Source organism: Arachis stenosperma, chromosome 10, assembly GCF_014773155.1.
Source record: "Arachis stenosperma cultivar V10309 chromosome 10, arast.V10309.gnm1.PFL2, whole genome shotgun sequence".
Lineage (NCBI taxonomy): Eukaryota > Viridiplantae > Streptophyta > Magnoliopsida > Fabales > Fabaceae > Arachis > Arachis stenosperma.
This window is the reverse complement of record NC_080386.1, coordinates 129,020,452-129,092,540: the sequence shown is the minus strand read 5'-3', so window position 1 is coordinate 129,092,540 and position 72,089 is coordinate 129,020,452. Positions and strand designations below refer to the sequence as shown.

Below are 72,089 nucleotides of genomic sequence, written 5' to 3'. Positions count from 1 at the left end.
ATTTACCGGCGGTGAGCAATGACGACGACAGAGGACGTGACACCGGTGAACACAGAGAAGGCGAGCTCCGCAATGGCAACAACGCGGTGGGGCTGCGGTTGTCAAACCCGTCGCTGTGGTGGCTGCGGGATGCGGTGGTGGCGGACTGCGGTGGCGGCGCGATTGGTGGCTGCGCGATTCTCAGAGAAGAGAGAAGAGATGAGTTTGTGAAGAAGATGGTTATGGCCTTACGGGGATTGATTTAGGTCTTTAGGGTTCGGACTTCAGTTTTGCCGTTTTTTGCTTTTTTTTTTTAAGGATAAAGCAGCGCCGTTTGGAGGGTTTATTTTCGAACCGAAAATCCTCCGAAAAACTGGACAGTACTACCGATTCACCGGTAAACTACCGGTTCGACCGATTCTGTAACCGGTATTCTGCCAGACGGTTTATAGGCTCACCTAGACCGGCTTGCTGATAAATTTTCAGTTAACCGGGTTGAACCGACCGGTCCGGTTCGGTTTTCAGAACTATGGTCCAAAGCGTGCTCCATATGAAGACTCCGCCCCGCGCCGGATTTTCATAGCTCAGGATAAAACGAAACTCAAAGAGCTCCTATGCCGGACCCGTCAAGGGAGGGGGGAGAAAGAAAGAAAAGAAGGGTGAGAACCAAGAGTTCTTAGTAAGGTAAAAATGGGCTTGAGGTCTTTGTCTCTAAGTTGTCGTGAAATGGAAAAAGAACAAATACAGAAACATTGGGTACAAATATACATATAGCAAGTAAATAGTATAGACAGTTAGTAAACGGCAATAAATAATTCATAGAAAATTCATATGCGCAAACAAGATGATGCATGCCTGATCCTAGTGTAGGCCATGAGTTCATGCATCAGTTGTCTACCCGCAATCCGACGTTACTCGAAGTGAACCTCGAATATGGTTTCTTTACTGTGTCACTTAGACATCTTAGCATCACGGTTATCCGTGTCAGTTAGGCCTCATCATAATAACATTTTAATTTGCATCACAGTAAGAAACAGTACTATCAGTTAGGCGAACATTCCCGCATTAGCAATCTCAGGCTATCCATTAGGCGGACACTTTCGTATTAGCAGTTTGGCACAAGTCCCATTCAACATACACTTTTCATAATTTATTATTCGTTTCAATTATCTCTTTCATACATGGTTTATTATTTCTTTTCTCTTTATTATGCCTCCACATCACCGCCTAACTATATATACCTCTGCACCACTGCCTAATTATACATACCTCTGCATCACCCATTAATTTTAAACCTTCCTTGGTTGTCCTAATACTACTATTTTAGAACCTGAGGCTTGGTATTAAGGTAATTTGGTCATAGTTTAAACTTGTACTATCCCTTTTAAAAAAATCTGTTATTATTTTTGAGAAAATACAGCAAGAAACAAAAGGGGCAGTAGATTTGTTAAATTTACTAAAAATCTAATTTTCATCCATTGCCTTTCAAAATTCATGTCCTTAAACAAGACTCTTCCAGATTTTCAGAAAACTAAATTTTAGATTATTACCATGTCACATGAAAAAGTTACGAGTTTAGGAACACATCCCTGTCTTTTAGAATTCTGTTTTCAAAATCCAGCGAGTTACGCTCACTCTTTACAATATAACTAATTGGTTAAAAAAAGTTTTGACACAAAATTTAAACTAAAGATTTTAGACACGTAAAGATTAAGACTGTCGTTGGTTTCAGCCCAAATACTCATCATAATTGTAAATTAAGTAGATTGGAAGTTGGTGCTTCTGCAGTAAAAAAATAGAACTTTTTGCAGAAACCATCAACCTTTAAAACATCACTTCTCCCAAACCACTCATCAATAAATTCTGAAATTTTTATGAGATGCTCAAAACACATTGAAGTTTTATGGAAAATAGTTTCATTCAAAAATAGGGCTTGGTATGTTTCCATAAACAGATCTATTCTACTGTCAATTATGTAGAAATTCTATCTAGACATTTTCAGCAATCTTATATATCATATTCCATGCTTAAACCTATAACCCTTCCAAAACCATCACTCTAACCTTTCTCCGGCTATTCAGAGATGATTTCACAGCCAACATAGTCTAAGAACCCAAATTCAATTAATTTTCACAATTTCAATTACTTAACCATAATCGAACTTTCACTTTTCAGCACTATATTAAACATAACAAATCATATAACCTAACCATCATTCAAACACATACTAGAGCCATATTTATCATCAATCAAGCATATAATAGTTTATCTATTTTCATCACAGACAAAGCACAAGAATAATAGTCTAATTGTCCTAACCCTTACCTTGTTTGTTGATCAAACACACAAAACTTGCTTCTACTGCCTTTTTGTCACCGAACCCTAATTCGCAATAAGAACCAACATTCTTTATTACACCCACAAGGCCATTCGGCCAAAACAAATACAAGCAAGGGAAAATTATTTACCTTTTCTCACTTGTGATGGTTGTTGTTTCGTAAATTGGAAAAACTAAAGGAATGGAGCAAGGAGTTGATCAGATGTTCGAATTAGAAAAATAAGGGAAGAAGGTGAAATTGCTGGTTCTTACTTTATAGAGAGGCTCGAGGAATTAATTGGGTGAGTGGGATGAAACTCCTGCTTCAGCTTTGGCTGTCCTCCTCCTTGCTCTCTCTTCTTTTTTGCCACTGGCCCTTCCTTTCTTCTACTTGATGTGTGTTTTGGGAAGAGGATAAATTGAAGCTACTTACCTTCATTTATACAGAAGGAAGGATAGGCTGAGCTGTTGATGATGGCTTCGTGTCTTCCCCTACCTTCAACACAGTAGCAACGTACATATGAGGAGGTGAAATTATGGTTTATGGCTAAGTTCCAAGCGGTGCTGAGAGAAGAGTTAACTAAGGTTGGGTTTATTTGGGTGGGAGGTGATTTGGTTGGACCAAAAGAAAAAATCAATTTGGTTCAAAGTTTGGCTTATTAAAATAGTGTGGTCCAATAATTCATTCATGAGCTCTTTTCAAGAATAACCGAAGAGATGATTAAAATTTTTTGGGAGTAATTATTTCACAAAATAATTAAATCGGAAAGGTTCGTCACCCGGAAGTGCTATATATTTCACAAAATATTCCCCTCCCTTTTTTAGTGCTACGTGTTCTAATTCTAATTCGTTATCTATGCTATATATTTATATATCTAAACCTATGCGCGTCAGCAAATGTTGTATAGAATGAGAAATCACAGATCTCATAAAATAGGGTAGTTACATTTGACTCGAAAGTTAAATGAGCTTAATTTTATAGACAAAGTTTACCTATTTAAATGAGTAATCAGACTGGTCCAATAAATTTAGCCTATTTTAACAGTGATTAATATAAATGACATTTATAAAATTTAAAGACCAAATAAAAGTAACTGAAATTTTAAAAATTAAATTAAAATTTGTATACAAATTTAAAAATCAAATTAAATATTAATTATACTCAGATTATTAAATAAGTAGTATTAATTATTTTTTTATTCCTTAATTATAAAAATATTATATACACATTAAAACTAATTATTAAAATTATTTATTATATATATATATATATTAAAATTAACTTATTTTTTATATATATTTTATATTTTAATATTATTTTATTATAATAACTGATTTTAATTACTAATTTTAATATATACTCGACATGATTCAAGTAGGGGAGGGCCCGTAGCATCTTGGTCTTTGGCAATTGGCAAGTAGAACCCAAACATGGTTGAATTGTGAAGTAAATGGTATCATGATAACTCACAAAAATTTATTTATACTTTCTTAACTTCTTATTATTAGTATTTGATATGCTGCGATATGCACCCTCTTTGAGGGATTTGTCATCTTTATTTCTTTCTTATCAGTCCCCTTCTTCATTCCTCAATTCCTTGTCATCATTGTAATGTCCTTGCAATGCAATAAACCAACCAAGCAAACTGTTTCACAATCCATTAGTGCTTTCTTCAAAGATTCTGGAGTGGAGGGTTTCATCAAAGGATAAGCTTTATAACTTTTCGATTACTCAGAGTGAAGATTCATGTGGAATATATCTTGAAATTTTTGGAATACTTTTGATTTGTGTTTTTATTTTTAGCATTTTTTATTTTTTAAATTTTATAAAAAAAAACATTTAAAAGTAAAAAATACTAAAAATAAAATTAAAAAATAAAAACACAAATCAAACTCACAATTATATTAATGATGAGTCGAGTCTGTTTGTTGTAGCTAGGCTTCACAGATGGAACTGCTCTTAATAAAGTGTACGATCTACTTTGAAAAGATTCATGTGTGTATTGGATACAAATTAAATAGCGTACACCACAATCATATATACTTATAATCTATCAAAAGTTAACAAAAAATAAAAATATAAAAATTAATGTTTTTATATTTTATTTGATAAAAAATTAAAATAAATTATAAAAATTTAATTCATTTTTATTTTTTATTTAAAAATTTTTAAAAAATATAATTATAAAAAATTAATAAAAATAATAAAAAATAATAAATAAATTATATCTTTATTAGTATTTCTGTACCTTTCATATCATGATAAACACAAAATACACTAATTTAATATCTAAACATAATATTTATTCTGTTTATATCTCATCTGTCAAATACGATTTTATATCTCTATATTCTTATCTCAGTATCCCATATTTATAAATAAATATAACCTTATATACTATATTTAATTTATGAAATTTGTTATCTTTCTTCTTAATTATTAATCTAACCAATAGACTAAGATTTGCTAAATTAATTTTAGTTAATGAAATATCTAATAGTTTTTTAGCCACACACTAGAAGTATATGCGAATACTTTATAATTGTATAGGATACTACAATAATATCCTTAATTTATTTTATAATCTTCATATTATTAATTTAAAAGGGATTTAATTAATTATGCAAAAAGTCTTGAAAAATAAAAATTTTAAGCCAAACGACCTATACGAAAGACCTAATTTATTATCTGAGTTAAATTTTTTAAAATTGATTATATTGATGACAATATATTTATCAAATTTACTTAATATTCTCATTTCATCTTTTCATAAAGATTAATAACTACAAATATTAAAATATTAATATTTTAAAAATATTTAAAATATTTTTTATTATATATATTATAATATTTTTAATTCAATAAATTAAGAATTAATCCAAGATGTAAACTTCATTAAAAAATTTATTACTCACTAATAATAAGTTGGTGCATCCTAAAGATATGAAAAGTTTCACATAGAGAGAGAGAGCTTAGAGTTAGATTAGATCCTTCATCTCAATATTTAAGTACAAGATATGAAAAAGTGGAGTGGCACCCAAGATGAAGTGATGAGGCAATCAATAATGATTTTTTAAGAATAAATATGCTTGGTCAAAAAGTGAACATATAATAAAAAGCATTAGATATAGCCCCCTAATTTTAAGATAAGTTTTATTAGACATTTTGCCATTATCATGAACTATATTTAATTCATATTAGTGATTTTTTATTAAATAAATAAATAATAAATAAATGTATTGTAATTGCAAACTTGATTTGCGTGCTTCTTTAGCATACGACAAAAGGAGAGTGAGAAGAAGAGAGGGTTGAGAGAAAGCAAAGCAAGAAAGCAAACGAAAATAAAAGAGGGCACTGGCTTGATATATAGACTCCATAATATATAATTTTCAATCACAGTAGAGTGATTGAAGTAATAATGATTCCAACTCCTCCACTCACCCTTAAAAATAAATAAATAAATGAAAATAGTCCATTATGTCTTGTTAGACGCAAATTAATTTTTAAATGAAGTATCGGCTGTGTAATTCTTGTAAATAGGTTAATGGAGGTATAATATACATATATATGGGCTAATTTTGTTTTTCGTAGTTTGTAAAAAGTTGATATATAATTTTTGCAATCTGAGAAAAAAAAAAAAGGGGCTATATATTTGATATGTTGTTGTAAAAGACAATATGTTTTCGTAATTTACCAAAAAGTAAAATAAAAAATTTAAAAATATTTTTTTCTTTGTAAAAAAACAATAAATAAAAACATAAATAAAACAATTAAAATATAAAAACTCTTTTCAAAACTGGTAAAAAATTTGTATTTATAATTAGATAAAAATTATGTATGGTAGGTGTAGGCTAAAATAAATCAACTATTAAAATCAATTATGAACGTAGAATATATATTGAAATATAAAATATATTTTAAAAATAAATTAAATTTTATATATATTTATATACAAGTATATAATAACTAATTAATTTAATATTTTTTATTCTTAAAGTTTGTTTTTACTATTTTTAATTTAAGGATATGAAAAAAATATAAGAAGTTAACATTAATTTAAATAATTAATTTAAAAATTATCCAATAATTGAAAAAGAATTGAATACCAAATAAAATCCAACATAAACTAAAAATAATAAAAATATCTAAAACTCAAGTAAAAAAAATGTAAAATCTATTTAAAGTTTAGAATTTTGGGTTTAAATTTTATGATTTATAAAAAAATTAAAAGGGTTAAAAAAATTATTTTAAAAAGCTTAATGAGTGAATTTATTTAGCTAAATTCAATAATTAGTTATTTACTGAAGTTGTTGTTTGATTTTTTTTCAACTCTTTAATTAATAAATTATAAAAATAATATATATTATTTTTATTAAAAATTATTTTATTTATATTAAATTTTAAATTATAAAATTAACTAATATTAACTGACTAAAAATTAATTGCTTCTAATTTTTAGAATGGAAATTAGAAATTTTACCTTATCTCTTCTAGATCTCTTTCTTTCCTCCATGCTTATTTTGTGTTTTCGGTAGTGACTTAACTGTTAGTCAAGAAAACAAATAAATTTAAAAAGTGCATTGGTAAAGCAAGTAAATCTCGCAGATAGTAAATGATTTTTTTTCCCCACTTAGCTGTCTTAAAGGATATATAACCCTAATTAACTTCACCAATCATAGAATCTAGGAAGGAAATAAACATCTGAGAGACATTTTCGACCATGACATATTCTTTTTTTTTTTTCACGGTATTTTCTAATCTAACAGGTCAAAAATTAATCTGTCGCAGATCTGAACTCCATTTAAGAGTTTGTCGTTGGCCAACGGATTACTGCATGTACAAGACGAGATTCAAACTCCTGATATTTACTTAAGCGGACGAGTGAGCTGACCACTCGACCAACCCAAATTGATTAAATGGTATATTTCTTAATCGGTATCGTTATATACTAAGTCCAACTAAGTTGGTAAAAATTCGACAAAAAAAAAAGCACACACATCCATCACAAAAAAAATGTTGTTACAGAACATATAAATTATTACAAAATACAAAAATTATTATCGAACACATAATTTTTTTATATACAGGACAAATTTTACAAATAATACATAAACTTATGAATATAATACACAAATTTTTTACATAACACAAAATTATTGATACAGTTGAAAATTTTTTTATTTTCTGTACTAAAATTTGTATGGTGTGTATTATTCAAATTGTATATAACCTTTTAGGAGATGTGATTTACTATGGTATTAGAGCTTTTTAATCAAAATGTATAAGTTTCGATTTTTGTTTGTTTGTCCCTATTTCTCTAAAATAAACATGTGCATTATATTGACTATATTAAAAAAAAAATCTTTCTAAAGAAAACATAGATATAAAATTAATTACTTATCTATATATATCCACCAACTAATTTAAACCATAATCGTTATTTTATGCCAAAAAGTATGATTAAATCTCTTTTAATTATGTATGACAACTTGAATATATATTATTGAATTATCGATTGTTGAATGAGATCAAAAGGTTGGTCGTGCGTATAGCTTAGGTTCTTTTGACCATCAAAGAGTGAAATCTCCTTTTATGGCCCTGAGGTTTAGCTTAGTGAGTTCAAGCCCTTTTTGTCACCTCATTTTTATTTTATTTTATTTTATTTTATATATATATATATCACAGTATCCATGCTTTCTTGCTTTGTAATATATATCATCTTTCCCTTTTGCATGATCTCATCCCAGAAAATGATAAATTTGACCATCCAATCACACTAAGTCTATTTTCAAGAAGGGAAAAAAATAAAGAGAAGAAAGAAAAGAGGAAAAAGGGAAAAAGATAGACTCTTTTCCTCAAGCAATAATAATTTTGAGCTTTTTGTGGATGCATGCATTCGTGTATATTTAACATCATCAGTAACCTACTCCTTATAAACACTTGTAGTTGATATTGTTGCTATCAATTCAAGTTTCAATTCCAGTTTTGACGATTTCTTCCACAAAATAAAAAAGATTTATTAGTCTATAAATTCACTTTTTATATGCATGCATGGCCCCATTTAAATAAAAAACATTTTCCGATGCTTTACTGCGGATCAAAAGTTTAAATAATCATGATAACTTTATTTATCGGCTAGCAACAAACTCTTAAATAAAATTTTAATTTGTGACGAATTAGTCCTTAACTTATCGGACTGTGGAAAAATAAGAAAAAAATTTATTTTTATTTTAAACCAATTTGAAATGGTTTAGTAGTGGTCAACTCACTTGTCTGCTTAAGTAAGTGTCGACAGTTCAAATCCTGACTTATGTATACAGTAATCCATTAGCTAACGATAAATTCTTAAATGAAGTTCAGATATGCGACTGATTAGTTTTTGGCATTGTCGTTTAGGAGATATAATGAGAAAAAAATTATTTTATTTTTAAGGGTTTTTTTTCTCATAAAGTTGCATTAGAATTGTGTTTAAGGGGAGTAATTTAAATATCACCTTAACCCTCCTTAATTGGTGCAAACACAATTATTGCTAGTAGTGTGAACTGTGAAGCGTAGTACCCTAATTCGTTTAACGCCCATTTCTTTAGTTCTCTTTCGACTGCTATCTCAATAGCCCTATCAAAAGAAGTAATTTTTCTGGCCAAAGTTCAATAATAAGGAAAAGTAGCAAAAGTTATCCTCTTTTTCCACTCGCTTTATAAGTGTTGATTACTCTGAGGAGCAAACGACTATAGCATATGCTGCTGATCAAAATGATTTAATTTTGTATATACCAAAATCAGGTTTACTAACTATTATTATTTAGAGAAATGTTTAAATGACCATTTTTGTCACATTTACTTTATATTTGAGCCAACAATAACCAACTATTTTTTTTCATTAAAAATGTTACCCTCCTAACATTCATTACAACATTCCGCTTATAATTAATTGCCAAAATTAAAACAAAAGCATTCATAATCCCTCGTCTAACACTCGTAGCTAGCAAGACTAAGCCACTTAGATTAGATATTATGAAACACAGATACTTTTTTGATTTATCATGTCTACGGGTCCTCGTCCAATACGAATATTTTCTGTGTCTAATTGTGTTTTAATAAAAAATAAATTTTTTTTTTCTGAACTTGAACACACTTAAATACTATTACATATCAACGTATCTAGAATTATTTTTAACATGCATTCTTGAAATAAATTTAAAAATAGTATATATTATTAATTATTAAAACAAAATATTTTAAATACTTTATATAATTAAATAAATTATTAAAAATAATTAAAAAATAATTTATATTTTAATATTAATAAAATACTAAAATATCATTATAATCTATCTAAAATATTTTATATTTTATATTATATATCGTAGCCCTGTGTCTTATAAGAATTTTAAATATGTATACCCACATATTTTGTGTCGTGTCATATTCCATATTCGTACATTATAGATTAGATATCAGCCTGTAATAATCACTTGTTGGTACTCTATTTCCTTTCGGTAATTCTGTAATTTAGTTTTTGAATAATGTTTAAGAACCAATTTTTTCAACTAACATTAGCCAACTTTGTTAAAATATTTTATTTATTTTAAATTCTAAAACCTGAATCATAAACCCATAATGCTAAATCCTAACTTATAAATCTATACCCAATACTTTTTCTTAAAATAGAGGCTTCGTTTGGTAAAACTAAAACTTTTTGAAGAGATACTTGTACATTTTAAAAGTTCGAGTTCCTTATTTTTGTGTTTGGTAAATAAAAAAAGACCATATACTTGTACTTGCAGCTCTTAAAAGATCGGAGTACTTTTGAAAGCATCTAAGATAGAGCTTTTTAAAGTTAGCTTGTATTTTTCAAAATTTAAAAGTCTAATATAACCTCATATGTTAATTAATTTTTAAATTTAATATTTATATTTATGTCTATTATAGTATTTTTTAATTTTAAAAGCTATTTTACCAAACGCAATTAATGTTGTTTGTGTTTATTAAAAGCTATTGGATGTTGTTTGTGTTTATTAAAAGCTATTTTTAATTTGATTTATCAAATATAAATGCTATAATTTAAAAAAAATAATCTTTTAAAAATTAATTTTTATAAACTGTTTTTGAAAAGTAGAAGCTTTATCAAATAATCAAGTTTGGTATGTAATAATATCTGTTTTTGGTCAAAAGTAAAAAATGTCCGACCCCTGACAAAAAAGGAATAGCAGAAAGGTCCAAAAAAATGTACATAGAAGAAGGAAAACAAACCTTGGCCCATATCAATAAGAAACATTGGTGAGAAGGGCTCATATTTTTTTGTACTTTATGGTCGAAGCAGAAACGGGATCTGAACCTTAACTTTGGTCTCCACTCTCCAGCATTTCTATCTTCTCCTGATATCTTTTTTCGTTTAATGCCTCTCTAATCTCAGTATGTCGTACTTTGTCCAAAATAAAACGGAAAGAAAAAATAGTGTCTCGTAACTGGTGAATATGAGCCTTTCTGCTCGTGTCAAAAAAAAAAAAAAAAACCCTGACTCTGCTAAAGAATCAAAATCACTATTTTCCATTTAAACAGGGTGAAAAAAGTCAAAATACTATTCAAATTAGCCAACCAAAAAAAAGAAAAAAAAAAGAAAATGAAATTGAGCTAATGCTTGAAGCAAACGAGTAAAAAGCATAGCCATCTCATGAAGAATGCTAGAATACATCAAGTAAAATATAACCAACCAATGAGCAATACCTCAACCATGAGAAGACACATGAGATCAGGAAGCTCAAGGATGCACAGGAACTGCAAAGGATTTTTCACCTGTTGCTGTTAACTTTAGGAAAACAAAGAGCAAAGTAGCACAATCCACATGGTAGTGCACATACAGATTTTAGCAAATAACATTCCTATGTTGTTAATGTAACTTCTTGTTAATTATTATGCATAGATCATAATCTAACATGAAATTGGAAGAATCATAGCACAAATTAAACATCAACACATTTTACACAAATATTGCCATTTTTTAAGCCTTTAGAAATATAGATGGCTGCAATAATATGAATGCATTACTTACAGATTTCTGGTGAAGAACAATAATGATTAACCTCAAGGTTTTGCATACCACACAAATATACTCAAATTTCCAAATATGGTATATTATACTAACCTTTCACGAGGTTAAGTGATATAGACGGCATCCGTTAATCTGTTATGCTAGTCAGTGATTCAGTCTCACATTTATAGATCATACCAATGTCAAAAAGATTTATAAAATGCATCGGTGCCGAGTATAAAAAATCTCGGGAGGTTAATGTCTACTTTTACGAAGAGAGTATATTGTGTGTAATATCGCCTAGACTTAAGGAAATCGGTGTAATTTACCCTTCCAAACAACAAGCATAAGGATAGAGTTAGGGTAACATCTTTCTTCAATTCTTTATACACCAATATGGCAACATCTAAGCAGGTTTCCTCTACCTCTACCTATGAATTATCAAACCATCTGAAAGCTGAGATTCTATCATGTTTTTCAATATAAATACTACCCAAAGTTTCTCCCTATATTACCTTCACTCCTTATTTCTTTATACAACACAAAAATAAAGGAATACCATGAACCCTGTTTAACTAATAGCACACTGAATTCAGAGTCAAACTAAGAACTGATATTAAAACACATTGTCCCTTTATGCTAGAAGTGAAAATTCTTGAGTATATGCATAAGCCAAAGTACAGGTAGCCAACACTTTCTTCTGTGTGTACAGAGATACTTAAATCCAATAATGACAACTTATATACAAGTTTATTAAAAAACATAATTCTTCTTGGGATACACTATGTCTTTGCATAAAATAAATATTGACAGACATTCATTTCTTGACTATTCAGAACATATAATATGGCACGAAACTTATTCAAAAACCACCGCGCAACATGAAAACCAATTACAAAAGATTTTTGGTTCTCACCATCAGTTGGATATGAGAGAAAACAAACTGCTATTTACAGAAGACAACTATAACCTGAGGCGACGATTCAAACTTGCCTCTGCATTGCAAGCTCCACCATCTCGTAAGCAGCCATCCGGCTCTTCCTCTGCTCGTATTCAGGATCATCGGTAGGCAACTCAAATCGACAAACAGGGCAAGTGTTACGAATACTCAACCAAGGCATAATGCAATCCCCATGATAACAGTGCGAGCAAGGAAGCCTAGTCACCTTCTCCTCCAACAATATCTCATCTTTACAAATAGCACAAGCCACATTCTTCCCCTGCAACTCCTCCTTTGTCAACTCAACCACCGGAAGATTCTCCACGACACTCTTCGCCGCAGGGGGACTACCCTTCAAGGCACTCTCATTCTCCAGAAACTGCCCAAACAGAACATCATATTCAGCAGTGTACATATAACCATCCCCAACTGCTAAATAAGAATCCACATTGGCTTCATGTTCCAAGATTGAATTCCTCTCCAAATTGTTCACAGCCAAGAGAATTTCCCACTCCAGGTACCTCAACGCCTCCTCGCCGGGATCCTCGCTGTGCGAAAACCCGGACGCCACTGATTGATCATCAACCTCAACCTCATCAATCACCAAACTCGAATCTTCCCTATCATTCACCCTCTCCTCTACCTCCTCCCATTCAAAACTCTCATTCAAGGTCCTCTGATCCTCCAAACAGAGACTATCCCAACACAACCTAACATCAAAATCATCAAACCCTCCACCATCAACCCTATGATCATCATCATCACTAAAACCACGCACACCAGAAGAACCGAACTCCTCCATAGCTCGATCAAGCTCACCTTCCTCTCCAGCCGAATCCGAATCGGATCCGAATCCAACAACCCTAAGCCCACCCAAACCATTATTATCACCTATCGAGAAATCGAAAACACCACTGTGATTGTCGTTTTGGGATCCAATTTCAGCTCCAAACCCTAACCCTAACGATGCTTCCCCGTGAAGGTCGCAAACGACGCCGGAGAAGGGGTTTATGTTGACGTCACCGCAGGAGCAATGACGAGAAGGCTCAGAGCGAGTTTCGAAGAGATCGGTGACGAAGCAACTCACCGAGTCGGAATCGGAATCGGAATCGGTGGTTGCGAAGGGATTGGAGTTTTGCTCATCATGCCTATCCATAGCTCTTCGTGTCGTGTGAGTTTAAGATTCAGTGACTATTCTTCTTCTTCTTCTTCTTCTTCTTCTTCTTCTTCTTTGGATGAGGTTTGTGTTGTGTGTGTTACGAGTTACCAGTTACGAAGAACAAAATCATGGTTTTTATTTTTTAAGGTTTCCAACAAGTTTTGTTTCCGAAGAGAAAATGGATGAAGACGTTTCATTCTTTATTCATTCATTTTTCATTCCCCTTTGAAGAGAGAGACTTTTAGCAGAGTCTCGCAAAATTATGGTAGTTGGTGATTGGAGGTAAGGATGGATAACTAGCTACTTTTCATTATTTAAAAAAAATAGAAAAATGACAAATAAACAGTAAGATTCACATTTTAGGTAGATTAATTTTTAAAAAAATATTAATAAAATCTTTTAAATGATTACCGTGAATAAATTAGTTCAAATTAAAATTTTTATTTTAATTATATAGACTAATTTAAAAATAATATATTTATTTTGTTATCTTAAAATAAAATTTTATTAACGTGTCGATGAAAAAAGAGAGACGTAAGTATTGGCTACTTGGATTTTTCTCAGTTATGTGAACTATTTAGTTACCACAAAATGATGCCATATTTCAGCAAGACAACAGGAATTGGAGACTGTATGGAGCAATCTTTTTCATGTGCTATGGAATGATGTTGTAAATAACTCATGTTGTTAATAATTATGCCGAAAATGACATAAAAATTATTATGGCTTTTTTTGTTATTGTTTTAGCCTTATTTTACTTCACTTGTGTGTTGAGCTCTTACTTTCAAAAAAAAAATTTATTGATATTTTTTTAAACTAATAAATATAAATATTTAAAAATTTATTTGTCGTTTTACTTTAAAAAAAATATATATTACAAATTTACAAAACATTGGTTATACTTAATTCATCAACCTCACCGTTAATAAAGATAATAATTATTCTTCACATATAAGTCATTTTTTATATAAGTCTATACAAATCATTTTACCTCAATTCACCTCACGCACCTCTAAATTTAACTAACTTATCAATTAACGTGCGAATATATAACTACCTTTTTCAAAAGAATTTTGTTTCTGTTTTTGATCTACGTTCTCTTCTATTTCTACGTTCTCTGCACTTCTCTTCGTTCGTTCTCTACGGATTTGAAATCAAGCTCTAAAATAAGTTTTGAATAGTTATCTCGTTGTTAAAGATAATGAATAATTCAAGTTCAGATTGTCAATTGAACCAGAACAAAGTTGATTATTGTTTTGAATCCAATCAAGTGGTTGAGGTGTGCTTCGATTCGAGTTAATATTTTTGTTAATAGTTTATGATTCTGTAGGTGAATAATATTATTTTTGTTTGTGAAAATTGTTGTTTACCGTTGATGGTTTGAATTGAATATAATGTAAGCATTCTACATTAGAGAAAATTTTTCTGTATTTGTAGCAAATCTAAGTGTAACATGAAGATATTTAATTGTATTATTTAAGAATTTTTTATGTATGTGTGCTGATAAGTTTTGTATAATTCAAAACTCTTCTTCTTCCTCCTCCTCGTTTTCTGCTGTTGCTTCATCTTCTTTTTCATCATCATTATTTTCTTTTTTTTTCTTATTCATCTTTTTTTTTTCTTATTTTACCTTCTCAAGTTTCTTTTTGTTTTACTCTCTTAAAAATAATAAAAACAAAAAAATTAAACAAAGAAGAAGAAGAAACACATAATGCTTCAAAATTACTTGAAAGATGATGAACTTACATTCATTCAACTAAAAAATACAAAAAAAGAAGAAGAAGAAGAAGAAGAAGAAGAAGAAGAAGAAAAATACAGCATTAGAGGAAATATTTTTCTGTATTTGCAGTAAATTTAAGTGTAATACGAAGATATTTAAGTGTATTGTTCAAGAATTTTTGGTGTATGTGTGTTGATAAGTTTTGCATAATTCAAAATTCTTTCTCTCCCTCTTGCTCATCTTCTTCTTTTTTTTTTCTTATTCATCTTTTTTTTTTTTGTTTTATCTTCTCAAGTTTCTTTTTGTTTTACTCTCTTAACAAGAATAAAAACAAAAAAATCAAACAATAAGAAGAATAAACACATAATGCTACAAATTTACTTAGAAGATGATTAACTTACATTCATTCAACTAAAAAAAGAAAGAAATAAGAAATAGAAGAAGAAGAAAAAAATACAGTATTAGAAAAAATATTTTGCTGTATTTGCAGCAAATTTAGGTGTAACATGAAGATATTTAAGTGTATTGTTTAAGAATTTTCAGTATATGTATGCTAATAAGTTTTGCATAATTCAAAACTCTTCTTCTCCCTCTTCCTCATCTTCTACTTCTTCTTCTTCTTCTTCTTCTTCTTCTTCTTTTTCATCATCATCATCATCATCTCTTTTTTTTTCTTATTCATCTTTTTTTCTTGTTTTACCTTCTCAAAAATAAAAACAAAAAAGTCAAACAAAGGAGAAGAAGAAACACATAATGTTACAAATTTATTTAGAAGAGGATGAATTTACATTCATTCAACTAAAAGAAAGAAAGAAAAAAAAAAGACAAAAAAATACAACATTAGAGAAAATATTTTTTTCTGTATTTACAGTAAATTTGGATGTAACATGAAGATATTTAAGTGTATTGTTTAAGAATTTTTGATGTATGTGTGCTAATAAGTTCTACATAATTTAAAACTCTTCCTCTTCCTCCTCCTCATCTTCTGCTGCTACTTCTTCTTCATCTTCTTATTTCATTTTCTCATAATTTTTTTCGAATTCAGCTTCGCAACTTCCTTTACTTTTCGCGACGATTTTGAGAGATTTTTGAGAAATTTTGACCCTTATTTGAATTTTGAGAGTTGCGATTTTGATTGAGAGAGAAGAACCGTTTGCGCTATTCAAGAGTTGGGGAAGCACGTGTTTACATGCAATCTAAATTGAGAGTTGTTTTTGTTGGGTTTGGACCAATTTGTATGAATTTGTATACCAAAAAAACTTGTATGTGCAGCAGGCCTTAGAAATCTGAAAAGGAGTAAGGCTAGGTGTCTTTAAAGGGATACTCTTTTGTGTATATTTTGTATTTCTTTTAAAAGAAAATGGATTTAACTTTCAACATGTTATAATTTAGGATAAAATATATTTTTTATCTTTAAAATTTATTTAAAGTATCAACAAAATTCTTAAATTTTATTTTATTTTAATTTTATTTCAAAAACTTTTAAATTGTATTAAATATATTTTTAATTGCTAATTTTTAAAAAATTTAAGGCCAATTTAGTAATAATTTCACAAAAATAATCTTTAACACTGTTAAGAAAAATGTATGAACACACTAGAGTTTTACAATAGCAGAACCTCTAGCTAGAAGAGCTCAGATCAATAGGGAATAGTTTACTGTTAACCACACACTGTAAAGAAGAAAACTAGTTCTATTTATTGATATTGAATTCACACACTTACAATGGAGTAGATGTATATATATATATATATATATATACTCACTAAAGCAGAGGAGTTTAGTTAGGCTGCTAAGGTGAAAAAAACAGAATTAACAAACTGTTCATCTTTTGTGGCTAACTAACTGATACAACTAATCTAACAACTCTAACCAACTAGCTTTTAATTTGTGTGCTTACTCTCAACACCCCCCTTAAACTTAGGGAGGGATGAGTCCCTATCCGAAGTTTGCTTTTAAACCTGGTGAAGAGGGTAATTGAGAGTGGTTTGGTTAATAAGTCCACCACTTGATCAAGAGCCGAGATATGAACCACATAAAGCTTTTTAGAACTAACCAAGTCCCTAATAAAATGGAGATCCATCTCCAAATGCTTGCACCTGCTGTGCACAACAGGGTTGGCAGCAAGCATACAGGTGGTATGATTATCACAGTAAATTATTGGAGGTATTTGTTGGTGGACTCCCAACTCTTTCAACAGCTGCTGGATGCTCATGATCTCCATTTGAGCTGAGGCTATTGCCCTATATTCTACCTCTGTGTTAGATCTGCTAACCTTTGACTGCTTACCATTCTTCCAAGCTATTAAATTTATGCTGAGATAGATATAATAACCATAAGTTGACCTTTGATCATCCAAGTCTGAGGCCCAGTCCGAATCTGCAAAGGAGAGAATACGATAATCAGTGCATTTGGAAAAAATTAAGCTCTCTTGAAGTGTACCTTGAAGGTATTGAAGGATCCTCTTGACTACTTTCCAATGTTGAACGGTTAGTGAGTGTATAAACTGCAAAACTTTGTTCACGGCAAAAGCTAGATCTGGTCTTGTAATTGTGAGGTACTGTATAGCTCCTACAATGGACCTGTAACCCTTAGGATCTTTATAAAGGTCTGAGTCATTTTTACTCAGCTTCGAAGATGTCATCATAGGTGTAGGCATATGATTGGAATTATGCATTCTTGCACGATGTAACAGATCATTTGCATACTTTGTTTGAGTAAGCAACAATTTCTGCTCAGACAAATAATGAGCTTCAAGGCCTAAAAAAAAGTGAAATAAACCAAGATCTTTTAAAGGAAAAATACAGTTTAACTGTTTAATTAAAGTATCAATTGCAGCAGAATTGGACCCTGTAACAATTATATCATCCACATATATCAACATGTAAGTGACATCAGAATTTGTATTTCTTATAAATGATGCCACATCAGAAGTTGTATTCTGAAATCTAAGGGTTCGTAAAGTAGAAGCAAGAGTATGATACCAAGCCCTTGGGGCTTGCTTAAGACCATAGATGACCTTGTGCAACTTGGAAACTTTAAGTGGCTGCCTCTCATTGTACCTGGCTGGCTGTTGCATATATACATTTTCAAATAATTCTCCAGTTAAGAACACATTATCAAAGTCAAACTGCCTGAAGCACCAATTATTGGTGAGGCCAATAGTGATGATGATTCGCACTGACACTGACCTTACTACAAGGCTAAAAATTTCTTCAAAGTCAATCCCCTCCACTTGATGAAAACCTTTAGCAATTAATCTTGCTTTATACTTCAGAATCTTACCCTCTTCATTCTTTTTTATGGTATATACCCACTTGTACCCAACAATAGTTGCATTGAGTGGAGGATCAACCAGGGACCATGTCCCACATTTGGCCAGGGCTTAAATTCATTGTCCATAGCCTGCTTCCAATGAGGACAAGTGAGAGCCTGTTTCGCATTTTTTGAAACTTTAGTGAATAGATCAGGAGTTTTGGCAATGGCTACCAGATTTTTAGGCTATATAGCACCTGATTTTAGTCTAGTAGTCATGGGATGAGTGTTGGTAGAAAAGGTTGGAGGTGTAGTAGGAGGGGGCTGAATCTCTATCCCAGAGATAGAAAGAGTATTGGTTGCTGTAGGTGGGCTAAAGAAGGGGGAACCTGAACAAACCTCAAGTGTTGATGTAGATTTAGCAGTAGTTGAGGGAAAGGAAAATAAGGGATGAGTGGAAAGGGTTGGAGGGCTGGCAATGTGAGATGAGTATGTAGCAGGTGAAGAAGGAGTTTGGCTAAGAGAGGCAGACGAAGAATCAGATAGGCCAGAGTGATTGATCAAAGGAATGACTCCAGCTGGTGCATTATGAGGAGAATAGGGTGAAGACAGTTTAGAGGGGGTGAATTTTTCCATTGCTAAAAGGGAAAAATAAGTTCATCAAAGAGTACATTTCGATAAATAAAAGTCTTGCCATCCTGACTGAGACATTTGTAGCCTTTATGATTTGAATCATAGCCTAAAAACACACACATTTCAGATTTAAAATTGAACTTCCTATTGTTGTATGGTTGTAGCAAGGAATAGTAAGCACAGCCAAAAATTTTTAAGGACATATAATCTGGTGGTTTATGAAAGAGTGCTTCATAAGGACTACAAAAATTCAACTTTGCTATAGGTAACCTATTGATAAGAAAACATGCACTAGTGAAGGCAGCATCCCAATATTCTAGGGGCATGGATGCAGTAGCCAAAAGAGATAAACCAGTCTCAGTTATATGTCTATGCTTCTTCTCGACACTCCCTTGTTGTTGGTGAGTGTAGGGGCATGATAGATACACCATGCTCTTGAAGGAATGATGTAAAGAACTTTGACAAAAATTCCATGCCATGATCACTTTGAATGCTTTTTAGTTTCATGTTAGTTTGATTTTCCATGAGTGTTTTGTAATTTTAAAAAGCAAAAAGGGCCTGTGATTTGTTAACAAGAAGAGAAATAGATGAGAATTTTGTACATGCATTGACAAAGCATATATAATATCTAAAACCAGAATTTGAGATAAAGGGAGCTGACCCCCAAATATCAATGTAAACTAGCTCCAAAGGACTAGTGTAAACAGAATCAGAATCTTTAAAGGGTAACTGATGCATTTTGGCCATAGTGCAAAATTCACAGACTTGGCATGGTAAGTCAGACTTGGAGAAAGGAAGATTGCATTGGGACATGACTTTTTGAATAGTGCCTAGATTGCTATGTCCAAGTCTCTTATGCCAAAGTTCAGTGGGTAAAATATGCCTAATTTGAGTGGTAAATGCAATAGGATTGTTAGTAGTTTGCAGATATCTAGAGGTCTCTTTTGTGTGAATGAGACTGTCATTACCAGGATTGTGAGTTTCAAGTGCACAATTCATAGTCGAGGATACATATTTAGGCAAATAAGTACATAATGTAGCATTAGAAATAATAGGATTAAAAGCAGTAGAAGAGGAAGCATGCTTAGCAGACAAGGAATCAGAAGTAAAGCCGAAAAATTGAGGAAAATTAAAAGAAAGATTAGAATCTTTTTTATTCATCATGATGTCTTTATTAAGATCATTACGACCCTGATTTTTATTTGCAGCAACAGTATTGAAAGAAAGCACATAATTTTGTTGGAGTATTTTTTGGATAAGGCTTCTGTTGTTGCCCCTGGTTTGGTGCTACTGCTAGCTAGTTTTAAAAGTGCATCAACTCAGGCATTCTGTTTCTGAGGTATATGTTGGACCTCATATTCCCCGATCTGCCCGAGCTGTTCTTTGGTCTTGTCCAGATATTTTTTCATGGTGGGATCTTTATATAGCTTGGTAGCTCCCTTTTATTTGTGAGGTAACTACTTGCGAATCGCTGAAGATGACAAGCTTTTGAACTCCTACATCCCTAGCCAGCTTCAACCCAGATAGTAGTGCCTCATATTCAGCTTGATTACTTGAAGCAGGGAATTCGAACTTTAGCGAGAGCTCGATTTGAGTTCCTTGATCACTTTCTATAATTACACATGCGCCACTCCCGGTTTTGTTTGAAGAACCGTCTACGTAGAGATTCCACTTTGTGGAAATTCTCGGGTGTCGGTGTACTCGGCAATAAAGTCGACCAGATACTGTGATTTGATAGCCATCCGAGCTTTATATTTAAGGTTGAATTCGGACAACTCGACTGCCCACTGTAGGATTCTTCCAGCTAAGTCTATTTTCTACAGGATGCCTTTTATGGGCTGATTGGTTCGAACCTTGATGGTGAATTTGGAAATATGGGCGAAATCGTCAAGAAGTGAGTATGAGGGCGTATGCGAACTTTTCTATCTTTTGATAGTTTAGTTCGGCCCCTTGTAGAGCCTTGCTGATGAAGTAGAAGGGTTGTTGCCCACTTTTGTCTTCTCTGACTAGTGCTGAGGCTATTGCCCGATTTCCTACTGCGAGGTATAATATGAGTGTTTCTCCTTCCCGTGGTCGGGTAAAAATGGGCGGCTGCCCTAAGAATTTTTTGAAATCTTGGAAGGCTTGTTCGTACTCTGTTGTCCATTCAAACCTCTTCCCCTTCCTTAGTGTTGCGTAAAAGGGAAGAGATCTTATGGCTGATCTGGCTAGAAATCTGGACAGGGCTACCAATCTTCCATTGAGTTGTTGTTGATTTGCCTCAATTCCTCTTTGTGTGAGCATGAAGCCTAAGAATTTGCCAGCTTCTACCGCGAAGGTACACTTCGCAGGATTGAGTCGCACACCGTGCTTTCTTATGGTGCCGAACACTTTGGTGAGATTGGACAACAGTGATTCCTCACTTTGTGTTTTTACCAGCATGTCATCTATATAAACCTCCATGAGTTTCCCGATATGGTTAGCATAGACTTTATTCATCAGCCTTTGGTAGGTAGCTCCTGCGTTCTTGAGTCCGAAGGGTATAACTATATAACAATAGTTTGCCTTTGGGGTTAGGAACGAGGCCTTCTCTTTATTAGGTGGGTATATTGGAATTTGGTTGTATCCTGAATAGGCATCCATGAAAGAGCTGGAAGAAGCATCCACTAGAGTATCTATGTTTGGGAGCGGGTAGGGATCTTTTGGGCAGGTCTTATTGAGGTCGGTGTAGTCAGTACACATTCTCCACTTGCCATTTGACTTCTTCACCAAGAAAACATTGGCTAGCCATAATGGGTATTTGACCTCCCTTATGAACCCTGGCTCTAGTAGTGGTTTGAACTTGCTCTTCCACAGCTTGGAATCTTTCTGGCCCGAGCTTCCTACGTTTCTATTGCACGGGCCGAGATCCGGGGTATACTGCCAGCTTATGGCACATTAGCTTGGGATCTATACTGGGCATGTTCGCTGCCTTCCATGAAAAGAGGTCGGCATTATCCTTTAGGAGTTGTATCAGTGGCTCTTTTAAATCTCCTTTCAAGGTTGCCCCTACATTTGTTGTTTTATCCTGAGCATCCCCGATCTGGACTTTTCGGTCTCACTGTAACACCCTAACTATCAAAATGTCACGCTTCCTGCTACGCCACTCTGATAGCTCGGGTATTACGACTCTTAAAATATTTAATACTAAAATATAAGCCTGTTTAAATCTTAAACCGAATTTTCAAAACATACATCCATACTTTTCAATACAATTTATAATACTTACAAATAATATATATTTATACATCATAACAATATATAAACTTCACATATCAAAACTCCTATCCCTCTTGCAAAAGTTATAATATTAATGGCGAGGGAAGAATAATAATAACTAAACTGAAACATCTTCTATCGCATAAGCCAAACTCAACTACTCTTCATAAGCTTTTTTGTCCATATCCTGAAAAGAAAAGTCTGTAGGGGGTGAGAACCTAACCACATGCTCTCACCACAGATTTTTAGAGTTTATTATAAGAAGATATATAGTAGGTAAATTGTTTTCCAAACTCAGTAATTAAGTATTTAGAAATTCCAAACTCAGTCTTTACTATAAAAGAAAATTAAAAGTTTCCTAAGAATGATCAACCACAGCCTTCAACTCAGCGACTCAAACAATTCCACAACCAAATCATCATCTCATCATCAATATCCAAACTCGAAGGTACCACAACAGAAATAAATACAGGCAAAACATACAAAGAAAATACAGGTATAGATAGCAGTTACAGCAAATAGCTCAAATAGCAGTTAATAACAGATTAGCAATTAGGCAAACCCAAACAAATTCAAACACAAGCAAAGCATACAAATGCAATGATGAATGCCTATCCTATGGCTGTTGATATCAACTGTCGGTTACGTAGCCATCCCGACATGTTCTCAAGCTAAAAAATATACCAAGGGGAAAGGAACGCCCCAAGCTTAATAATATCCATGGGACGAATCACAAGCTGACATGGGGAGAAGAGACAACACCCCAAGCTGACATGAGGGAGATAACACCCACCCCAAGTTGACATGAGGGAGATAACACCCTCAAGCTCAATATATTCAATCATTTCTCATAACTATTATTTTCACTTCCGATACTAATTCATATCTCATTTTCACATTCATCTTTATTATCATTCAATTATTCAAAAATCATACTCAAAAATCAATCTTCACTCTCATACTCATTCTCATCATACCACTTGTTACTTTCTTCAATAATACAGATTCAAAATATAATTCATTCTTTTCTAAATAAATCAAGCACCAAACGTAAACTTTTTCTTCATAATTCTCAAAAGTCAAATTACAAAATCCTTGAAAATCTAAATCATTTTAAATAACCATTTTTAAACAAAGTCTCCAATTTTTTTTTTATAAAAATTTGGGGAGCATCTCCTCTAAAATTCGGACTATGCCACCCTTGCAGGTCCCATCAAAACCACATTTTTCAACCCATTCTCAACTAGTTCTCAATATCAAATCCTTTCCAAAATCAAACCAAATTCCAACATTAAACATCTTCCAGTAATTCAACGAAAATCAATTCAATAACGACCAACTTAACAACCCAAAATAGCAAATCAAAATAACTAGCTTCCTCAATTATTCAGCAAACCAGTCAAATAATAATCACAGCCATCCAAATAGTTCGATTCAACTCATAAAACTCATGTAATTATAAAATTATATTTTTCATACTATTATCGACTTATAACAACTCTTAAAGTAAAATGAATTTAAGAAAACGCCCTACCTCGACACGTTCAAACCACAATCTAAATGACTCAAGAAATTCCTTTCCTCTCGACCTGAAGTTAACGGCAGCTTTAATTCATAGCCCACACACTTTCACCACAGCAAAAACATCTTTAAGTCACAACATGCAACCCCGGTTATTACTCTGGAATATAAGAACGACGCGCCAGCCACCCCAAACTTAACTGGCAGCAGCTCCGACAGCGGCCAAGAGCTTCAGTGGCTCAGCAACAACCTTGATTTTTGCCATGCAAACCCATAAAATTAACTCTACAACATCTATACATCAGAATCCTTAACCACAGATAGCTAGAATAATTACAGAAAGAATTTCAAGGCACGGACAACTCACTGTAAGAAGAAGGACAGAAGTGGAGTGGCGGCTCCAATGGTGACCTTCGGCAGCGGCGGCAGAGATAGCTTCTCGGACGGTGGCGTGGTTTGGCAACGGGTCAGCTGGGCGGTCCGGCAGCAACAGATCTGACGCGCGTCTCCTCTCTCCGTGGCTGAGCTCTCTCGCAGTTCTGTTTCCTCCCTCGCGCGTTCTTCACTCGTGACGAAATAGTGGCGGCGACAGCGTGTAGCACGACGCGGCGATGGTGACGGAGTCAGTCTCTCTTCCGCAACGACGCAGTTGGCGGCAGCAAGGACGAACAGCAGCGCGAGCAGCAGTACCCATGGCGGCGGCGAGCTTCTTCTTCCCCAGCGCCTTCCCTCTCTCTCGGGTCCCCTCTTTTCTCTCTTCCCTTCTCTCCCGTTGCAGCTCACCTATCCCCGGCGTTCTCTCCCTCTCAGGTCTCCGTCTTTTCCCTTCTCCTTTTCTTTTCTTCTCTCTTTCCTTCATTCTTTTTCTTTCTTCTTTCAGGTGTGTGTGTTGTGTTAAGTGTGTGTGTGGTTACGGTGGGTGAGGGTGGGGTGTGGAGTGTGTGTTAGTGTGGGTAAGGGTATAAAATTAGGTTAAGATAAAATTAGGGTTAGGTTAGATATTTTTATTAAAATGTTAGGTATAATAGTGTAATTTTATAAAATAAATAAAAAGATGGGATAATAATTAAAAATCAAATTAAATATAAAATATCCATCTTTAGAATACCTTTTAATTACAATTTTGTAAATTAGTTTCAATTAAATGCTAATTAAATAAAAATTCGGGATAAATAAATTAATTCTCTTTTATTTATAAAATAAGGTTAAAAATATAAATATTTAAAATTAAGGCATATAAAATATTCACTATTTTTTTATTATAACTCTAAATTAAAAATAGGAGTTTACTCAACTTATATAAAAATCTCCAAAATATAGTCTTAAATAAACATAATGCATCATAAATAATTAATTAATAACTTTTAAAAATTTAGGGGTCTTACACTCACCTTCAGGTTGTGGATGAAGTTCTTCGCGAGCTCGAACTCTCTCTAGTTCAATGGTGTTGATTTTCTTTCCATTAGGGTTGCCTTTAAGGTTCAAACTTTCGTTGTAACAGCGTCGCACAAGCTTTTGGTCTCTTTTTACTGTGGCGATCCCTTCTAGAGTCAGAAAATTCATGCATAGATGCGGAGTGGAGACTACTGCGGTGAGCTGGTTTAGTGTTGTCCGACCTATAAGGGCATTATATGCTGAGCTCACGTCGACTACAATGTAATCTATATTTAGTGTCCTTGACCGGGTTCCTTTCCCAAAAGTTGTATGCAGTGAAATGTATCCTAGTGGTTGAATTGGGGTGTCCCCAAGTCCGAACAAGCTATTCCGATACGCTCGCAGCTCTTTCTCTTATAGGCCGAGCTTGTCGAAGGCGGTTTTGAACAAGATGTCTGCGGAGATCCCTTGGTCTACCAATATTCGGTGGAGATTAGCATTGGCTAGAATAATAGTAATGACCATGGGATCATCATGCCCTGGGATGATGCCTGTTGCGTCTTCTTGGGTAAAGGTAATAGTGGGGGTTGAGCGGTCTGTCTTCTTTTCTGACATGATATACCTCTTTAAGGTGTCTGGTACACAAAATTGTGATCATCAACAGTGGCGCCAAAGACTTGGTACTCTCAAACGTGAATCACACTTTGTCACAATTCCACACAACTAACCAGCAAGTGCACTGGGTCGTCCAAGTAATACCTTACGTGAGTAAGGGTCGATCCCACGAAGATTGTCGGCTTGAAGCAAGCTATGGTCACCTTGTAAATCTCAGTCAAACGGATTCAAATGGGTTATGGAGTTTTAATAATTAAAAAGATAAATAAAATATAAGTAAAGATAGAGGTACTTATGTAATTCATTGGTGAGAATTTCAGATAAGTGCATAGAGATACTTTGTTCCTATTGAGTCTATGCTTTTCTACTGCTTTCATCCAATCCTTCATACTCCTTTCTATGGCAAGATGTATGTTGGGTTTCACCGGCATCAATGGCTACCTTCCATCCTCTCAGTGAAAAAGGTCCTCTACGGTTTCCCGCATGGCTAATCAGCTGTTGGTTCTCGATCGTGTAGGAATAGGATTTACTATCCTTTTGCGTCTGTCACTACGCCCTACAGTCGCGAGTTTGAAGCTCGTCACAGTCATCCCTTCCCAGATCCTACTCAGAATACCATAGTCAAGGTTTAGACTTTTTGGATCTCAGGAATGGCCGCCAATAATTCTAGCTTATACCACGAAGACTCTGATCTCACGGAATGGAAGGCTCGGTTGTCAGGTGAGGCAACCATGCGTCGTGGACCAGGAATCCAAGAGATACACGCTCAATCTTATGTAGAACGAAAGTGGTTGTCAGGCACGCGTTCATAGGTGAGAATGATGATGAGTGTCACGGATCATCACATTCATCAGGTTGAAGTGTGAGTGAATATCTTAGAACAAGAATAAGTATGAATTGAATAGAAGAACAATAGTACTTTGCATTAATACTCGAGGAACAGCAGAGCTCCACACCTTAATTTATGGTGTGTAGAAACTCCACCGTTGAAAATACATAAGTGATAATGGTCCATGCATGGCCGTGAGGCCAGCCCCCAAAATGTGATCAAGAGATCAAAAGATGATCAAAAGATGAAAATACAATAGTAAAATATTCTATTTATAATGAAACTAGCTACTAGGATTTACAGAAATAGGTAAATGATGCCGAAATCCACTTCCAGGCCCACTTGGTGTGTGCTTGGGCTGAGCATTGAGCTTTACACGTGTAGAGGCTTCTCTTGGAGTTAAACGCCAGCTTTGGTGCCAATTTGGGCGTTTAACTCCAACTTTTATGCCAGTTCTGGCATTTTGACTTCATAATAGGGCAGAGAAGGGGCGTTTGAACGCCATTTTACGTCGTCAAAACTCGCGCAAAGTATGGTTATTATACATTTCAGGAAAGCCCTGGATGTCTACTTTCCAACACAGTTGAGAGCGCACCATTTGGAGTTCTGTAGCTCCAGAAAATCCACTTCGAGTGCAGGGAGGTCAGAATCCAATAGCATCAGCAGTCCTTTGTCAGCCTCTGAATCAGATTTTTGCTCAAGTCCCTCAATTTCAGCCAGAAATTACCTGAAATCACAGAAAAACATACAAACTCATAGTAAAGTCAAGAAATGTGAATTTTGCTTAGAAACTAATAAACATATACTAAAAACAAACTAAATCATACTAAAAACTATATAAAAACAATGCCAAAAAGCGTATAAATTATCCGCTCATCAGTGTCTTTTTGCGAGATGATTTAGAGATCCCTCCTCCGGCAAATCTTCCGTTAATCATGTGAACATGCCTTTCAGGTGTGTGAGTTGGACGTTCAGTCCGTCTGATCTCTTCGTCCCTTCTTCTTTTTCTTGGTTCATCCGCTTTATTGGCTATGTACCGATCTAGTCGCCCTTCTCTTGCCAATTTCTCTATGATGTTCTTTAGGTCGAAGCACTCGTTGGTAGAGTGTCCGTAGATCTAGTAGTATTCACAGTACTCTGTCTGATTTTCCCCTCCTCTTTTGTGTTTGATTGGGCGAGGTGGTGGGATCTTCTCAGTGTTGCATATCTTCTTGTATACATCCACAAGGGACACTCTTAGTGGAGTGTAGCTGTGGTACTTTCTAGTTTTCTCAATAGGTTGGTCTTCTTTTTTTCTGGACTCTTTATCCTTGTCACGAGGAGGGTAAGAGAATCCGGATTTTGAGTTTTCTCCTAGTCGAGAGTTCTCCTCCATGTTAATATACTTTTCTGCCCGTTCTTGTACCTCGTTTAGGGATGTTGGGTGCTTTTTAGATATTGAGTGGCTGAAAGGTCCTTCTCGCAGACCATTGATGAGTCCCATGATAGCTGCTTCTGGTTGTAGACTTTGTATGTCCAGACATGCCTTGTTGAATCTTTCCATGTAGTTGCGGAGGCTTTCCCGATCTCCTTGCTTAATCCCTAATAGTATAGGGGCGTGCTTAGCTTTGCATCGAATGGCGCCTAAGGTGTCTGTGAGATACATTCTGCTTTTAAAATTGCTAAGGTGATGGCTTGGGTCGGATGTACCGTCGTAGGGGGTCATGTCGAGAGCTTTAAAGTTCTTTGGGACTTTAGCCTTCATGATCTCTTTGGTGAATGGATCTTGATCTTTGTGGGAGCTGTCTTCATGATTGGATCAAGTGGTTTGGGTTTTAAGGTCGGCCTCAAGCTTTAGGAGCTTGTCCTCTAACTCTCGACGCCGTCTTGTTTCTCTATGGAGGTCTCTTTCAGCTTCCTGTTGATATTCAGCCTCTTTTTCGAGCTGCTTGAGGCAATCCTGCTGAGCTTGTAGAGCCTCCAGAATTTCTTCATTCGGAGGCTATTTGTCTCCCTTGGGTTGAGGTGCATCCTTAGATGTGGTATCCGTGTTTTTAAGCGGCGTTCTATTTTCTAAGTTAGAGTTGTGATCGTTGTCAAGGTTGTCCGTCATGATAATGGAATGACTTCCAGGTTCCCCAGAAACGGCGCCAATGTTCCGAGGGTTACCTAAAACTGAAGGTCGATCTTGGGTGAGATCTGCTGTTGTGGCCGGAGCTAACGTGTCCGACTTGTTGGACTTGCCGATGTTGCTGATCCTTTGTCACCAGAGGGTGGTGGTACCTGCAAAAGACTCCGATGCTTAAGTTAGCACGTACTTTAGGCAGGATTTTGTGTAGAATCAAAGTATGAATTATACCTGGGTGCTCTAGTGTATTTATAGTATTATTGAGTGGCTTTCCTTGAGATTAGATAGTTATCTTATCTTATCATTTTAGGTGAAGTCATCTTATCTTTTAAGGAACCGCCTTATCCTTCTAGGCTTTTGCCACCTTTAGATTGGGCTGTGTTCCTTCATTTGGACTTACTTTGGGCTCCTATAGCGTCTGGTTTGAACTCTTTGTGAAGAGGTCGGTCACTTGTGTCTTCAGCCAACCCGAATCGCATACCTCAACTCAGGTATGAACATTTAGTTTTTTTTATTTTTTTTTGTTGTTATCTCTTTTTTTTTAACATTTTATTTTATTTTTATACATTTAAATATAACAAAATGAAAATTTATTTTAACCAAAAAATAAAGAATTATCGACGTCCTCTTCCTAAACTAGACAACCTCCTCCTTTTATTTCATGTCTCCTGTTTATGTTATTAAAATGATGTCTTATAATGAATTAGAATTTTAAATGTTATTTATAAAAGAATTCTAATTTTCAAGTAAAATAAAATTTATTTTATATAAAATAATCAATTTCTGTTAAATAACTTGTTCACATTTTTGTTAAATAATAGATTTTTTTAATAACTATTGATTGATACACTATTAATAATTTTTTTTTAAAAAAAAATTTGGTCAAAGATTTAAATTAAAATTTTAATTTTAAATACTTTTAATTTAAAAAAATATTCTATTAACTCTAATATTTTTACATTAATAAGGATCTAATTATAAAATTAAAAGCAATATAAAAATTCAATTAAAAAATAGATCTAATTACAATTTTGGTGAAACTATAGAAATTAATAAAATAATTAAACCATAATTAAATTAATTCTACAAAAAAAAATTGTAATATTATATGTGTATAGAAAAAAATGATTTATTTTTATAAATATAAAAACCAATTTAATAGTATATTATTTGTCTTCTGATAAAATTATTTTGGTGCAATATCATTTTAGCTCATCACATTAGCAGTATTTAGTATACTAATAAATAATTATTAAAAGATTTATTATTTAACAAAAATGAGACCAAATTATTCAAAATTGTAGCAAATTATTTAACAGAAATGATTGTTTTATATCACATAAATTTTATTTTACTTAAAAATTAGAATAGATATAATCTTAATAAGATAAACAGGATCGGAGAAATGAAATAAATTGTCTAGTCTAAAAAGTGGACAACGATAGATTTTTATTTTCTGATCAAAACTGTAACAACCTCCCTTCACTCATTTTAGAAACAAAATTAAATTTGAAATTTGAAAATCAGTTAAAAAATGGGTTTAGAATTTTGAATTATGGATAGGAATCTAGTAACCGCCTTTCGTTTGAATTTAAAATTATTTCAACCACCCTATCACCAAATGTATATAAATAGGGGTGCACTTAAAGGTAGAAAATCACTTCTCTCAAATACTAATCATCTCCCTTCTCTCTCTACAAAAATATATTCTGTATGCAAACACAAGAGGCAAGTTCATTGGCAATAAAGAAGCGTTAGGAAAAGAGTAGAGAATTATGTTTTTCTTACTTTTATGTTGACATATAGTATGATCTATTTTATTTCCTTCCATCCATGCATGGCTACCATCCTTCATGTGTCTTATGACATTAATTATTCTTTACTTATCTTCCATCCACATTGATCATGATTATCTATTATATCATTCATTAGGAGTGACAAAGCAGGCTGATCCGCCCAGGCCGGCCCGCCCCGCCAAACTAATATGGGCTCAACTTGCTATCCCACTCTGCCAAAAGGCGGATCGGCGGATTGGTGGGTCGACCCGCCTTTTTTTTTTACCAAATTTTTTTATGATAAAATTTAATAAAATTCAATTTAACATACTAAGTAGTAAGGACTAACAATTATTTTACTTTATAATAAAATTATTCCATCAAATTTGTTTTTTAATATATAGAATAATATCTTAAATTAATTATTAATCCATAAAAAAATTATAATTAATCATAATAACTTTTTTATTGAAATTAACAATAATAAAAATAACATAACAAATAATAAGTCTCAAAGTCTCAAACATAAGTGCATAATAATAACAAAACAAACACATAATCCACACATAAATTCTACCATAATTAAAACAAAACACAACATAATTCATAAATCAACAAGACACCCAAAAAATTTCTTAAATTAACACACATAAATTAATTATCTACTTCTAAATCAATAAAATTTGAATCTGATCCAAAAGTTGAAACATCGTCTCTCTAGCACCTTGAGAATTCACATCTTCACCTTCGCCTTCACCTACAATTAGAAGAATACCCAAATTTAGAACAAGATATAAAGACTTAAATGTTATATAAATATTAAATTAGTAACTAACAATGTAATTACCATCAACAAAGCCTTTATTCCAATTGCGAGTACAAATCACAACCTCAACATTTTTTGGCAACATTCAACTTCTATATTTGTTAATGACATGAGCTCCAATACTAAAGGCAGATTCCAATGCAACCGTAGTAATTGGAATACTTAATAAGTCACGTGTCATGATTGATAACTTCGGATAACGACTCTCATATAATTTTCACCATTCCAAAACATCTAAATTTTCAAAGCAATCCTTTGACAAAAGTGGCTCCTCCAAATATGTATCAAGTGGATTCTTTCCACTAGAGACCTCAGCTTGATGGTTACGTTTTATCAATTTCTATCAAAATAGAAATAATCACATCTTGTTAGTATAGAATAATGACAATTAATAAGAGAATTTAAATATGTTAAACATTACTTACACCAATAATTGTGAGTCGCTTCTTGCTTGCACTTTCAGGGGTATGCGCCATGGATGAAGATTGAATACTAGGTCCTTGTGCTTGAACAGTTGGAAGAGAATTATTGTCATATTTTTTAAAAAGTTTGTATAATTTTTTTTCACATGTTCCACCTTCCCTTTTGCAGTCTCAGCATCAATCTCTTCATACATAAGCTCTAAAGTAGAAATCTTAAGTCTAGGATCAAGAATAGCACCAAATGCAAGAATGACACTGTACTTTTTCCAATACTTCTTAAATTTATTCATCATCTTTTCTCCCATGCTCCTTAGAAGCTCATCTTCACTTCTCAAACTTTCCATCAAAACACATTGAATATGATAGACTTGTATAAAATACAAATTCGAAGTAGGGTAAGATGTGCCAGAAATCAAATTAATGGTTTCATAAAAGAGGTATAAAAATTCACATATCTTTTTAGCTCTCCCCCATTCATCAACTGAAGGACAATACTTATAAGCATGATCGGTTGCCTTCAAATACTCAAAGGCTTTCCGATACTTGATAGCACTTTCGAGCATAATGTACGTAGAATTCTATCGAGTAGTAACATCTAGATGCAACCCACTTGTAAAATTCAAACCCTGAATCGCTGAAACACATTCTTTAAACCATATCATTCTACTTTTTGATCCACTTACATATTTCACACTTTTCCTAATCTTATCCAATGCATCATGAGTAATTTTTAATCCATCTTGCACAATAAGATTCAAATATGAGCAAAACAACGAATATGAAAGAACTCTCCATCACACAACAACCAATCATGCATATTTAATATACTTTTCAAATGATCTTGGTATGTATCATTAGCAGATGCATTATCTAGTGTATGAGTCATAATCTTCTTTTTAATTCCCCATTCATTTAAAAGCTTAAAAATCTTAGAAGACAATTCAAATCCCGTGTGAGGAGGAGGCATATGACAATTCAGATCAACAAAGTGAGCAGTTAGGCATAAATAATCCTCTGTAGTGATGGATGTCCACAAATCAAAAGTCAAACAAACTCTATTAGGAATGGCTAATAAATTACTTTTAAGCTTTTTTTTTTCCTTGAGTAAATTTTTAACACATCCTCCTTAAGAGTATTTCTAGTAATTAGGCCTAGAGTTGGACTGATGTATTTTACCCAATTTCTAAATTTTTTATTATTAACAATAGAAAAGGGAACATCACAATCAATCACAAAGGCACCAAACATCTCACGCAATACATGATTATCTATCTTGAGAGCCCCCATTTTATTTTTCATTTCTATCAAAGTTTGCCCAATATCCTCAAAATCTATTTTCACGCACCTGTCCAAATGACGCTTAAGTGACGATGTCCCATATTGTTTACCACCAGCCTTAAACTTCTGTTTGCATCCATCACATTGAGCACGATCTATTCCATCATCACCAGGTCCAAGTTTTGTGAAATATCTCCAAACATCCGATGTTACAGCCTTTGTCTTTTTCTTTTTAATATCTTCTTCCATTTCAGATCTTTTCATATTTTCAGAATTTTGTGTTACATTCCCACCATCAACTTCCATAGAGATAGAATCATCCATTGCAGAATCAACAACTCAACCTAAATAACACAAATACATAACAATATCTAAATTAGCAATAAATCAATAATGTTGCATCAGAAGTCAGAACACATACGCTAGCATCACGAAAAACAACGAAGTAAGAGTTCAAACTAAAGTTACATAGTTAAAATGATACTAATACAGTAATACTCTAATAGAAGCCACACAAAGATAGGCAAGAAACAAGATGAATAGCATGTATTATTCACACTAGTACACTACAAACTTTTAGAATATTCATTAGTACCTCACACCCAGTACATACCACCACAAAATGAAAAAAAGGACGAAGATAAAGATGGTGAAAATATGTAATAGCAGCATGCCAGAGATATAATTTTTGGTGTAATTAATGTAATTCTTTTCTTTTTTTCTAGACTATTTTAGTAGATCATAAGCTTTGCATAAATTAATGAACATAGGCCTTCAAATTACTATGCTTACATTTTCAATTCATAGGGGAATTTCAAGGGAGGCAAAACAATGAAATGGTAGCAGAATTATGTTATATATATACGGCCATTTAAATACAAATAATGCTTCCATATATGGATGGAAGCAGTGTATGTCCTGTATAACAAGTACTACAATGCTGATATCTGAGAGGGTTACTTGCCTACTCTCAAAATTCATAAACAAATTTCAAAAACAAACACCAGTAAAACAAATTTCATAAACAAATCCACAATAATTTTCAACAGCATCTAAGAAGTTGTCCACAACCACAATCACAGATTCATAGTTCTTTACTAAAAAAAACAAAAAAATAAAAAACCTTTACTTACTGGCTTACAGCCGTCAAGAGGCAGGGGAGGAGAGAGTAGCGCCGCCGGGATCCGCTGGAACACAAAACCACCGAGACAGCGTAGAGGCAACACGAGATAGCGTCGCCAGCACTTCAGTTTGGTGAGGACAGGCGAGATGAAACAGCGACCGGCGACGTGACTGACCGACGACGAGAGGCAACTCAGAGAGAAGTGGAACTGGAGCGCGCCGCCACGAACCGCAACGGTGTGATGCTGCCTACGCAGGTAGCTCAGGGAACACCTGAACACAGCGAGAACAAGGAGTGAGGACAGACGAGGGAGCTGAGCTGTCGAAGGATGAAGCCGGGGGTCAGGGTCCGTCGGTCTGAGGGTCTCACCCTCTCAGGGAGTCAGGGTCAGGGAAGGGAGTAAGGGACGAAGGGTTAAGGCCGATTGTTTGTGGGAAGTGGGAACTGGGAAGCAGAGGAAGGAAAACCTAATTTTCCTATTTATTTATCACTTGTAAATTTACGAAATTACCCTTAAAAAAATAATATGTCAGCCCGCCCCGCCCCACCTTGGCCCGCGGTTTTGGCGGTGCAGTTTTGGTGGATTTTAAAAATTTGGCGGGTTCAAAATCTCGTCCCGACCCGCCGTTTTTGGCGGTTTGACCCAGCGGATTCGCCCCGTTTCGCCACCCCCATCATTCATGCCCTCTTGATTCATATCCCATATTTTTCTATGTGCATTTACATTTTATACCATCATATTATTATTCCTTTAATGTTGAGAGTACATGCCTTTTTTTTATGTCTTGTTCAATGTACCATATTCTATTATGTGCAACTAAATGACCTCTTATATCATTGTGTTATTATTACTCCTCTAATTTAAGGTAAAGGGTACATGCTTTCTTGTAATATTTTATTCAAGTATTTAATATACTCCATTCTTACTATGTGCACTTAGATTATATTTTATACATTATATTATTAATATCTTCTTAGGGTCAAGAGTACATATTTCCTTATAATTATTTTATTCAACTAATTAATATCTCCTCTTTTATTACGTGGAATTATATTAACTTTTATACCATTGGATTAATAATATTTCTTTGAGTTAAGAGTACATGCCCTCTTATAACTATTTTATTCAACTATTTAAAATATTCTATTTTTTATATAATGAACATTTATATGATATTTTATACATTATATTATTAATATCCCTCTAAGGTCGAGAGTACATATTTTCTTATAACATCTTATTCAACATGCTCATTTTATTATGGTATATGTCCCTCCTCTAGCATGATCTATTCTTGCATGATCTATTCTTGCATGAATCTCTTCTCATGTATGCCTAAACAACCTTAATTGTAAATTAAACTGAGGGAATGATCCTTCGGTAAGGGAAGGTGACCCCCAAAGACAAGATATCGAGATGATCCCTCAGTAAGGGAGGGTGATCGATCGAGTTCATAAAAGCTACAAGTTAAGGAAAGAGAAAGTATAAGGCAAAGTTTGATCATAATGATGTTCTTTTTTTAAGATTTATTTATGAACATGTCGACGTTTCATATGTTACTATCCTTCTATTTTTCCTATGTGCTTTCCTTTTTACCTATATGCTTTACAAGAAATATTCATATTACATGCCATATCGTACAACATTTTTCTTTAAAATCCCGCACGTGGGCTAGAGATAGATATGGAGGTGTTGCATAGCACTCCTACTGAGACTTTAAGTTCTCATTCCTTTTCTTTTCCTATACTATCTCCAGAGGAACATGGTACAGCGGATAGAGACGACGCAGTGCCCCAAAGGTAACTTCTGAGTATGACCCCTCGAAGCATGCGTGGGTAGTTACGTTTACTACTACCGTGCTCCAAACTATCTACTTAGGTCGAGAGTTCGTGAAAAGAGAACTCCAACTGCCCGTCGTAACCTTCCTAGATAAGAATGCTTCAACATTCAAGAAACGGTCATCTGAGGTGATGCATCTCGAATCAGATTTCGAGACGGAGGAAGAGGAATCCAACAACCCTGGCCAGGAAGAAGACACCATGGAGGAAGATCCAGAGGAGGAGTTGAATCTTTGCGGAAGTCCAAGGGTGGAATACGTACCCTATTTTCCCACTTCGGCACCCCGTCGAGTCTTAGTTCATCCCACACAACGGAATCGGATCTTCACTGCGCGAAAAAAGTGTTGGAGAAAGATTTCTATTACCTCGATTTGTGAAAACATGAAGGATTTAGGCCAAGGAAAGGCCATGACACAAGGATGTGAGTTTCTTCGATGAAATCAGTTAGGATGCATTAGTTTCTTTTTTCGTCATAGTTATCTTTAAACACTATCTTCTTTAGAGCTGTCCTCATGGGAATTTTATTATGTTTGCTTGAACCTCTTTGAGTGTATTCAATTTCGAGTTTCAATGCTCTTTGATTTTCTACTCAAAATTTCACGCGTACGTTTCTTTCCTTTCTTGCATAACGATTGGGTTCATTGATTTTTTATCAAGTGTGACACCCTATTTAAAGACATTCGAAGGTAGAATTTAACTTAGGGTGTTACAAAAACAAATTTTCATTTTGTTATATTTAAATGTAAAAAGATAAAATAAAATGTTAAAAAAAAAGATAACAACAAAAAAATGAAGAAAGCTAACATTTAGTTGTTATATGTTTTTAGCTAAAATTTATGATTAATCTAATTTTTGTTTGGTTCAGTATAAAAAAAAAAACATAACTCTAAAGCAGACAAATTATTTCAATCAATCAAAAGTATGACTATTTTTGGATTTAGACTTAGCAAGAACAGCATATAAATCACTACTTATCACTTAAAAATTAAATCACATTATTTTTATAAGTATAGATATTTTTATGAATCTATACTGTAACATCCTCCATAAAAAAAATATATGTGCTTCATAGAATAAAATTTAAAACAACCACCCTATAATTTACCGCATCAACTACAGACTCCATTCTCTCTTTCTTACATTATTATCTTTGCAACACTAATACCAATTACCACGTGTTGTTTAGCTTGTCTATCATTATTATTATTATATTATTCTATAATAGATAGCATTATGATATTAGTATGAGAAAGTATAGGGAGCCAATGACCTAAGCGTATAATGTCTACAATAAAGGTTTAGAAAGTATTAGAGATATGATTATTAGTGTTACATTGTCCTATCAGGTTATGCTTTTGGGATGAGTGGTTTTAGGACATGGTATTAGAGTTCCAGATTCAGAAGGTCAAGAGTTCGAACCTTGATGAACCCAAAATTAGAACCAAAGATTTAGTCCATTGTACACATTGTACGTTTAGGCCATTGACTCCCTAGCACTACTCTATTAGTATACATATTTTTCTCTTCTCAACTTATTTTAAAAAAAATATATTTTTATAATTATATATGAAATTAATATTTAATATATAACTAGACGAATTATCAATTATTAATATTATTTTCAATCATTCTAATTATATTAATTATCAATCATTCTAATTGTTAAGCATTATAATATAATTTTTAATCAAATATAATCTATAATAAATTGATATTAATATCAATAATAAAAAATTAAATATAAATTTATGATTCTAATTGTCATAAATATGATACTAATGTAAATAGTTTTGTTAAAATACTCTATAATACACGTGTATGTGTATTTATTAGTGACAAATTAATATTAATATCAATAATTAATTTCTGTTATTAATTTTGTACTACTAAAAGTTATATATATAGTGTTTCTTTTGTAGTTCATGAGTCTAAGTTTGAAAATCAAAGTATTTTGTTTGTTTTTTTTATTTGTTATTTTTCTTTAACTACTTCATAGAATAATAATGTATTCTTTGCAATATTTTAAAAATCGAACTGAACCAATCGGTTTGATTGGATTAACCGAGAACCAATCTTTTGGCCGGTCCAGTTGATGCTTAGAATTATCCTGCAAAAAATCGGTTAAAAAATTAGTCGATCCGACAGTTAACCGATGAATCGGGCTGGTTTTTTAAACTTTTGGTTCGTTACTCTCCCTATAATACGGCACCGTTTTGATGTCCAACAAATAAACCCTCAGCCCAAAAGCCCAAAAAAACCTCTGTCCCCACCCCCTTTCAATCTCTCAGGTAGCGTTTGTTTTAAGATATTGGAATAAAGACTGGGAGATTGAGACTCAGTATCATGTTTGTTGACCCAGAAACTGGTACTAAAATTTCAGTCTTTGTCTCAAAAATTTCAGTATTTCAGTATTTTCAAAAAGTATGGACATAGGAAATTGAAACTTTTGGGGCGGAGACTGAAATTTTAATAAAATTTTATATCTAAAATATCCCATTTCAATTAATTAATTCAAATTTTACTATTTGTACAAATTAAATTAGAGCTTTATTCTTATTACAGTCTCTGTCTCCCAATTTATGTAACACCCTACTACACAGAGCCTTACGCTTAAGTCGTAAAGCAGAAGTGGTGAGGTATTACGACCACTAAAAGTAAAATACATACATAAATATAGTTGAAAGAAAATCATATCTAGGAGACTTGAAGAATAGGCTAAACAAAAGCGAAAATAGAAAATCGTATCACACTCGCATGGATAATCGTAAAACAGATAGGTAAGATCAAAAGAAGGCTAAAAACATAATATACAGATCAGAATTCCAAAATACAGATATCAAAACTCTAGACTCGATCTGCAAAACTAAAGCCGGCCAGAGTATGTAATTATATATATTTATACAACCCAAAATATAACTCAAACTACAGAATAAATACATGTTTCTCTAATTCAACCTTTAGGAGGGACAAACATAAAATATATACAGAGGAGATATATATATATATATATATATATATATATATATATATATAAATACAAAATACAGCATCCCAAACAAAAACGAAACTTCTCTTGTATAGGAAACTCCAAACGCTCAGCGAGGTACCTCTCGACCTGCATCTGAAAACAATAAAAATATGTATGGAATGAGAACCGGAGGTTCTCAGCATGGTAAAGGTGCCCGTTTAGTTAATATAAAAGGTCCCGAAAAAGTCAGAGGCATTTCTAGAACTCCAACACTCAGAATTCAACTTAAAGATTCAATTAAACCAGAAATTAAGTAAGTTATCTAAGGTATTTCAAGTTCTGAATCTACCTTTAACCTAACACTCCACTTTCTAACTCCTTCAATCCTTCGAATCACCGGTGGAACACCCCTTCACACCTCCGCCAAGAGGGGTCTCTCAACAAACATACACATATAATTCAAGAAAGGAAAATGCAGATAGAGATGCAATTATAGCAAGTACAACAAGTAGCAGATAAGCATCATTAAGCAATTAAGCAAATAAAAACAATGCATATTCAAGCAAAACATACAAATGCACATGATGTATGCCTGTTCTATGGCTGATGAGTCTCATCTGTCAGTTATATAGCCAACCTGACATGTCTTGGTAGATAACCATTGGACAGTCCCTCTATGCGCGCATCCCCAAGTTCAAAAATAATATATGTGGAGTCAAAGTCCAAGTTCAAATATAATATTCCATAGATTCAAACTCCAAGCTCAATAATGTTCCATGGGGTCAAACTTTAAACTCAATAATATAATATTTCATGGAGTCAAACTCCAAACTCAATAATATTCCATGAAAAAATTCCAAGCTCAAATATATATATATATATATATATATATATATATATATATATATATATATATATATATATGCCCATGGAAAAATCCGACAAGTTAAAATGGCCAGTCACATTAGAGGACAACAGAATTTTTTGGATCGTAGACATTTTAAAAATAGACTCAGCAAATTGGACACTCATAATCTTCCCCGTCTTGCAGCATCTCAACTAACCTTTGTAACAACTGCGGGTTATTGGAAACTTCTGCTCAAAAATAGTATGGTTATTACACTATATTAGATGGGTTCGGAATAGGGGAACGAGGAAGTCACAGAGACACCGACAACACAGACAGCGACGGGACTGCGGCAGAATTGTTGAGGAGGAAGCTAAGGTTTTGGTTCGGTAATTTTGAATTTTGGGCTTCAGATGGGGGTGAGACTCACGAGTCACGAATGAGGGGGGTGTGGGGGAAGATGACGCGTTGGGGTTTTTTTGTTTTAAAAAATTCAAAACGGTGTCGTTTATATGGAACCGGCCAGTTTTCGATCTGATCCAACCAGTTGGTTCGACAATTTTCAAACAATTTGCGAATAGATATACAACAGAATAAACTGTTTTCTTCGCCATTCTAATTGAACCAATTCGATCGGCTGATCTAATCTAATTTTTAAAACCAAAGTCTCACCTCTCAATTCGGTTTTCAAAAACTAAATTTTTAAAATTGAAATCTTTTTTTTTTTAAGATTTTGTCCATGTGTTTTTTTTTCTCTAACAAATACTCTAATAAGTTTATATGAAAAAAATTAAAAAATTAAAATTTTAATGTACTTATTTAAAAAAATAAAACTTTTAGTAATATTCTAACACTTTAACCAATATTTTTAGATTCACCACAAAAAAAAAATTAGATTACTTATTAGCAAAATTTTAAAATAAGAATTTTTCTTAATAGGTGTAATAAATTTGGTTATTTCCATAAAAAAACTTTAAAAAAAGACATTATTTATTGAGATCTATTTTTTTTTATTTCGTATGTAGTTTATCTCACAGCAACTTCGTCATATAGCTTGCTAATAAGTAATCTAATTTTGAGCCAATTGTGTTTTTGCTGCCCAGTTTAATATAATTTAATATAGTTTTAGATTTTATTGATATGTTTTTATTTTTTTAATTTATTTTATTTTATTTAAATAATTTAATATGAGTACATTTATTTAAAATTTTTTAAATTAAAATTTTTACTTTAAAAATAATACTAGTACAATTATCTTTTAATTTAAAATTAATAATTTGAAACTGTTAAATTTTTTTAAAATGAATAAATATAATTAATTATACGAGTATAATAATATGCGTATCTTTATTTTTATTAAATTAAAGAGTAAAGTATTGTTTTTGTCCCCAACGTTTGGGGTAAATCTCAAAATTGTCCCTAACGTTTCAATCGTCCTATTTACGTCCCTAACGTTTTTAAATTGACTCAATGTTGTCCTGCCGTTAGGGATCCGTTAATAAAATTAACGGCGGGACAAAATTGAGACGATTTTTAAACGTTAGGGACGTAAATAGGACTAAAACGTTGAGGACAAAAACAATACATAGAAATAAATTTTAATTTTATTTTTCAATAATATCAATTTTTTACTATACATAGTATTAATTATTTTTAATCATATTTACACTTAATCACCTTATTTTCATTCTAAATAAATTAATTTTTTTATAATTTTACGCTTAAAGTAATATAATTTTTTATAAATAAATAAAGTTTATACTTTCATTCTAAATAAATAATGTAATTTTACTTTCATTACTTAATCACATTACTTATATTTTTTTATAGTTTTACACTTTCATTCTAATCACATTACATTATTTATTTAGAATAAAAGTGTAAAATTTATTTATTTATAAAAAAATACATTACTTTAAGTGTAAAATTAAAAAAATAAATTTATTTAGAATAAAAATAAGGTGATTAAGTGTAAATATGATTAAAAATAATTGAATACTATGTACAGTAAAAATTGATATTATTGAAGAATAAAATTAAAATTTATTTCTATGTATCTTTTTTGTCCCCAACGTTTTAGTCCTATTTACGTCTCTAACGTTTTAAAATCGTCTCAATTTTGTCCCGCCGTTAATTTTATTAACGGATCCCTAATGGTAGGACAACATTGAGTCAATTTTAAAACGTTAGGGACGTAAATAGGACGATTGAAACGTTAGGGACAATTTTGAGATTTACCCCAAACGTTGGAGACAAAAACAATACTTTACTCTAAATTAAATTTATTCGTTAATTTAAATTATATCCATTTAAATTTAATTAAAATTTATAACTTTAAAATTTTAAATTATTTGAATAAAATTACAATAAAATAATCTTGTCCTATTAGGTGAGGTCGGCTACATGAATCAAATGACGCTATTGTGTTCTGTCATGTATCATGTTTACAGAGAGATCGTTTACATGTAGATCTCGTTTGACCACCTGATGGATGGTCTTTTTAGATCTTTATCTGCCTTTCGCCCTTTGTCCATCTTACAATAGGTGCTACTCCAACTCTCTCCCTTATATCTTCGTTCCTTATTTTATCCAATCGCATATAGGGCTGGCAATTCATACCCTACCCGCGGGTACCCAACCCGGTCCAACCCGTTCGGGTAGGGTAGGGTATGGTCCGGGTATGCCTGCGGGTAGGGTAGGGTACGGGTTTAAGGTGTACCCTACCCTACCCTACCCGCACCTCAAATATATAACACATATTTTATAAAAATTAGGTATATAGTTAAAGAAGTGAGAGTTGAACCTACAACCTTTCTTATGTAATGACTTACAATAAGTAAACAACCACTAAACTAGTTAGTTAATTTAGTAATTTAGAGTACTAGTTTGTTATTTTTTATGTCATTAATATGTATAAAATTTGACATGATTGAATTTTATATTTACTTTGAAAAATTTTTATATATCTGCGGGTAAGGTAGGGTAGGATAGGGTTTAGAACTTTAGGGTGCGGGTAGGGTTAGGGTTGAGAGATTCTCAACCCGCGGGTAGGGTAGGGTAGAGTATTAATAGAATTTTCAACCTGCGGATAGGGTTAGGGCAGGGTCCAAACCCTACCCTACCCTACCCATTGCCAGCCCTAATCACATATGACCATTCATTCATCTTAACATTTTCATTTCTGCCATACTCAACTTATGTTAATGCTCCCTTTGACCGCCCAACACTCGGTACTATAAAACATAGCTAGTCTTATAGCGGTACAATAGAATTTACCTTTAAGTTTTAAAGGCACTTTTTTATAGCATATAAAACCAAATGCACCCTATTATTTTAACCAATTTATTTAGTATCAAATTAAAAAAAATAAAAATATACGCATAGTATCCAAATCGTATCAAATTATATCAAATTCAAGTCACACAAAAAAATTATATCAAATTCAAAAACATACCGTTCGCCTCAAATGTATAAAACCAAACGAATCCTATGTGGCTTAAGAGGTCAATACATTAGCCACTCTTACACGTGCTTCAGCCATGATTTTAGGGATTTTTTTTAATTTAAAGTTCAACATAATAAAAAAAAATTTGCATGTCATCTTCAATATAACCATCAACAATAAAAAGAATTTATACATTTCCATTATCAATGTTAATCAAGGTCATATTGATAATTTTTTTAACACATTTATTTTTATTCTAGAAAACTTTTCTATTTCTTTCCAATCAAATGGTCCAAACGATAGCACAAAAGAGATTTTAGAGATTTTAGAAATTTTTTTATTGTATTCTCTAATATGAAATACTGAGTTCTCTTTAAGAATTTGTTATTGATTAATAAATTACTACATATATAAAAAAAAAATTTAAACCTTCAATAATCAACTCAAATTTTTCGATTTCAAGGTTTTGAGTGACTAAATAAATCGAAAGGGCTAAATTGTATAAGGGAGCCCATAATGTTTTTAGTCATAAATAAAGATGGATTTTTTTTTAGTTTGCACCAGGTATTCATTATGCTGAAAGTTTAATGATTAATTTTTTGAGTATTACAAAGATAAAATGGGTAATTTTTCTAGACAAATAAGCTCTATTCTTATCTTTTAATAAATATTAAATCTGAAAAAAATAGTTAAAAGATACAAACTCTCATCTATCTATACTAATTTACATTGATAATGAAGATAGATTAAATGAGTAAGAATCGTCCTCTTTACCGACTGATCTGGGCCCATTAATTTGGAAGATAAAGGTAAAGTTATTATGACAGACCGAAATAAATACTTACCAACAACCAATTTCATGACAAAAAATAAAACAATTAATTTAAGTTGATTTATTGATTATCTCATTTATTTTCTTAAATAAGTATTAAAAATTTAAAATTTGTCTTATACCTAAAATAATTGATTGGTCAATAACAAAAATTTTAAATAGAATTTAGATCCAATTTAATTTGTAGCTTGCCAAACCACACGCAAGTAATTAAGATATTTTCATACTGCAATCCCTCTTTGTTCGAGTTTTTTTGTTTACTGAGGAGAAAACATTTTACGGGTGGCGCTATCAAAAATGTTTTTCTTCTCTTCTACTGTTTATGCTAAACCAAACCAAGTGAAAATAAACTTTTTTTTTTAATTTTTTCTTATTTTCTCTTGATCCAAAAGAGTAATGTTTTCTAACGGGGAGCGGTTTGTTTTGTGAAAATTTGATAACAGTTCGAAAAAGAATAATATTTTTCCTTGTTTAGTGTACCATTAACATTATTTTACGAAAATATTTGATAAATAAAAAAAATCAATCAAAAATAACTATAATTTATCTTATTTAACATTTAAATAAGTTCTGACTATTTTTTTTGTCTCTCTAAAATTACCCTATCAAAAATATTAAAGCACCAAGTTGTTAAACAAACAAACCTATTTATGTGCATGAGTGCATCTACTATATGTATCTGAATTGTTTAAAAAAAATGATAGAAGACTAACAGATTTCATCCATTAATTATTATTAATATTTTAATAATCTAAGATTATATTTAATAAATATTATCAAATTTTAATAAAAATACTAATTCCTAAACTTTGTCATTGTTTAATTCAAGCTTTAGCATTGGTTGAGTCATTCCCATCTCATCTTTCTATTGGTAATTACTACAACTTTCTGTACCGGCAATTAGCCATTTCGGCGTCTATGCTCTCTATTTATTTTATTTTATTATTTTTTTAATGGATTTTATCCTCCAAGAGCTAACGAGTGATTTCTAATTTCATCGCAATTTATCTTTGCAAATCAAATTTAGAACATGACGCCACTTCCTAGTCTCTGCTACTTATTATATGCAGAAACCTTAATCTATGGGAGAAAACCTTGGCTGCCTTCAAATTTAAAACAATAGTGAAATGTTCCATTGACACAACAGTATACTAACCACGTGACTGATTTTTCTAACATATGGGGAAAATGAAATACATAATAGTATAATACAAGCTGCTATACGTCATGTATATATATATATATACCAATAGGAAAAATATATGAATAATGAATATATTGAATGTTTATTTCAGTAGATATACCAATAATTATTTTAATATTAAAATTTAAGTAGATAATTTAAAGATGTAGTATGTTTTAATTTAATTGGTGATTATTTATGTTATTCAAAAAAATTATTGGTTACCTAACATTATCCATATGAATAATTATAGAAACACAATAATCTAAAATTATTTTATTTAATTTAATATTTATAATTTTATATATATAATATTTAAAGATATATATATATATATATATATATATATATATATATATAATATTTAAATTTATTTGGAAGCGTTTTAGGTGAGTCAGTATATTTTATTGGCAGATCAATAAACCATTAGCTGATACTATTGAGATTTAATATACAATAGTTCAAAGACTTAGATTAAAGGATAGAGTACTATTGTAAATTTAGAGGTAATTAGGTGTACAATAAATCTGTGACCGAATTAAAAGGTATTGAATTTGAATATTCCAAGGTTGTCTAAAGAAAGGGTGTATTTTCTTTAACTGGCTTGAAAGACATTAAGCCAATAAAGGAACTAAGAGGATGTTTTAGTTCCCTTATTTTCTGGGCTTTTAAATTAAGTCTATTAAATTTGTTAAATTTTTTTTATAAATAAATAATTTAAATATTTTATTTATGAATATAAATAATTTATAATATATTATTATTTTTTATTTTTTTATATATTTTGTTTACCGTGTAAATGACATATATAAAAATTTAAAAAGTACATAACAAGATATATGTATAATTACAAAAAAAAATTACAATTAAAATAATATATATGATATGATTTAGATCGATTTATAAAATAAAAAACGATACAATTTATTAATATTTAGAAAAAAATTACATAAATCTAATTTTGTTGAATTTTATGTAAAAAAGACAAAGTATAAAAAAAGATATAATTTAAAAAGACATAATCTAATTTTTCAACAATTTAATTTAATCTAATTTAATAAAAAAATCTGTATAAAAAAAAAGATATAATTTATTACTATTTAGATGAAATTAGATTGATTTATAAGTAAAATTTAGATATAATATAATTTAAATTAAACAAAATAAAATTTAGAAATAAATTGATACCGTTGCGGTGACGATCTAATTTTTAGAAAGAATTTCACTAGGGAGTCAATGAAAAATCTTGATAATATGCACAATGAGTTAGTTATTTAGTCCAATAAAAATAAATAATAAATTTAAAAACTTTCATTCAGTTATTTCACGTCAAATTTTAAATTTTAAATTCTCCAATTTCAAATTTTAAATTTTTTAAAAAAATATAGTTAGTTATTTAAAAAAAATAACCATCTGAAATCCTAATTTACTAAAACATTTCACTCTAAAACTCTCTTCATTTTCCACCAGCGGCCACCCCACCTTCATCAATAATCATCCCATTTCACCATCGTTACTTGACTTGCCACACGTCACTCACCCTTGGTAAAAATAATTATCCACTTAAGGATAAAATAATCATTCGCATACCTAATGAATTCAACATCTAACATATTTTAATTATATATAACTAAGCCCAATCCAATCAAAATAATCATCTATATAAAAATTAAAATAACCATCCGCATACCTACTAAAATGACCATCCTAAATTGATCATTAAAATAGAAGTAGAAGATGAATAAACAGAAGAAACAACTATTGTGGTGAAAAATAGTTTTGAAGGACTAGGCATGACGAAAGCGGCACTGTTGTGAAGTACAAGGCTCAAATCTGAAAGAAGCTAACCATGTTTGGATCCAAAAAAGAAGAGCATAGTAGTATCATCGGTGAGAAGAGACTTGAAAGAATGTAAGAAAGCGAAGCCGATTCAGAAGAGAGGCACGCAAAAAAGCTTAAGAGCTGAGCGTCGGAGGGCGAGGCGCATCGGGCTGACCGGCAAAGGTGAGGACGGTGTCGATGGGAGAATGCGGCGGCGTGGGTATGGCCGACAAGGAATTCAGTGATGTGAGGTGAGTACCGGAGAAGATGACGGTGAATTTTAAATGTGTATTGGAGGTTACGATAACATTAGAAATAACTTTACGTACGTAATGTAAATGAGTTTAAATACTAATCATAATATTTCAAATTTTAAAATTTGAAATTAAATAATTAATTAATGATCTAATTTTTAATTATAATTTTCTCTTTTTTTTTAATCCATTGTACACATTGTACATAACTAGTATTAGTTCCCAATACTTTCTTTTTTAGAAAATATAACTCCAAATAGTTTCTCGAGAGAAGTCAATAATAACTACTTTTTCAGTTACAAATAATTTTTATCCCACGTTATAACATATTTTTTATATTTAAATAGTTAATTTTTTTAACAAAATTAAATAAATGATTAATCTCTTTCACAAATCTACAAACTTTTTATTTTTCTAATATTTTTAATTTAAATTTAAAAATTAGTATTTATAAGAGTTCATACAAAATTTTTGTCTAATTTTTAAATTTTTATATATGCAAATTTTTTACTTTGGTCCATTTTTAAATTTTTTATGTATTCTTTTAAATATTAATTTTTTAAATTTTTCTGTATTCTTTTAAAAAAGGTATTAATTTTTTATCTAACATTTCTAAATTTTTAAATTTTTTTTATGTATTCTCTTGAGTATTAACTTTTAAATTTAAATTATATATATCTTAAATTTTGTTTGTTGCATGATCATTTATCATATTGTGAATGTAAAAAAATAAAAGATTTATAAGTTTGTAAAGAGTGATTAACTATTTAGGACCATGAAATTTTATAATATCGAAAGATAAAAAATACTTAAAAATAGAATAAGAGAAGTAATTATTAATGACTTAAACTAGATTTCGTAAATTGCAACAGTGTCAATTTACAACTAATTTTTTAATTAAATTTATATTATATTTATATTTTATTTGTAAATTTATTTAATTTGATTTAAGTAATAATAAATGGTATCGTTTTTTATTTTGTAAATCGATGTAAATCATACTATAAATATTATTTTAATTATAAATTTTTTCTGTAATAATACATATATCTTACCATTAGAGTCGAGCACTGTTTTTCGTCCAACCTTTCAGTAAACTGCTGTCCACTTCTCTCTCTTATTTTAAAATTGTTCATCTTTACAACATTGCAAATGGGAGTACAATGGTCCATTTTAATCCAGACTACATGACAAATTAATACCTAGCATTCTAGTCCTACCGGGAACATTGAAATGCTATTTTTATGCTTTGCCTCACCTGAAACATTTTCAATAGTATAATACAAGCTGCTTGATGCTGGATACTTCATACATATGTGAGAAATGGAGGAGTTCCCTCCTGTTTGTTCAGTAGTTGAAATCTATGCAGAAACACTTCCTCCTGGCTACTCAGAGTTTCGGCGAGAAAGTGTTTTGGGACATTGAGGAAAAACAAAAGATCACTACCTCGTTCTTTCCTTATTTTTATAATTAATTATAAATATAGATATAGTATTCTATGAATAGTCTTTTGTATATTCATTATTAGGATAAATTATGCATATTAATATAGAAAAAAAATTGATATAATTTTATATCAAAAAATATATATTAATTATAGATATAATACTCTCTAAATATTCTCTTGAATATTTATTATTAGAATAAAAAATTATGTATTTTAATTTAAAAAAATATATTTGTTTTTAATAAAATCAAACGAACTAATAAAATTATTAAATTTTATTATAATTAACTCATTAGTATTTATAAAATTATTATTTAAAAAAATTAAAAATAGATAAATATATGTTAAAATTATGTTTAATAAACATAAAAAGAAAAAGTAAAAATAAATAGTAATATATATATATATATATATATATATAAAATAAAGGATAAATTATCTTTTGTAATATATACCGTCGTTTTTTATAAATTATCTTTTAACTAGAGTTCTAAGGTTCGAACGAGATCGTCAAATCTGATTGCTGTCTTTAATACCATCGGAAAATTCTAAGAAAGAAAGAGCTGAAAAACTTATAGGAATTTATGATATATAAGTTAAAAATGATGGTAATTGGTGCATAAAAGAGGGATTTTTTTTATCTTTAATTGTCCGTAAATTATCTTTTAATTATTATTCAGATAATAAAAATTCTAAAAGGATAATTATTGACTCATTATTTTTATGATCAACTAATATTTTAGTTTGTTTTTGTTATATAGTTATACAAGGTTACGGGGATTGGTTACCTAAAAAGGAGTACCATTGTTGGCTGAATTTTTTAAAAAATATTAGGAAGAAAATCTTAGGAAGAAGAGAGCTGAAAATTGATAGATGTGCTCGTTTATATGGGGGATTGAAAGCGAAAGAACAAGTTCCAAATCCTAACCTAATTGATTGAAAATGGTGATTGAATTTGAGAGGGATTAAGGTTTTAAAATTGGAGAAGAAGATGTGTTTTTAATGGGGATGATGAAAATAAATGACACTGTTATCAAAGTTTCAAGAAAAACAAAGCGTCAATTAAAAAAAATAGAACAATGTTAGGGAACTAAAAGGGTATTAGCAAAAAACTAGCCAAATACCTCTGGATAAATCCAAAATCTCTATGAGTTAATATATCTGAATGTTTCTTCTGCTAAGTATCAGAATATTTCTTTTTCATACTAAATGGATGTTCTTTTATATATTTTTTGAATTTTTTTATATTACAAATGTGAAGGTCTCTATTTCTTTAAAAATTTCATATTTTTTTTAAATTTTATAGATATTTAATTATTTTTACTAAAATATAACTGAATATTTCTTTTGTTAAGTATTATGATTTTTTTTCATATTAAATGAATATTTTTTTATATTTCTGTAATTGTTCAAGGGCTCTTTTTGGCTCTGATGAATATGAACGGATAGAGTGAAGAACTAGAAATGGAGCTTAGGGAGGTTATTGAAGTTGTGAAGAGAAAAGATGTTGAAAATTATGAGAGGCTTAGAAATAAGGCACTGGAAGCAAATAAGACTCTGGCCATTACAGGCCCCTTGCTCACTGCCATTATAGCTTTTAAATCTGTGTTTGTGGCGGGAAATAACGGTGCAGGTGTGGTTTTTGCCATGGCCGGGTCAATGGCAGCTGTAGTCAACGCTTTTGAGCATGATGGGCAGGTAGGAATGGTGTTTGAGATGTACAGAAACTGCGGTGGGTTCTTCAAGCAGTTAGAAAAAATAGTTGAAGCCACGCTTGAAGAGAATGAGTTTGACAAGAGAGAGAATGGATAAGTGTTTGAATTGAAGGTGGCTTTGCAATTGGGAAGAAGTGTGTCTCAGCTCAGAGAACTCGCTTCTAAATCAGCTTCTTGTCGAGTCGAAGAGATTTCCATTGATGAATTTGCAAGCAAGATGTTCTAATCGTTTATTAACTATATCTATATTTCTTAATCTGGCGGTGGAAGAGGGGAGTCTGTGTGTGATTATTGGAGGTGAGTAGATTAATGTGAGAGAGAAGATGAAGACTTTTATATGTTTTAATTAGACTTACTTAATCAATTTTAAATTTTTTAAATTTTAAATTTAAAAAATTTAAAATTAATTATTTATTAATATAAATTAATGTGGTTTTTGTTTAGTTTTTGGCTGATAACCTTTTGGTTCCATATACTTTTCTAAAAAAATAATGTAAATCTTGAAACTATAGTAGAAAAATAATTTATCAATAATAACTGTATATGTCACAAGAATAATTTATTCTTTATTTTAGAAAAGACATGATAGAATTCATCATTTTATATTAGTGTCTAATGGTTATCAGTGACTAAGAGAAAGGGGGTTGAATCTTAGGCTCATTTTCTTGTGAAAATTGCCTTTTGCTTTCTCAAAGAAACTTAGAAGATATTTTTACTTTTGTTTCGTAACGAGTTGAAAGACACTTTAATTTTTATCTCCTGAGTAACAGAACTAGAAGTAAAGTAGAGGAGAAGAAGTAACACACAGATGTATCTTGGTTCATCTATCTAGTGTAATATAGCCTACATCCAATCTTCATCACAACAGTGATGGAATTTCACTATCTTTTAACAGAATTACATTTACTAATTCTCCCTAAGATCTATCCAATCCTATCTAGGACAAGTCCAGATTCTAACCCAACATGAACTTAACTAGGATTCAAACCTAGCTTTCGACAGCCAAGTGTTAACCCAACTTGCAAGGGAATTCCCTCAGGATCATGACAACAAAACAGAAATACATACAAAATATTTCTAAGATAACTATGGTTTTTTCTCCAAGTTTAACTCTCTGCATTTTTTCACTCATTGGCTTTTGCTTACAAAATCTCATATTTTGCCTTTTACCAATGAAACACAGACAGACTAAACTGAAAAAAAAAGAAATATTCAGTAAAAATTATGAAGAAGAAGAATAAACAGTTCAAAGAGCTATGGGGACCAAACGTGTGCTCTCACTCATTGCTAAATCCTTGGCTGTTCGCTCCTATTATAGAGAAGTGAAGCTTCCAGAGTTTGAAACCTTCATCAGCACATGTTGGTTCTCTTCTCCCAATACACAGATGCAGCAACAGCGTTCACAGAGGAGAGAGAGGGTAGAAGTAGTGACATACAACCATACCTTTAATCTTCTCTTTCAACCTTTTTCTTCAAAAATCTTGAATCTGAGCCGTACGTTCTTGCTTTGACTCCAAGTTTATTTATTGACTGTAGATTCCAAACAGAGCACCAATGACTTCACCTTCTTCATATTTTTCAGAATGGTGCTTGTGACCCAGTTGATTTCTTCAATAATCATTGATGAAGCATAAATAGAAAAATCACCTTTTTGTAATTTTTTTTTCTAATGAATTTTTTTCTCTTGTTGTAGTCTTAAAACTTGCTTGAAATTGGTAACAACCCTTTTGTTCTTCACCCCAACCTAGCTTTGACTCTTTCTATTTTCTTCTTCTTTGGTTCCGAACTTTGATGTGAAAGGAAGAAAGAGAAAAAAAAAAAAAGAGTGTGTTCAGTGGAATTAAAAGAGAAATAAAGTGAATTTGAATTTTGTTTGCCCTGTTGGTGACATAGTGATTTGTGAGGACTTGGCTTTGAGATCACCGAATAGGCTTGGAGTGGTTTCGGCCAAGTTTGATTTTCTACTCATAACATATGGCTTGTTTTTTTTCTTTTTGGTTCAACCGTTTTCTATTTTGAATCAAGATTTGGAGTATTAGTGTGGACTTAATTTTTCATGCTTCTTGGACCAATGTGAATTAATTAATTTTTTACACACAAACACAATAAAATCATACAAACAAATAACCCAATAATATTTAGTTATCATCTTAATCATAATTTAGTTCTCTAAACTCAACCATGTCAAATATGGTTGTTTTTTATTATAGGCTAATACATTTTATCTTAACATGAATGAACACGAGCAATTTTGACTTAGTTTGTTTAAATACAAACATCATTAATAATAGTTATTATAACTTACAGAAGTGCTACAAATCATTTTGGTTTACAAGTCATACAAGTTGGGTCAAATCTAACAAAAAAGACGCTCACCCATACAAGCATGTTAACACGCGCGCTACTCAACGGTTTCCATAGCGTGCTTCGCGTTTCTCCTCCTCCTCCTCTTCCTTCTTCCTCTCCTTCTTCTTTGCGTTTCTCCTCATTTTTCTTCGCGTGTTTCATCTTCATCGTCATTTTTTATTACTGTTGTTGTTGCTGCATTTTTTCTCTCCTTCTCTTTCTATTGATTTTGTAATATTATATTTTTTTTTCTTTGTTTGATTTTTTCCTCTCAAGAAGAATTATGAAAATATGAAATAAGAAGATGAAGAAGAAGTAGTAGCAGAAGATAGGGAGGAAGAAGAATTTTGAGTTATACAGAACTTATTAGCACATAAACTGAAAATTCTTAAACAATACACCCAAATATCTTTGTGTTATACCCAAATTTGCTGCAAATACAGAAAAATATTTCTTCTAATGCTGTATTTTTTTCTTCTTCTTTTTTTTATTTCTTTCTTTCTTTTTGTTGAACGAATATAAGTTCATCCTCTTTCAAGTAATTTTGTATCATTATATGTTTCTTCTTCTTCTTTGTTTGATTTTTTTTATTCTTGTTAGAAGAGTAAAACAAGAAGAAACTTGAAAAGACAAAACAAGAAAAAAAAGATGAATAAGAAAAAAAAAGAAGAAGATGATGATGATGACGACGATGATGAAAACGAAGAAGAAGAAGCAATAGAAGATGAGGAGGGAGAAGAAGAGTTTTGAATTATGCAGAATTTATCAGCACACATATGCTGAAAATTCTTAAAGAATACACTCAAATGTCTTCGTATTACACCCAAATATCTTCGTGTTACACCCAAATTTGCTACAAATACAAAAAAAAATATTTTTTTAATGTAAAACTTTTACATTATATTCATTTTAAACCATTAATGATGAAACATTATTCACCTACATAATCATAAATTATTAATGAAAAAATTAACTTGAAATTGAATCACACATTAGCTACTTGATTGGATTAAAAAAAATAATCAACTTCGTTTTAGTTCAATTGACAATCTGAACTTGAATTATTCATTATCTTTAACAGCGAGATAAGGAGGAGAAGGAGGAAAAGGAAGGAGGAGAAGAAATTCCAATGAAGAAAGAAGGAGGACGAGGAGGAGGTGGTGTTGGTGATGATGATAACGAAGAAGAAGAACGTGCAGTAATGGCAAGAAAAAGAACGTGCACGCGTTGATTGAAATCTATTAAATTAAGAGGCGCGCATAATGTGCGTGCATAAGACACGCGCGTGAGGATGATTTAGAAAAAATGACTATATAAACTTGTATGGTAAAATAGCTTATATAGAAGCACCAAGCATGCAGTAAAGAAGAAGAAACAAGACCTGAGAAATTTTTTTTTTTAAGATAGAGTAGACAACCCCAATCTTAAGTATTATAACACTTATATTACGCATTCACTCGCACAAAATAAAAGAATTCTTTTTCAATACTTGACACATTTGTCAAAGTTCAAACCCGAATGCAGCATATTAAGAAACATATAGATTACCACATGAGATAAAGCCTCATCTGCGACCTGAGAAACTTCAGTCACACCACTCCCAAGAGTCCAAGACACATACTCTAATTAACTTATTGTTAGTTTTTGAGTTTCCTATTTCTGGACCTTGGGGCTCCTTTTGTGAACCCAAAAACCAAAATAGAAAACTTATTGTTGCTGATACATCAGTTTCCACTTGTAATTGTGTGTCTTAATTTACCTGGCCAGAGGAGTGGATTCATTTGCATTCACAAAGACCAGTTCAACCGATGAATCTCCATTGTTATTGTTGACACCACCACCATAGTTTGTTCGACTTAATTCCATGGCCAAAGCGTTCTTGAGTTCAATCAACACCTCACTCATGATTGGCCTTTCATTAGAGTTTTGAGACACACAAGTCAGTGCTGTTTCCACAATTTTCCAGGCAGAGCTACAGTCAAAGTCTTCTCCTAACCTCGAGTCAACAATGCCATGGATATCCCCTCTCTCCACCTTCGAACTAACCCAATGACTTAAGTGATGAGTTTTCCCATCATTATCATCATCATCATCTTCTGCCATTCTTATTGCTGCTTGACTTGTGATTAACTCCAAAAGAACAACTCCAAAGCTATAAACATCACTCTTCTCTGTTAATCTGCTTGATTGGTAGTAACTGCAAAATTTTTTGGAAAAAGAGGTACAAATGTAAATAGTTCAATGCATTTCCACCAAACTTTGTGATTAATATTATTTTCTTGTAAAATTATGAGAAATTTTAAGTCAAAACTAATTTTTTCTTATTTTTGTCTTAGTTTTAGACCAACACTAACTAACTTTTCTGTTTTCTACACTCAAAATGTTGGCTCCTAGTATTACTCGAAAATAATTAGAATGCTTACTTGGGGTCCAAGTAGCCAGCGGTGCCAGCAACAACAGTTGAAACATGACTGCTCCCATCCGTTAGGATACTTTTCGACAAACCGAAATCAGATAATTTAGCGTGCAAGTTTTCAGTCAACAAAATGTTTGTAGCTTTTACGTCCCTGTGGATTATAGGTGGCTTGCAACCATTGTGTAAATATTCCAACCCTGATACCAGTTAAATTCATTGAAAATGTATTAAAAGGCGGGAAAAAAAAATCTAGTATAGTTTGAGGATTAGTTTCCAACCTTGGGCTGCATCTACGGCTATACAGAGCCTGTCTTTCCAGCTCAGGAATTTGGTGCCTACTGATGAGAGATGTTGACGTAGATTTCCATTAGCCATATATTCGTATATGAGAGCCTTATTGCTTCCTTCATTACAATATCCAACTAGGGAGGTCAAATTTCTATGATGAACTCTCATTAGAACCTTAACCTGCACGGAATAATTAACATAACCAAATCCAGAATCATCAGGGTTTATCATTGTTGTGATATATATATATATATATATATATATATAATGATTATTTTAGTTACCTCTGCTTGGAATTGCTGATAACCTTGAACTGAGGATTGAGAAAGCATCTTCACTGCAACTGGAGCATCATCAACATGTCCCATATAAACTGTTCCAAACCCACCTTTCCCAAGAATTTTTCTGAAGTTGTTGGTGATTTTAATGATATCAGAGTATGAATAGATTTTATTCTTGAACTGGAGTAATACATCATCCTCTTGCTTGATCTCCTTTGGAGTCATTTCTACTGCCACCAATGTCAATTAAGATTATGCACAAATAATCTTGGGTAATCAACATGCACGAATTTGGATTTTACAGTTAATCAGTCAGATTGATATCTATCACCTTTGATTTTTTTCTTTTTCAGGGTCCAGACTAGAGCTGCGGCGGCTACAGCCACTAGAGCTACTGAAATCCCAATAGCTACGGCTATTGATAATGGCATTGTTTTCTTTTTCTTCTTTTCTTTGCATCCTCCAGATTCACATAGTAGATATGGATTTTGATCAACACTATTATAGAAACATTATTATGTTAATTAACTCTTTACTTAATTTTTATATCAACATCTCATAAGCACATGTTATTTTACCCAGTATAATTTTTAAGAGTTCCAGAGTTAAGTTTAGGTATATAGAGACGAAATTTAGTTTATTTTGACCACAAAAAAGATATTTTTTTAATTTGACTTTTTTTTGAAAAATGCTATGGGCAGCAGTATTTGTGATTTGTAGCCATCAATTAACTATCATTAGTATTTTTAATAGTATAAAATTATATCCAATAGTATGAAATTACTTTTTTTTTTCTAATTAAGTGCTGACCAAATTTTAATAAAAGTAATGATCCTTAAGATTTTCTCCATTTTTTTATGAGTTATTTGATCCATAATATGATGTAAATGATATGTTTAAAAAGATATCAACATCTTTAAATAAAATAAAAAAAAAGATATCAACATCTGTTATGCTTTTCCTACTGCACATGTCAAGTTGCACGATAAAAGTATAATATATTTAGATCAATTACCCGTGATAGATTTTTCTTTTCTCAATTTTTATGATCGTTTATTTTTAATACAAAAAAGGACACTTTACTTATAAGATGTACATTAAAATATATGTATATAAGAATAGAGTATAGAAAGAAGTTTCAACAAGAGCCATACTTGAGTAACAAAAAACCTTTGTTAGATTTCTCAACTAGTATTGATGGTACTGAACCACTGAGGTTATTGCCCGCCAAATTCCTGCCAAAATAGTGACACTGCTATAAGATTTTTTTTTTCTTTTTTGTTTTGGTCATTTATTAGATGAGCTCGAATAATGAAATAACTTACAATATCTTTAAGTTGTGTAATTGAGAGAGAAAATCTGGAACTTGGCCATTTAAGTTGTTGTTTGATAAATCCCTGGAAAAACAATAAATGACATGACCACAACACATAATACAACTAAAAATATCTGAAAATGATTTAAATGAAATCAAGTTTCTTCTATCAGTGTGTTATTTTGACAATGTGTTTTCTTTTATGACGAGTAGAGTATGAGATGAAATGGAGATGAACTCACAACTTTTCCAACATAGTGAGATCTGAAAAGGAAGGATCTATAATTCCTCTTAATTCACTGGAAGATAAATTCCTGCATAACCACTCACATAAAATTGTCTGGTATATTTTTTTATATAAAAAAATAATTAATATATTTAAATAAATTATTATCCAACAATTAGAGCGACTTACAAGGCAGTAATCCTAGGGGATTCATTTAGACGACGAGTACAATTGAGACCGTCCCACTCCCACATGTAGCCTGCGGGACCGCATGGATCCCCTTGCCACTCTTCTCTTATTGCCAAACCATAGACGGACTGGATCCTTGTGATGGCATCAACTAGTAGTAGCATTTATTATTTATTATTATTGTTTTATTTTAAAATAAAAATAATGAAAAATATCTTTTAAAAAAATTGCCATTCTCATCTTTTCTAAAAAAAATCTTTAATTTTTTTAACATAATAAACAAAAAAATAACTAATAAATTAACATATGAAAAAGTTTTTGAGATATCCAAACATGAAGCCCAATACTGTATTGAATAAACTAGGATATAAATACAACATACCATCTGCTTGGAATGTGTCCAATTGGTGGAATTGAATTAATTCGTAAACTTCAATGGCGTTGATGATGGGAGGCAGGGTTGAACGCGGCGTTTTTTCGAGTGAAATATCAACCAAGTTCGGGACTACGGCTCTGATTGTTTTTGTAGAGAGGTAGGGCGGCTGCACGGGTTTTTCAGAGAATAGCTTACCGCCCACAAAGATGTTAAATTCCCTTATTTCGTTGTTGTTCGACTCAGCCTCAACCTCCATAAAATGCATGTATATATAGTATACATCACTTATTGGAATTTTTGGCCTCCAGTTTATCACTAATGGATCGCTTGCATTTGCCGGTGTGATCGCGGTATTCATGACACCTGCTGGCAACTGGTAATCATTCTTGCTAAAGGCACCAGCAGTTATAATACTTGAATCAAACAATTTTACCCAATCAGGTTGCATGAAGGTTCTCCATTGACGATCAAAGGGATCATCCCCATATCTGACAATTTAATCAAATATATCAAATTATTTAACTATTTTTAATTGAGAAAATCTAAGGGACCAGTACTTTTGTTGAAATTTGGCCAACATTTAACTATCAAAAGAAAAATGATTAATCCTACACTATTAGATATCATCTCACACCATTAAAAATATTGATGATGACTAATTGATGACTAAACATCACAATTACACCTGACTCTTCACTTTAATTTAATTAACCAGATGGAAGATACTTGATAATTCACCTGATGTAGTCGTCGCTGAATGAATAACCGAAATCGTCACGGTAGTAGTTAACCAGTGATCCAACAGCAGATGGAGGAGTGATGGAATAGGTATCATTTTTCAAAGGCCTCAAATCTATGGTTGATATAAATGGTGTGCCATGGCCTGTATTCACCAAACAGATATTTATGTATTCCTGTGAAGCTATATGTATAATCTCATCGGTCTTGTACCCGCCGGGGCTAAGGTTGGATGCTCCAACTGTATCCCACTTGTTAACTCCAAGATACACGTCAAACTCTGGAAAAGTTTTAATCCCGTCGTAGTTTCCGTACGCAAACTCAAGGCGGATCAGATATTTGGAGCCTATTGTGATGTTGTTTATCTTGTAACAGTTTCTTCTTCCTTCCGGGAAGCTTCTCAGAGTCCACAGTTGTTTATGTTTTAAGTAACGTATGGAGTCAGAACTCACTGATTTAGCTACACCACTGCTAATGATACCGGCATCTGAAATATATTGTATGTCTTTCCAATCAGTAGAGTTGGGCAAGGCTCCGCAATCTATGCTGATGAACCCTAAAAATCACACAACATATTACTTAACATATATTGAATTGAAAATGTATATATATGTATGTAGATTTTGATGTCAATTATATTATTAAACCTGATTGATCCAGAGCTTGAAGCACAACTGCATGAACTAGAAAAATTAACAAAGCAAAGTTCAAACTAGTCCTCCACATGTTCCTTCGCGTTTCTGTCTAGTTATCTACTAGTAGTACACATGAATGAAGCTATTTTTCTTGTATAAATACTACTCCATTTTTTTTAATACATTATTGTATATATTTAAATATATGGATTTGGCAAAGTATATAGACATCTTTAGAGATGTCAAAATCGCATTATGAATCAGTCATTTTCCAACGTACACGCTAAACCCAACGACGTGTTTTTGTGATGTATATATGGTCCACATTATAGAAGTCTCTGCATGGGAATACCACCAATAAGCCTATATATATAGGATTATAGCAACCTTTTTTTTTCTTTTCTTTTATATTTTTAGGGTGTTAATCTTATCCATTTTGTGATTTCTTGCAATAAAAAAATAATTAAAAAACTTTCTACAGTAGCTAAAAAAAATCATATTAAAAGAGCCAACACATCAGTATCTCCTCATCAAATTACCTAACTGCCATTTCTTTTCTCTTCCTCGGTATATCAGTTAATTAATAATTATAATTTATTTAAATTAAAAACAAAATAATTTACTATCGCCAAAAAGTATTTCACAAGATGCTTCTGATAAATAATTTTCTAACAAGAAGTATAAACTTTTTCACTGTACTTAAAACGTAGTAACTAATCTTCTTTCTAAATTATTTACTTAATAATAAAGTGTTGGGCTGTCGACCACGAAATGTATTTTTTTTCATCTCTAAAATAAAACTCTAACTCATAATTAACCTCTTTATTGAGAAAAGACAATGAACTTTTAGATATGTATATGAAAAATAAAATTTATTATTTTTTATTAATATTTAATTAATATTTTGATTTTTAAGTATCATAACGTCTTCTACTTCTAATAAGCTATGAATTAGATTAAAATTATTCTTAACGAATCTATAAAAAGTGATTTTATTTTTTATCAGGTTTGGGTAGAGATAAAAAATTTTGAACGACTAATTCGACGGAACAACTCAAAAATAAACAAGTATTGTTAATTTTTACATATCGCTCCAAATTTAAAATACTATTTATACAAATAAAAATTTCTCATTAAGAATTTTTCTTCGTATAGATAGATATAAAATTTATGGAACAATTACTTAAAAGTATATTTTTTAAAATAGCTCTTTTTATTTTATAGAAAAATAATGAGATCGTAAATTCCAATAAATTTGTTTACGAGGAATAAATCTAATTATATTAGTTTTTATGATAATAGACTTCTTTTGTATAATACTAATCAATGTAGGATCTCATTCAAAAATGCTACAAAATCTCATACATTAAAATCTATAGTTATGGTTATACATCTGAATTTATTAGTATGAAACATTTTTTTTTCAAGTAAAATTTCCTAATATATGAAAGAATAAAAAATACTTTAGTTGTTAGGGAATAAAAAATTTTCGTATCTTAACGTATGTATTTAATTTATTCAGAGTTATTAATTAGAGCAGAATTCACTTTTGAAATAATATGAGTGGAAACAATAATAAAAACATTTGTAAAAGAACAGTTTTTACAATTTTCAAAGAGATAGTTTACTAATAAATTGAAAAATAAATAATTCGATTAATTTACATTCACATCATGAAAATAAAATATTAACTAATATTAAAAAGTATTAACTTTCTTCATTTCTAATTGTTAATTATTGGTCTTCCAATAATGTATGTTACACCATACCGTGCATACGTGGTCTATTGAGATTTCTTCCTACTTGAAATTTCTCTGGATCTTTGTCTCATTCTATGACAACATGATTAATTAGTCCTGTGGCAGGCTCTGGAAAATTACAAGGAAAAAAACAACTTATGAGTCAATCTTGGTCTGCCATGACTTCTCAGTTCAGGTCAACTTTGAGGTAATTAAAACGACTTGTTATTACCTTTCCTTTATTAATATACCTTATAACATACTGTAATAGAATTTAATTCAAAATTTTACACATACTGAGAGATGATATTAAATGAATAATGTTTTTAATTGTTTCACCAACCTTTTAAAAAAATTAGTTATTTAATCTTAATTTATTTTACGTAAAATTAAATTCTATGAAAAATATATAACTTTTTTAAAACTAACGAATACATATATATTGTGATCGAGAATGAATATATAAATTAAACAACACAAATTATATCAAACACGACAAAAAGAAAAGGATAAAAATACATAAAAAGGAAGAGGAATTAAAAGAAAAAAGGGGGAACAACGGAATAAAGAGAAGCAGGAGGGAAGAAGACTCGAAGGAGAGAGGAAGAAGAAAAAAGTACGAGTAGCAACAATGCAAAATCTTAATTTTTTTTAAGTCACCTAATTAATAAGAATTTGGTTGAAACTACTTGTTTACTTCGTTATGTATTATTAAATGCTTTTATTATTAAATCATTTATTATAGCTGATTTTTGTAATTTATTTCTAGCCTAATAGGTTATTGAGAGTAAAAAACTTTAAAATATTGCATGCAATAATGGCCTAAATCCACATGTTTGCCTCCATGATTGATGAAGCAGCCGAAGTCATTTCTCAATGCCTTCCACGGCAAAGAATATGTGTCATTTGGTGACAAAATCTAAGTCAACTTAGACATACATGCAACCCCCCTGCTTTTTTAACGATCAATCATTTATTGGTTTTCTTTCTCTTTCTTTTAACGAATCTTTGAATGCAATAATTAATTTAATTTATTTGCTTAATAAACCATGTAGTTTGAAAATGGCAAAAAATATATTCTACAAACATTTTGCCTTAACACAAAAATAACAGAAAATTAACGTTTAAACGATTCGGTGACCAAACACATTAATGTTATTGCACTAAAATTAGAATGCTGTCCAGAAATAATATGTTGTATGGGTCAAATAAAATGTCAAATGAATAAAGTTAAAGCTGCCGAAACGGTATTTAAATATAGTGCAAAATGAGCAAGAAATAGTTGAAGATAAATAAGTTAATTCACTAAGAAAAAAAAAAGATATACTCAACAAAAAATTGTGATTTGGAACATAAAATATAGGTATACTAACCGAAAAATTTATAAAGATGATAGACACTATAAACATCACTTTTTTTGTTAATCTACTTGATTGATAGTAATTGCAAATATAACAATTAAATTTTGTAAATTTTTTATAGTGACAATTGCTCTATTACATACACTAGTTAATATAATAAAAATGATAAATTTAATAATGATTAATTTATTTATTTATTCATTTTTTTATCAAATTCACGAAATATATGAATAAATGCTGAGGCCTACTAACTCCATTATTTTTTATTATGAACTTCTATCCACAGAATTTGATCATGGGAATTAGTAGTATATAAATACTCAATACAAGAAAAATGGTACAAATTCGCAATTCTAGAGTTTAAAATGATCATTATGATATGATTATTTTCTCCCAATGGGAATGTGGTAAGATCAGAGGTGTTTCACTCACTCTACTTTTTTTCCCCTTTGATCAGAGGATCTACTACACACAGGTGCAAAACTTTCGCTTTTTATTTTTCTTTGAGAGAGAGTGATGTATCACAAGATGCTGTAAGGAGAGAAGTGTTTTATATTGCTATGGGTCATATAAATTGGAGGTACCAATTTGTTTGTATTGTTTTGTTTTTTAAATTAACAATCACAAATTGGATAGTCCGATTTGTATATTTGAAAATTAAAAAAAAAATAATGTTAAAATTGAACCGTCCGATTTTTATTTTAAAAAATAAAAAAATTTAAAAGTATAAATCAGACCCTCTAATTTGTAATTTATTTTTTTCTTCAAATAAATCGGACCGTCCAATTGAAATATTATCAATTAAAAAAATACCATATAAAAAAAATACCTAATCTTTCAATAATAACGTATTACGCATATGTTTAATCAATATAAAAAAAATTAACCCTAAACTTTGATATTGGATGGGCTCTTTTTTTTTGTCAGGGATACTTATGGATGGGCTTTTAACTATAAGGTGATGTAATTAATGGACTAGGTAGCACACATTATATACAAGAGGGTCAACTCCTTTAAAGTTTAAGTTGTTGGGCTTCGAAGGATTTTTTTTTTACAAAATTAATAGTGAGACTTCTAAATAATATGAAAATATTATGTCATTTAAGTTATAGCTCATTGTCTTCGAAGGATTTCCTTTACCAATACATAAGACGAGTTGTTTTATCATAAATATACATTGAGTAAAGGACAAATTGGTCCTTGACCTTTTTTTTCGCGGACATTTTCGTCCCCAAGGATTGGAAAATACATTCATGTCCCTGACCCTTTCAAAACGTTGACAAATTTACCCCTCCGTTGAAGTGACTCTATTGGACTCAATGAAAAACGTTGACGTGGCTCCCATGGCGCTGACCTGGCCGTTACGGGAGCACACGTGGCATGTAACTTTTTAAAATAGGACATATTAGTCCTCTCACACCAAAATGTGTAATTTTTAAAATAGGACATATTAGTCATCCCACCCCAAAACGACGTCGTTTCACACAGGACATATTAGTCCTTATCCGCCTTTTTCTTCTCTGCCTCCAGGAGCTCCTTCAACCTATTGATTTCCTTTTCCTTATTAGCTATACAAGCTTGAAAATCAGGTTTCTGCATCACCACCAGGTTTCTGCCAAATCGCATCTAAAAGACACCCCTAGTACAAAGAAAATCCCATTTACTGTAGATAGTGATGAAATATGGAAAAAAAAAAGGAAAAACAATGAAGAAACTTACAGTCTTCATGTAGGTAAGCTATTCCTCGAGCAGTCCCAACTCCAACCTTGACTCTGGTAGGCCAATCCAAAATTGGTCTGTTTTCACATGTAAAAGTTGTAAATTACTCATTAAACTTTTACATATGAGGGTACCCATTATTAACGTAAATATTAATGAATACATTTGGGGAAGAATCTTGTATATCTACTTGCAAGCTGCACAATCATTAAATATATAATGCATAATTTTTTCAAGAGTTCTTGAGTTCACCCCCCAAAACATTTAAATAAATAATAAGAGTAGCACAGTATGATTAGTTTTTAACTTTTTATGCTAAAGAATGGACTTCATATATGACATTTTCACATGGTTCAACCAAAGTGGATATAAAATATATCTTTTGAAGTTGTAAATTTGTAATAAGTTGTTAATAAGTATTACATTTTTTTATTTATTTGAATTACTAAATCACAGAGATATCTTACTTACCATGAAGATGGTAATGAAGTGTGTTGTTAGCAACATAGTCATAGACAAGCAATCTTTGATGCTCAGATATACAATAGCCCACCAGGAAAACAAGATGGCAATGATGCACACGGCTAATAATCTCAACTTCTGCTCTAAATTTGCGTTCCCCTTGCCCACCACCAACTTTAAGCTGTTTCACAGCCACTACTCTTCCATCAAAAAGTATACCTTTGTAGACCGCACCAAATCCACCTTCTCCCAGTAGATTTTTTGGAGAAAACCCATCTGTAGCTTGGATAAGTTCTTCGTATGTGAACCATGATCTTAAACTACTTACAGCACCTGGCTCTGATGGTGAATACACAAAATCAGTACCAGAACCACTATCTAAGTAGTTAGCTGGTGATTGTGGCCTCAAGAATAATGTACCTAGTACAGAATACCAATGTTTCTCAAAAGATTGTATATATTATAGCAAAACTTTTCACAATTCAATTATTACTTACTTTGCATTTCGTGATTCTTGAAGCTTCGAACACTCCTTCTTCCACTGCCACAGAGAAGGAAAATAACTAAATAAATAAAGAACTCGGCTTTGAATGACAAATAAAGCGAAAAAGAGAAAAAGAGAAGGTTTTACCGCTTCACAGTGGTTAGGGTAAGCGAGGGAGTGGAGAGGGAGGGGGATGGGGCAAGGAGAGGAGGGGCAGCGTAGGTGGTGGTGGAAGAGGGACTCAAGGGGCAAGAGGTGGTTGGGGTTGGAGGTGGCTGAGGATGGTGACCCACTTCACCATTTCTGTGGAAGGATTAGGGCCATAAATGTGAAAGATTGGGGATTTGGGTGAAACGACGTTGTTTTAGGGTGGGAGAACTAATATGTCCTGTTTTAAAAAGCTACACGTTTTGGTGTGAGAGGACTAATATATCCTGTTTTAAAAAGTTGCATGCCACGTGTGCTCCCGTAACGGCCACGTCAGCTCCACGGGAGTCATGTCAGCGTTTTCCGTTGAGTTCAACGGAGGGGTAAATTTGTCTGCATTTTGGAAGGATCAGGGACATAAATATATTTTTCAATCTTTGGGGACGAAAATATCCACACAAAAAAAAGGTTAGAGTCCTATTTGTTCTTTATTCATATACATTTTAAAGCATTTTTATTTCAAACCGAGTTGGATTGGGCATGAAACTTCTGTATTAAGATATGGCCAGGTTGTTGGCCCGATATCCTGACCCATTTTTTCTATTCTTAAAAAATTATTGAGCATGGCTCTTAGATAAATTAATTCTCCAGCTTTTTTGCTTTAGACGCATTTGCTCCCATGCATCATGCATGTGTGTGTAAGAGTCCATTAATCCACTTGAATTTCTTTTATCCACAAACATCATACTCGAATATATAAATATTTAGTTATTTACATCGTCCCTAAAATCTCCTAAGTGATGAGATTAAGTTTGAAACAAAAAAACAAGAATACAAAGCAAAGCAAAAGCAAGGGTTAAAAAAGTAAGCATGATGAAAGATTAAAAAAGAGTTATATAGGCATAAAAAATGTATGTGAAGTTATTTCGAAAAATGGTGAATGCAAAGCAAAGCAATGTAATAACGAAAAATAGGAAGAAAAAAAAGGGACAGCATATGAAAAGTTGGAATGAAAAAAGAAAAAAGATAATAATAAAAATAGAGAACGAAAAAAAGAAGGCTAAATGAAGTTAGAAGGAAAATGAAAAGGGTAACTAAGAAAATAACTATCCACTTAACTATCCACTTAAGGATAAAAATAATAATTCGTATACCTAATGAATTGAACATCTAACATATTTTAATTATATATAACTAAATTCAATCCAATTAAAATAATCATCTATATAAAAATAAAAGAACTATCTGCATACCTACTAAAATGATTATCCTAAATTGACCATTAAAATAGAAGAAAATGAATAAACAGAAGAAACTATTATTGTAGTGAAACATAATTTTAAAGGATTAGTCATGACAAAAGCAGCATTGTTGTGAAGAATAGGACTCAAATCATGAAAGAAGCTAACCATGTTTGGATCCGAAGAAGAGTATGGTGGTATCATCGGTGAGAAGAGGCTTGAAGGAATGGGAGAAAGCGAAGCCGGTTCAAAAGAGAGGTACGAAAACAGCAGCAGTAACGTTAGGCTGAGTGTCGGAGGGCGAGGCGCATCGGACTGACCGGTGGAGGTGAGAACGATGTCGGTGGGAGGATGCGGCGGCTTCGGTATGGCCAGCGAAAAATTCAATGACGTGAAGTGAGAACCGAAAAAGATGACGGTGAGTTTTGGACTTATATTGGAGGTTACGGTAAAATTAGAAATAACCGTATATATTGTGAATAGATTTAAATACTAATATTAATTTTAAAATTTTAAAATTTAAAATTTTTTAATTCATTATACACATTATACACAATTAATATTGGTTTTCAATACTTTCTCATATATATATATATAGCATCAAGCAGCTTGTATTGAAACTTTTCAGGTGAGGCAAAGTATGAAAATGATATTTCAATGCTCCGGGTATTAGTTTGTCATGTAGTTCGGGTTAAAATGGCCATTGTACTCCCATTTGCAATGTCGCAAAGATGGACAACTTCAAAATAAGAGAGAGAAGTGGACAGCAACTTACTGAAAGGTTGGACGAAAAACAGTGTTCGGGTGAGATACTAATGTTATTGTGCCTCATGTAGTATATTATTGATGTCATTAGATTTGTGCGTTACTTTGGGATGATATTATTAAGTTGTATAATTGTATTTAGTATTTTGTTGATAATGGATGTTACCTATTTTTTATGATAATGCTAGAGAGAATAGTTTAATAAATCATTATATATATATATATATATATATATATATATATATATATATATATATATTTGCTTTTTTTATGATTCGAATTATATGAACAATCTAAAAAATAATGAGGCGCAGTAGTTGGTTAAAAAAAAGTGACAATAAAAAATATGAATAGGTTATTCTCATGAAAGCATAAGAAGAACTCCAAAATGGTGACACCTATATGCTATTATGTATTTTTTCACTTTTTAATTTTTTTTTTTATATTATTTTAACCCTACTAACATAATTCAAAACTAATTTTGTAGATACTTATTTAACTAATAATAACAAAAAAAATTCACGCAAAACTTTTTGCAAAAGAATATTAACTGTCTTCTATAATATTATTTGTCAGGCATGTGACACTGGTTATTTGATTAGTATGTAAATGATACAGTCTATCTCAAGAGAGAAATGAAACATGTAATTTTCAAGAAGAAAGATGAATAGAAAACAGGGACATGATGATGATGTATATAAGTTAGATAGTAAAAACCAAAAAAGAATTTAAGACATCTTAGAAAAGAAGAAAATACAGTGAAGCAAAATTAAAATTATGAGAAATATGTAGTACACCTCATTCTTTTGAAAGCAATGACTTTCTATTTATACCGTAACTCATTCTAACAAAGTCTTGCTTTTCTTGTCCTGCACTAGCACTATTACTCAAACTTTTTTTAAAACATACAAGGTAATACTATTCCAAAAACATATAAGGTAATGCAACATGTAATCAGAATGTGTCATAGATATGCCTATTATCTATCCCTTTCTATTTTCTTTTTCTATCTAAAAAAGGAAAAAATTTATGCCTAAAATGTTAAAAGGTTGCTTGATTGTAATGGAGATTATGTTTCTCATGTTTAATAAGGTTACAAAAAATAATTTTATACCAGTGACAATAAATTATTTTTTTTCTTTTTTCAGCAACAAACTCACCATTGCAAAACCAACTCATGTTAGTAAAGAATAAAATTACACGTACCTATCATTAGATTAAGAAACCGCACAAAATAGAGATAATATCGGATAAAAATAGATTTGAATGCTCTACAAATGGTTTAATGGCTTCTTTTGTGGTGTATATGTAGGAAATCCAATGCCAAACAAAAAATTTTAATTTTACAGGTTTTATTTATTTTTGTTAAATTGTAATTTAAATATAATGAAATTTGTATTAGCATATGATATATTTATTGATTTCTAAATTTTGTAGTTCTTCAAAGTTCAAGAATTTATTGATAAGGAGATGTATGAGGAATTGCGAAAGATTTTTACTCGGTACAAATTCAGAAAGAGTAAAGTATCGTTTTTGTTCTCAACGTTTGGGGTAAATTCTATTTGTGTCCCTAACGTTTAAAACGTCCTATTTGTATCCCACGTTTGTAAAAGCGATTCAATGTTATCCTTCCGTCAATTACACACCATGAACGCTTTAGTTTGAGTTTTAAAAATCTCTTCTTTAAAGTTAGAATACAAATGTCTCCGAAAAATAGCTCATCAAAAGTTGAAACTAATTCCTACAACATTTACATAATTCACTTTTCTAGGACATAATTGAATCTAAACACAAATAGTGTGTATAATATTAAAATCGAACACATCCAAGTGAGACCTAATTGAGAATGAATACATCTAAGTGAGAATAATTGAAAAATATAATCTGATTTGTTAGTATAATTGATAGTAGGATAACATTGAATCACTTTTATAAACGTTAAAGATACAAATAAGACAATTTAAACGTTAGGGACACAAATAGAACTTACTCCAAACGTTGGGTAAAAAACGATACTTTACTCAATTCAGAAATTACTTTAGGTTTATTTTACATTTTTACTTATAGTTTGATCTATAATCGTACAATAAATTCATAATTGTCATCTATAGCCTTCAATAACACTTTAACAACTCATAAAAATTAACAGAACGAATGGTTATAGATCAAAGTTATAGACAAAGATATAAAATTGTGATAATAATATTTGGTGATAATTAAAGAGAAGGTGGGAGGTGAAAAAAATAAAAAAAATAATAATAAAAGAAAATAATTGTATGTAATACAATAAAAAATATACTAAAAATATAAATTAATAATTTTTAAAAAATAATAAAATTACAGATAATTTAATAAATTGAATATAAAATTTTAAAACTATGCATAAACATACACAATACTTTGAATATAATATTTTATCTTTTCTTTAAATTAAATACTGTTAAAAAATTAAATGAATAAACCTATATAATGGTTATAAATATTTACTTTATAAATATTTATCTTGATTTTATTACACATAATAATAATATAATAAAATTTTTAATATCTTATATAATTTAAATTTATAAATTTTATACCTTCTGAAATTTAAATAATTTCTAAAATTTTTATATTTATTTTTAAATATTTTTTATTCTTAATTTTTGAACTATTTTATAAAATTTATAATTTTAAAAATAAAAATATAAAAATTAATCCTTTAAAAACAATAAAAAAGTGGCTGAAGTAGCATGGTAGTTTATTAATTCAGCCATTTTTCTATTAAGATATAAAGGATCTTTTTAATTAATTCTATAGTAATAAAAATAATGGTAGAATTAAGAGATTAAAGGTAGAATTTTTATCAATATTAATATTGATAAAAAATATTATTGTTAAGTAATTTTAAAGATTTTTTAAGATATTGACGTCTTTTAAAGGTACTCTTGTAGTCTTTATTATTTTATTTTAATATTAACGTCTTTTAAAGGTTTTTTAAAGTAATTTTAATTTCAACAAAATATGATATAAATAAGATCACGTCAATATTAAAATAAAAAATACTTATTTAATAAATTTAAAAAATAAATAATATATTAACAAGGAAGTAAATTAATTTTTTAAAAATAATACAAAAGCGGCTTAGTACCTGTTGAGTCGCTCGTGTATTATTACAAACAAAAATTTATGATTAAAATAATATTTATGGTATGATTTAGATTGATTTACAAAATAAAAAGCAATAAAATTTATTATTATTTAAATTAAATTAAATAAATTTACAAGTAAAATATAAATATAATATAAATTTAATTAAAAATTAGTTGTAAATTAACACTATTGCAATTTACGAGATCTAGTTAAGTCATTCATAACTACTCCTCTAATTCCATTTTTGAGTAATTTTTATCTCCTAATGTTATAAAATTACATTGTCCTAAATAGTTAATCATTCTTAAAAACTTATAAATCTTTTGTTTTTTTACATTATCAATGTGATAAATGATTATGCAACAAACGAAATTTAAAATATATATAATTTAAATTTAAAAATTAATACTAAAGAGAATACATAAAAAAATTTAAAAATTTAGAAATGTTAGATAAAAAATTAATACTCCTTTTCAAAGAATACATAAAATTTTAAAAATTAATATTTAAAAGAATACATAAAAAATTTAAAAAGTTTGACCAAGTATAAGGTTTGTATATATAAAAATTTAAAAATTTAGACCAAAATTTTGTATGTACTCTTATGAATACTAATTTTTAAATTTAAATTGAAAATGTTAAAAAAAATAAAAGGTTTGTAAATTTGTGAGAGAGATTAATCATTTATTTAATTTTATTAAAAAAAACTATTTATTTAGATATAAAAGATATGTTATAACGTGGGATAAAAATCATTTGTGATTGAAAAAGTAGTTATTATTGACTTCTCTCCAGAAACTACTTGGAGTTATATATATATATATATATATATATATATATATATATATATATAATGGTAGAGACACAATAATCTAAAATTATTTTATTTAATTTAATATTTATAATTTTATATATATAATATTTGAAGTTATATATTTATTATATTTAATATTATCTATTTATTTTAAAAATAATTAATAAATATAAAATAAAATATTTGTGTGTGTGTGTGTGTAATGAGAATTGAGGAAAACAGTTTTTTTATAATGACAAGAATAGATTTAAACCGTATAGTAATGGCTATTATCATGATTCATGAAGTATGATGGTGAAAATCATTGGATATAATTAAAACTTTAATTTTCTAAAATATTTCTAAAATCTAAACAAAACTTCTAAGGCAAAAACACAACTAGTTGTTTGTTGTTATTGTTTTCCTTTTTTTTTTTTTTTTGGGGTGGGACATGGTGAAAAATAGTAGTTGCTTTGCATGATTGATGACAACATAAAATAGCAAAACTCAATGTTAAGATCACGATACATAGCATGAGATTAATGGGTTTCGGTGTGTTCAACTGCAAAACAATAAACTTAGCACAAACATTGTTGACGTTGATGAAGCCGACGAGGTGGGAGTCGCCGTCCTCTTGGGTGTAGGGTTGAGAGATGTTGGTTTCATCTCCCAAGTCCATGGCTTCTCTTCTGTCTCTCTCACTCTCAATCTAAAATTCAAACTTCAAAATTTCCAAAACTAAAATCTTTGTTTTTAAAAATGGATTTATCTACCTTGTATCTTAAAAGTACATAATAAAACTATTATTAATAAAATATTTTAAATATTTTTATATAATAAATAAAAAATAAATACATTAAAAATTTAAATTTTTAATATTTTTATAAAAAAAATAATTTATCATCTTAACATGTTTATTTATCATCTTAACATGTTTGTTTTGA

General features: G+C 31.1%; 3 protein-coding genes across 4 annotated transcripts; all 3 read right to left on the bottom strand.

Moving 5' to 3' along the window:
* Positions 1 to 11,991: 11,991 nt before the first annotated feature.
* On the bottom strand, positions 11,992 to 13,698 carry LOC130957949 (uncharacterized). The gene has a single exon (XM_057884811.1). It carries the CDS (start codon positions 13,421 to 13,423, stop codon positions 12,311 to 12,313), a length of 1,113 nt encoding a protein of 370 aa, XP_057740794.1. The 5' UTR covers positions 13,424 to 13,698; the 3' UTR covers positions 11,992 to 12,310.
* A 40,517-nt stretch (positions 13,699 to 54,215) lies between these two features.
* On the bottom strand, positions 54,216 to 59,483 carry LOC130956093 (putative leucine-rich repeat receptor-like protein kinase At2g19210). Its single transcript, XM_057883122.1, has 12 exons — positions 59,315 to 59,483; positions 58,668 to 59,223; positions 57,936 to 58,417; positions 57,554 to 57,704; positions 57,381 to 57,452; positions 57,149 to 57,220; positions 56,978 to 57,058; positions 56,155 to 56,321; positions 55,827 to 56,053; positions 55,533 to 55,722; positions 55,262 to 55,451; positions 54,216 to 55,035 (listed from the first exon to the last, which is right to left on the bottom strand). Exons 1-12 carry the CDS (start codon positions 59,391 to 59,393, stop codon positions 54,594 to 54,596), a joined length of 2,709 nt encoding a protein of 902 aa, XP_057739105.1. The 5' UTR covers positions 59,394 to 59,483; the 3' UTR covers positions 54,216 to 54,593.
* A 4,035-nt stretch (positions 59,484 to 63,518) lies between these two features.
* On the bottom strand, positions 63,519 to 65,416 carry LOC130956094 (proline-rich receptor-like protein kinase PERK8). 2 transcript variants are annotated; one of them, XM_057883123.1, is made up of 5 exons: positions 65,215 to 65,416; positions 65,081 to 65,124; positions 64,593 to 65,003; positions 64,122 to 64,198; positions 63,519 to 64,041 (listed from the first exon to the last, which is right to left on the bottom strand). In XM_057883123.1, the coding sequence occupies exons 2-4, from the start codon at positions 65,085 to 65,087 to the stop codon at positions 64,140 to 64,142; spliced, it is 477 nt and encodes a 158-aa protein (XP_057739106.1). In that variant the 5' UTR covers positions 65,088 to 65,124; positions 65,215 to 65,416; the 3' UTR covers positions 63,519 to 64,041; positions 64,122 to 64,139. The 2 variants fall into 2 exon arrangements, with proteins under 2 accessions (XP_057739106.1, XP_057739107.1); XM_057883124.1 differs by having other exon boundaries at positions 64,593 to 64,922.
* Between the last annotated feature and the right edge of the window lie 6,673 nt (positions 65,417 to 72,089).

What these genes read in the sequence shown, in the direction of transcription:
- LOC130957949 (XM_057884811.1), bottom strand. Translation starts at nt 13,423, where the DNA reads ATGGATAGGCATGATGAGCAAAACTCCAATCCCTTCGCAACCACCGAT.
- LOC130956093 (XM_057883122.1), bottom strand. Translation starts at nt 59,393, where the DNA reads ATGTGGAGGACTAGTTTGAACTTTGCTTTGTTAATTTTTCTAGTTCAT. An exon ending in TCAAGCTCTGGATCAATCAG is followed by an intron (nt 59,224 to 59,314) that starts GTTTAATAATAT and finishes TGTGATTTTTAG; the next exon opens with GGTTCATCAGCATAGATTGC. An exon ending in ATCAGCAATTCCAAGCAGAG is followed by an intron (nt 55,723 to 55,826) that starts GTAACTAAAATA and finishes TATTCCGTGCAG; the next exon opens with GTTAAGGTTCTAATGAGAGT.
- LOC130956094 (XM_057883123.1), bottom strand. An exon ending in ACTTCATTACCATCTTCATG is followed by an intron (nt 64,199 to 64,592) that starts GTAAGTAAGATA and finishes ATGTGAAAACAG; the next exon opens with ACCAATTTTGGATTGGCCTA.